This window comes from Lagopus leucura, unplaced genomic scaffold (genome assembly GCF_019238085.1).
Source record: "Lagopus leucura isolate 7727_CA_CO unplaced genomic scaffold, USGS_WTPT01 Super-Scaffold_100157, whole genome shotgun sequence".
NCBI classification, from domain to species: domain Eukaryota; kingdom Metazoa; phylum Chordata; class Aves; order Galliformes; family Phasianidae; genus Lagopus; species Lagopus leucura.
The window spans coordinates 7,064,776-7,136,451 of record NW_024962334.1 but is presented as its reverse complement, the minus strand read 5'-3'; the positions used below and the strand labels follow the sequence as shown (position 1 = coordinate 7,136,451).

At 41.7% G+C, this 71,676-nt stretch overlaps 1 protein-coding gene across 2 annotated transcripts; it reads left to right on the top strand.

The window, feature by feature from the left end:
• The first annotated feature begins 19,259 nt into the window (after positions 1 to 19,259).
• LOC122189516 (programmed cell death 6 interacting protein) lies at positions 19,260 to 52,988 on the top strand. Of its 2 annotated transcripts, none has more exons than XM_042888761.1 (18): positions 19,260 to 19,581; positions 26,243 to 26,297; positions 27,999 to 28,068; positions 32,193 to 32,320; positions 32,852 to 33,005; positions 34,876 to 34,976; positions 37,367 to 37,483; positions 39,971 to 40,193; positions 40,898 to 41,021; positions 41,746 to 41,923; positions 42,362 to 42,473; positions 43,191 to 43,360; positions 44,158 to 44,406; positions 45,747 to 45,881; positions 46,751 to 46,845; positions 48,945 to 49,077; positions 49,371 to 49,591; positions 50,383 to 52,988. In XM_042888761.1, exons 1-18 carry the CDS (start codon positions 19,376 to 19,378, stop codon positions 50,540 to 50,542), a joined length of 2,631 nt encoding a protein of 876 aa, XP_042744695.1. In that variant the 5' UTR covers positions 19,260 to 19,375; the 3' UTR covers positions 50,543 to 52,988. The 2 variants fall into 2 exon arrangements, with proteins under 2 accessions (XP_042744695.1, XP_042744694.1); XM_042888760.1 differs by having other exon boundaries at positions 37,352 to 37,483.
• Positions 52,989 to 71,676: the final 18,688 nt, after the last annotated feature.

Sequence of the window (71,676 nt, the reverse complement as noted above, 5' to 3'; positions counted from 1 at the left end):
AAACGCTTCAGGGACATCGTTTGTTTTTTTTTTCTTCTTTTACGCTGTTAGCCGTCGTGTCATGAAGGCTCCTCTTGGTTCCAGGACGAGGCAGTGCTAGCACTGCGGATGGGTGAGACTGCAGGAGCTCCGGGTGCTCCCTTCATTCGGCTGCGAGACTCAGGCAGGTTTAAACTCTCTGTTACAGGAGCTGCGCCTCCCAGCAGGGAACCACACCTCGCAGCCCTTTAAACCAAGCTAACTTGGTGCTACAGTGATCTCGCTTGCTTCTCACAAATCCTCTTTCCAAGGAGTTCTGTGCAGTCTTTCCCACGCGCTGATGTCTGTGTGACCTTGCACAACAGGCGTGGGGAAGGCATGAGCACAAGCAGCCCTTTGTTGATTTTGGTGTGAGCTGACAAATTTGGGATCCCATCCTTGCTCGTCTGTAGGCATTAAAGTAATAAAGATGATTTAAAAGACTGTAGATACCTTTGAAAAAGAAACGTATGTATTATACTTTGGAGTTCATCGTGATTTTTTTTTTCCCCAAAAGATAATAAGCTTCTCATCTGGTTTTCACAGCTGGATTTCCCTACACATAAATAGGGCATGTGACTTTGGGCAAAGCTAAATACTTGTCCTGTGTGTGCGATGCCATTTACTAAGAAAGACTGTGGGAAAAGACAGTGTGTAATTATGAATTCATCTTACTGTTAACGACTCAAGAAACTGCTGGAAATGGAAATAAAAGCAGCAGAAAAATAACATTCTGTAGTGTCATATACATTTTTTTCTGTACATTAGCATCTGATTCTATGGTAGTGTCAGTTTAAAAACTGAATTTCTTACTGTGAGTTTGAAAAGTAACTGTGGAGCTAATAGGATTGGCTAAAGAGAGAGTAACTGAGTAGGTCACACTGGACTCCTGGAATAACAAGGGCTGTAAACAGTTTCAGTTCAGCAGACAAACTTCCAAAAAAAAAATCCCCTAGGAAATTAAAAATTCACATTTAGTTACAGTCCAAGTTAACCTCAGCCTCTTAAAATGGAAAATCCTAAGTAACTCAATAAATGCGGGGAATCCCTAGCACTAACTTCTCCGAATTTCCCTTGAATCAATGCAAATACACTGATAAGGTAATCTAATGAGCTGCGAATGGCACTGAAACCGAGGGGAAGGGTAAGTACGCACTTGAAATGTTGGAAATATTTTGTCAACTCAAACACAACATCACAAAGCTATGTGAAGTGCAAAAAGCCACACTGGGATATGCAGACATTTCCCCCCCCCACACACACAATTTCTTGTAAGAAGCACTTAAAAAACGTAGGAGGAAATATTTTTTACAGCCTTGCTATAAAATCAGGGGTCTGAACTACTGTATTTCATTCTATCATTGCCTGCCAGCACCACTGCCTTTATAGTGGATGGACATTGCTGATGGCCTTTTTGCTGCTGAAGTGTTGCTGGTGGCATTTGCCTTTGAAGTCCTAGCACTGAACTTTTGGTGGAGATAAAGAAAACCGTGGTCCGGTTTTTCTCTCTGCCAACAAACAGCAATTTCGTTCGGCAAGTAGAGCTTCTGGATACGCTTTCCTCTTTTTTGGGTAAGGCAGGAGCAGCATTCCAGCGTTGCATCCAGAGCAGCCTCCAGATCAGACAAAGGACACGGTTCTGTCGTTAGAAGTTCTCACAGAGCCCTGGTGGACTTTATTCCCAGGGACGTAGGCTTGGCTCCAAGAAGAAGGCGTTTTCATTCAAGCCAAAGATCTCCTAAAGCCTCTTATGCTCGGTTAAGGAGATTGCTTCCTTTGGAATGCAATCTTCTTTATGATAGGCAAGCATGTGAGGGCAAATCCACTCTGGTGTATTGGTAACAATGAATAGTACTTTGCAGAGCAATTTAGCCCATAATTGAATGCAGAACCAAAACTTCCTTCAGTCCTCTGGGTATGGCTGGCCAGCAGTGCGAGCCATTAAGCAGGAGCTGAAGTAAATGACACTAATCCAATGAGGCTCATTTCCAACCTCAACTTCACATCAAACCTGTTTCCACGCCCCCACTCCATACAACAGAGCGGCCCAGTTATTGCATGGAGTGTCCTGTTCTGAAAAGGGCAGGAATCGTGCTGGCAAACAGGCCGCAGAGGGAGAAAGCTGCTCTCTTCGTCCCTTTGGCTGACGAGGAAGTGTTCGGAGCCCTTCTGCCCTTTCCTTTCCCAGCGGTCCCTCCAGCAGGCCGTCCCACAGGGACTGTCAGTCACTGCAGCGGGCAGGCTGCCTTCCCGCACCGACTTCTGACGAATGCTTCCCGCACAGGAGATGTAATCCCGTTGGTGAAGGAACCACAAAAATCCCTTACGAACTCTGTGATTTAAAGGTCTCTTTATTACGGGTCAGAAGCATGGGCCTTAACGATAAAAATAGAGTGAATTTAAACATGAATCGTGCAGAAAGTTCCAGTAAATTACAAATGACGCTGCCTCAGCTTGCACTGGAGAAATCCATGAGAAAGTTGTCCTCCCATTCCTGCCACATTCCTCAGCAGCAGTCACAGTGCTCCTGCACCAGCTGGGCAGCTCCAGGCAGCACTGGGATGGGGCTGTGGATGGTGCCTGTAAGCTGCACAGCAGTGTGTGCTGATACAGCCTGTGTGCTTCACGTGTTCATAGGCTGCAGATCAGAGCACCCAGGGTTTTGTTAATGCTGTCAGGAGGTAAAACAGTGTCATACTGTGCCATCTGAAGAAGAAATGTGTCACTGTTTTCGTTGCTGTCCATGTTGTACAGGTATTTATTGAATATCTTTTCTTACCTTAATTGTAAAAGGTGTAAAAGTGTATCTGGTATTTATCACTGTTGATAACTTCTAAGAGTGGTTTGAATTCCCCCCTCCGAGAAGAATATCAGAATAATGTAATACATATATATATATATATACAGAGTAATACATATATTCTGAATGTAAATGGATGAGGACAGTAAGGGAGATCCTTCTGGTGATGTTGCAATATCTGTAGCAAGTTGGTTAAAATAAAAAAAAAAGTTAAAGTCCATGTTGTCACAAGGCGTTACAGACATAATTGTCTGTAACTGTCTAAACTGTACTCAGTGCCTTCTAACTTTTGCTACATTTGGGCTTCTGCCACAGATGAAGTTGCACATTTACTAGAGGTCATTTTCATATGCCTGTTTATTAGATGGTTAAAAGGTCAAATTATTAATCCTACAGAGTATATAATAATTTTTCTGATATATACTAAATGGATTTGATTGCAGAAATGGGCGAGGGTGTGCAGACTCACGTCTGATTGCTGGATTGCTGCAAGGCTTTCATTCATTTCTTATGGTCAAATATGTACATCTACAAACATGTAGGTGCTTCAATTACATAATTAATCCCGATACATCTTTTATGAATCATTTGCTAATTTTCTTGATGTGTGTGATACGAAGAAAGAAGAATAAATTCAAAGGTGATGAAAAACAGTAATAACATAGATCCAGGATACAGTGTCAGAGTTAACCCCAAAGCAGCCACTTCTCTTTTATCATGTTGGTCTGTGACATCCTCTACAATTTTCCAAAGCGCTGCTGCTTAGCTCTGTCCTGTGTGTCATTTTTGTATATGGCAGAGGTATTTATTTGTCTCTATTGGTAGAGATACCTGTCTGTCATTTGTCAGAGGGTGATTGCCTCTCTTGTGCAGCTGGTTACTTTGCTAGCCCTTGATTGATTTAGCTTTTCCATCTGTAAATCTCTGCGACACGCCTGCATTGTGTGGATACAGTTGTGTAATGTTGCTGCACAGCAACTTTTTGGAAAAATCCATGACACAACAGCTCATCATGAGTCCATCAGCAGAAAAGTTTCTACCTTGTCACATGTAAGAAATTGACCAAAAATTATTGAAAATACTTACAAGAGTGTTTTCAATGTAGATGCAATTCCCTGACTGCTGTTTCTACAGCAGCATGAAGGAACTGGAAAAAGATCCAAACCATTTGACTCATCTGACCTGAAAAGTGAAAACCAGGCAGCACACAGTGTACTGCACAGCAGTATCAAGGGACACGTGTAGCTGGGTATATTTTGGCCTTGGACCGCCAAAATCTCTACTCTTGCAAAACAAGTCATGGCACTTTTATCTGTGTGAAACTTACAAGACAGTAAATGTGCCAAACTGTGTGAGAAAAAGTGCTTTTTGCTCATCCTGGTAATGCCAGCATGCCTGCAGACCGTGCCAGCATCGACACAGAGCAACCACTTCTTGCTGCTTGGAGTTAGGTGAAGGGAAAAGGAAAATGTGTGTTGTCTTTGGTTTGGCTTTTTTTTCCTTCCTGTAGTGCAAGTCCTTGCTATCAGTAGAACCAGATTCAGCCATCAATCATTACTTGAGCAATTCCTGCTTTAACAGGATTGACCAAGAAAGGTTTTCTCACATAAGTAGAATCTGCAGGATTCTTCCTCAATAAGGTAAAGTTTTCCTTGCATCCATACAATTTAATACTCACCTGAAGTTGCATATGTATAGTTTAATCTGTGGTGGTTTGAGTTCTTTTTCTCACAGGTAGTTGTATGCATTTACATTTTGGAACGAGTTTAAGCTGGCTGAAGTTTTTGGCAGTTGCCTAATTTTCATTTCCTCCGGTCGGTGGAAAAAAACCTGTCTGGCTGCTGGAGAGCTCCCTCGTGTGGTGCATTTTTCGGAGCCCTGAGCGAGTATTTCTGGTCAGAGGCACGTAGCTGAAACTTTACCTGCCCTATCTGTTACTGATAATGCTGTGCAGAAAAGGAAAGAAGCCAAGACAGCAGTTGCTAGAAATATTTTCTCCTTGGCTGTCCACCCTTCTCACATAGAAACTTACTAGGTTTGCACGGATGCAAATATAAATTGGTATTTGGCGCTGATACCTATAAATAATAAGAATGAAGTACTCATTTGTGTTCCAGAACAAAAAAAAAATGCCAGCTATGGGTAATTTTTTTCTTTTCTTTTCTTAACCTAAGAAGAGTGACTGACTGTCCTTGCCTATAATTGTTTGGAATCCCTTTGTACTTGGGCTGGTGCTGAATGTGCAGTTTAAAGCAGATGCACTTAGCCCAGCCATCAGCAGCTCCGACCAAACGCACCATTATGGATCCATGCCATAGAAGGATGTGCTCTTACTCAATCACTTTACATTTCAGAACTCAGGAGGAGCACGATTGGCTCGGAAAAAGAACATCAGGACATCCTCCCTTCCCCCACATCCCCACCTCCTGCGCTCACCTGGGAATAGATGCAGATCTGCTGTGCCAGGGACTGAAGCAGCAGCCACAGAGCCTTCAGATTTCATGTGCAATGCAGTGAAGTCACAGAGATTGGATCCTGTGGCTCTTGGGAGAGAGGCTGAGTCATGCTTTGTGCTGCCTCTGCACCCAGGGAGTGCAGAGGATGCTTCTGAGGATGGAGATGATGCGCTGCTTTCTTGTGGCTGGAGTTCAAGGCATGCTGGTGGTTTGTCCAGAGCTAAAGTGAATCATACTATTTTAGAGTGAAATGAGGTAGCCGCTGTAATTGCAGCTATGAAAGCAGCAATGCAATAAATGAGGTAAAATCACTGAAAAAGTAAGGTGGATTACAGGGGGAGATAGTAGGGTTGTTTCTGTTTGTATGTGGGGTCTGAATGGACTATTTAAATTAATTCTAATCAGATCCATGGTGTTTCAATGAGCAACAGAAAGCTTACTTCATCAAGAAAATAAAGCATCTTGTCACATATCAGTATCTAGCCAAGAAACAACACATTTATCACAAAATAAACAAGTCCACGCAAGTCAAATGCAGGCACTTTTTGAAAACTGGGGTTGGATTCAGATCCTATGGACTGGCCTGATAAGGCGTTGGGCTTGGTACTTTTATTTTATTTTTTTAAGTTGCAGGAAGAAGTTGACATGCTTATGTGGTTTTTCAATGAAAGTACATGTAAATACCAGTTAATTTAAATAACAAAAACAAGTAAAAGTAGTTACAGAGTCATAGCATGGTTTAGATGGGAGGGCCCTTTAAGATCACCTAGTTCCAGCCCCTTGCTATCTGCAGGGATGCCTCCCTCTAGACCAGGTTGCTCAAAGCCTCATCCAGCCTGGCCTTGAATGTCAGAATGTAAATGAGAAATTGCCATATGTACACATATATGTGCAAGTTATCTTAAAAACAATCACTTTCAAAGAACTGTTAAAACAGCTTCTAACTGTTACTTGGCATTCATTGAATCCATGCAGATTTTTTGTACCCAAGTACAGTCGCACAGATCCACGATAGCAGAAGTGGACTCTTGAATGTGCTTTAACTGAGTAACCATAGTGTCTGTGTCAATTAAAAATTATACATATATTTTTTAAATAATATTGTATGACTCACAGCAGAAACATTGTTACATTCACTGCCAGTATTTGAACACAATAGCCTCCCTATTTAGAATTAAGCTCTTATTGAAATAAAAATTTCTGCATATGGGCATTTCTGCCTGCAGATGTATCCTGTATGCTCTGGATTTTCCAGAACATGTGCCCACAGCACAAGTATGTGTGCAAGGGCGTATCAGCTGTCGGCATGCCATCAGATAGGCAGCACTGTCTGTATCAGCACACCACACGTCCACCTTTGCAGCGAATGCCTGAACCTCCCAGTCTATTCCTTCTCACTGATGTCACGCCAGGCACTCACAGAGAATCAAAGATGGATATAAATGGCAGTGATTAGCCAGCCACCACTTATGAACAGAACTGAAGTTCGTCTAGCTCAGATACATGCTTCTTTTCAACACATTGGCTGATTATAAACTGGTTTACATACCAGTCTACAACCTAATCCTTTGAGAAGAAAGATTGCAAAGCCTAAGCTAAAATAATGTCAATCGAGTGGCCAACAGCTTGTTTAGTGTGATGAAACTGTTCTCCATTTTTAGGTCTTAGTGCTGTAATATTTACGGCATGGGGCAGCTGGGCAGCACACTGCCACACACAGCCTTGTGCTCTGCAGCACCTCTGAGGTTCCTGCTACTGCACGTAGGAGAACTTCTATCCCACTTCTGTTACAGAGCTACGTGGCCAAGGAGGGGTGGGAGCTGTAGAACCAGTCTATCTGAACTACTGATTTAAATTTGAGATGGACCTGAATGACAACATCTAACATTCCAACGCAGAGTTTGATTTTCCACCCACAGTTCATTTTTGTTCCTTTCTGCGGTTTTGCTGTGGACCAATGTAAAGGTAAGGAGTAGCTTCAAGACTTGAGCTGTAAACTTGGGCTGAGTGTCAGAAATCCAGAAAATCCTGCTGTGATGAGCTTTAGCATCAGTTCTTACCTAAGTACAACTTCCCTTGATTGCAGTGAGTGTTGCTTACGTATGAATTTCAGAAGTATGCCCAAAAATAGGAATGAAGAACATCTTGGCAATAGCTATAATTCCTCTTATTTACTCAAGCAATCCTAGGGCATGATGACATTCTCAGAACTAGCATCCAGTTATATGTATTTTTGGGAAAGAAAAATCAAGACATTCTTCAAACAGAAGATAAGAATTTATTATTCCCCCAGTCTGACTTGTCTCAAGTCAGATGAAAGGAAACAGTTTCCAGATTATCCATTTTATAAAAGCAAACTCTTCAGTAAGTCAGATCTTGCTAATGGAAAAGACTTCTGGGGAAGCTATGACATTCCTGGCATTTTGTAGCACTCCTTTCTTTTCCCTGAGCTCCTGGGAGGTTCACAAGAACTGTGCTCTCTGCGTTTCCCTGGGACAGACGAGAAGGGAAACATTTTCCCTTTTCAATGCAGTGTCATTGATATCTTGATGCTGCTTTGAGAAATGTTAACTTGAGCCCAGAGAATGAAACAGACACTCTGACTATGCCCACACCATGTTTGAGGTTATTCTATCCATGTTCACAATGCAGGGAGCTTCTAGACTATTATAGAGATGTCCATACATAGGGATACGCTAAAGGCATGTCAGAAAAAGAAACCAGAAATGGGGCACTGAAAGCACTTTTGAGTGTGCATTTATTCAACTTTATATGCACTTAAAGATGTGAATGTGCAAACCAAAAGCTATCTCCAAGGCACCATCTCAGGCACTGCAGTGTTTGTATGGTTTTGTGACCATATTCCTGGCCGGATCCCAAAGCCAATATTATTCAAGACAAAACACTTTTGCTGTCCTTACTATCATAAACTGTAGCTGTTGCAGTCAACTCCAGAGAATAATGCTGCCATAATACTGTTTCCTGTTGTTCTTCAGAAGCCACTCAAAACCTAAATTGTGCCTTCCTCTGTATGGTTTTAGAGTATCCTGCAGATTCTTTAAAATGCAACAGCTAATAGGCAACTGTGGGTAAAAGCCAAAGCTAAAGTGTAGGTGTAGATGTGGTTGTGCTTGCCTGCCACCAACATGGCCTTTTACTTGTTACTGTAGGCAGAAGACAGATTCTGGATCCAGTGGGTCATGAAGATCTTGGACCTTCCAGCGCTGGCATGTGGTACTGAGGTGCTCCCTTGTGTCTTGCAGATGGTGCGGTGAGCACAGCCAACAAAGGCTAAACATGCCACCTATGTGGCAGAATTTCTGAAGAAGTACATCACGGATGAAGGCGTGCACAGATGGTGCAGGCTGCAGCACAGTCCTGTTGGCTGTACGTTGTCCTAGCAGCGATGCTCTTGAGAACAGACCAGCCCAGGCCCTCCGACCATGTGTGCTGCTGGGCACTGCCAGGAAGATGCACTGCTGGCTTCATGGGGTTGCTCTCCCAGTGCCTGGGCTATGCAGGAACAGTGGGCAGTGGAGAGTTGGGGCTTTTGGCAGTGCATGATATGACAGTATGCTGCAGCTGTACCACAAAATAGAGTTGCAGAAAGACTCCCTAACTTCCTTGTCAAGACATGCTCAGTGCAGGAAGATCCAAGAATACCATTATCATGAAAAGGTTTTTCTGAGCCATAATTGCTTCTGGTAGCCCACATAAACAAATATTGAATCCAAACTATATTTTTCCATGAAGAAGCACCCCCCACTGACACACAGCACAGACAGCATTGCACAGAACTACATGGTGGTTATGTAATCTTTGCTTGAATCCGGACTGTCTTCATCGACTTCAAAATGTGTCTGCAATCTCTCTTTACCAGCATACGGCTCTCAGCAGGTGTTTTGCCTGAAGAGTTATGCAGCAGTGAGTTGTCTGAGAGTAATCAAGCCAAAGCTCATCATATGGTTTCAACAGAAATCTGTTCCTGATAGTTTAAATATTTTCCAACTTTAATTAATTAAGTTGAACTGCCTTTACTCAATAAATACCCCGTTATAATTTAATTGCAGATTTACTTTCTTTCCATAACCACTAAATAGCAGTTGGTTTTATGAGCCTTGTTTTAATCCCACGCTGATGGAAGTCCATTATACAATAAAATCTGACTTTGCTTCAGACATCTTCTGGTCACTGCATTTTATTTCACATGTCAGTGGTCATAAAGCAGAGAGCTGATCCAGCAACAAGGAGAAAATCCGATACCAAATTAATACACAAGAGCTTAGTACAAGTGTAAGCTGTTGGCTCCGAGAGATGAATTTTGTCAGCCTGGCATTTGCAGTTGGTAGTAGATTTATAACATACACCACCACTCTCAGGAAATAAATCAAAAGCATGGCATGAATAGTATTACTTTTAGCTTTATCTTGTGGCTAGAAGGAATGAGATCCTGTTACTTTTGTCAGTATCCCTATTTAATTAGGCAGTATGGATGGCAAGGGTGGAAATGACATTTACACGCTAATTGTTTTTAAAAGCTTTTCATTCCCTTCTGTAAATGAATTTTTAAGATAGAAGGGGGAAAGTGCATTTTATTCCTGGACAGTAACAACACTGTGGGCTGTATGTTATGGCACTAAAGCTACCTGTGTGCTGTCATCATCCATGCACTGTGCTGAAATGCAGAGTGAGTTGGCTCCAAGCGGTGCTGGTAGAGGTTTCCAGTTTGGGAACTGGGTCTGGTGGGATTACATCAGAATCTGCCTCAGAACTGTGTCTCAGATAAGTAACTTTGGACCTTTCTGCCTGTCTTCATCTGTCTGCCTTCATCATGTACGTTGTTTTAGACAGAATTTTGTTATTTGCATGCACAGCACTTCAAGCAGCAGCATCATGTCCTCTGACCGAGTGTTCTCTGCAGAACAGGAATAGAAACATCGGAAAATCGAGACAATGTCAGCCAGGGGAGATCCTCTCAGGTGTAAGAAACACGTGGCTACCTCCATTTTGAAGTTGCCTGTTTGGTCCCTGGAAATATTCCAGCTACCCTAAGAGTTGCCCTAACTTGTATCATAACTGTTGTTTCCCATAGGGCCTTTCAGCACTAAACGTGAGAGGTACTGAAGAACATCTCAGCCACACCTCAGACTGCTTTCCTGCTGGCTGGCATGCTGAAACATCCTTAGCAAATAACTGAGGCATTGCTTCATTGGCTGGGAAGACCCTGCGTGGTGACTAGAAGTAAAAGGGGAAAGACAGGGATAGCCAAGGGCTAGAATGTGTCAGTGGAATCTACCAAAAGAGAAATCCCTGGTTCTTATCTTGGGCCTGGCATGAGAGTTCCTCCAGCAAATAACTTCTGTCCTGTATTTAAGACAGGTCTGTTCAAACATAATTCCTTCAATTATTGCCTATCTTTATTACAGAAGGGTTCCTAACTCTTTGCATAGACCCTTGCAAATAGCTACAGTACTTTAACAAGTATTACAGCAAATACAACCACACTCCTGGTGTCCTTCATTGTACAAATTGAAAGCTGGAAAAAAAAAAAAAAAGACTAGACTTGGTTGGGACACCCCAAATGTGATGCTTTTTCACAACAAGTATTCTCAGTCATCACTTCAGCTTGCAATAACTGCCCACAGTTCTCCATTCTTACAGCCTTTTCCTAAAACAACAACATTCCTATTTCCTCTTTCTCTGCATGTAATCTGGCTAATGTGCTGTTTTCTGACGTGATTTATTATTCTGTGTGAGTCCATGAGAAAACAGGAGAGAAAACAAGTTGGAGCAAACTTTTTGTTATCCCGTGATGAGGTACAGCGTCAGCATGCTGCTACAAGAGTGCAAATTACTGGGTACATGTGGAGTGTTTTTGAAAATACGTCCTGGCCAGCTAGAAGGTTTCACTTTGGTTTTTATCTTCCTCCTTAACAAATAGTACATCACAAACCCAGCTCTCACCAGGCTGTTTTTTGGGAACGATGTGTATATACTTAGACTTCATGGGAGTTTTATAAGAACAGATATGGTTAGTGCTGAATCACAGCATACCTCTCTGGGCAATAAAGCAGAATGAAAATCATACTGAATCATCTACATAGTAAAGAAAAAACTTCTTTAGCTGCTTCATCCCAGAAAATAGGTTCCTCATTAATTACTGATAAACTACCATGCCAAGCAGGTAATACTGGCAAGGCTGAAATGGAAAAAAAAAATGGTGGTCATGAGATGGAGCAAAACACACCATGGGAGGATGAAATGGCCTGCTCTGATGACTCACATTCAGCTAACCAATCTGAGCATAACACCTTTGAACACTGCAGAAGGCGGAGGAAGTAGATTCTAGAAATAGGCAGAGAAGTAGAGACAGAATACAGAAAACACAAGAGTGAGAGTAGGCAGCAACATGCATGTCCAAAGTTACTGGAGTTACAGAGAGGCAAAGGATTCTGCCAGTAAATAAGCAGTTGGCCTGTACGTTTTACTTTGAGAGATTCATTTGACTACAAGGACAATTTTATGTCAGACATCCCTAGTCACTGTCAAGTTCCTAGCTCCATAGCTCCTAGGTAGTGACGGCTGATAAACCTGTCATGCCTGCGTGAAGGATGGAAACTAATTAAACGTTATTTAAACAAAATATTTGAAGTACAAGTATACTATCCTGTGTTTCCTGAAATACCTTATTTGTGCATGTCAGCATCTCTCTGTCTGGAAGCAGAAGAAACAATGTCAAGTTGTGAGGCTGACCAGTTTGGAAGGAATGCCAGGCTGCAGTTTATTCCAGTCAGTGCAACTAAAAGAAATGTTGCATATGCAAATCAGCTGAATGTCTGATTCCACAGTTACACCATTTTCAGTCTGCCTACATGTCAGTAGGAACTTCCAGGGCCTGCAGAGGGAATGCCAGGCAGACCAACCTTGGAGTTGGAGAGGTAATCACCAGGGGTAATCTCCTGAGCTTCGCAGAGCATGATGTGCATGCTACATTCCTTACAGTGACATTTTAGGAGCTAGCATTAGTCAAGCCACATCCAGATACTTCATGCCAGGATGAATCATATATTCTGAGCAGTGAACTGGAACCTGCCCTAATTTATATAACTTCTGCAAAGGTGTTGTTGCCTGAAGTGCAGTCTCCTAATGCAAGCCAGCTTTCCCAGTGTCTCTCACACAATCCCCTTTAATGTCTGAGTCAGCCTCTGTGATGTCCTATGGCTGTCCTACCGTGATTAAAAAACAACATCAGTCACAATTACCTCCTTTTGTGAGGAAAAAGGACAGAAATAGACACATACTGTAACAATGCCCTTGATCAAACCATCCTCCTTTTCCTCCTGTGCAATTGGAGTGCACTGCTGATGCTGCATCTCATTGCCTGCTTGTACCACAAATGTCCACACACGGCCAGTAGGAGAATGATGAAATAGATGAAACCACATATTTTGCATCTTGCATTTTGAAGTCTGCACAAGTCTCGGTTCGTGCATCATTTCTCCTTTGAAAATTGCAAAGCAAGCATTTTTAGAAGGAATCCTCTGGCAGCACTGTTGGTAAATCCTGTTGCCATTTCTTTAGCTCTGGATTTTTGTGGTCCGACAAAACTTTGCAAAAAAACTGGCTTTTGTAACATTACATAACAGAGAAACTTTGTTTTGATTCATAACATTTGGAATGTGTAAGATAAAAGCCTGACATTACGGGCAAGTTTAGCAGTGAGATATGAGCATCTTTGCTGCTTTCAGAAGTGCATTTCCTGTGTTGTTATTAGTGGTGGCTCCTTGTAATGCTGTCAGTGTGGGTGCTAAGAAGATGTCTTGAACTGGGAAAAGGCACAGCCCCCTTTCTGCATGGACCATGGAACAACCATGCTCTCAGGGGCTTCTGTATTTGATTTGGCCCTTCCAGTTTGCAAGGTCTCAAGCTGTTTTGGAGTTGTTTTCACCAAATAAGGCCTGCAGTTGTTCTTTCCACAGTGCCTTCCTGGGAGCAGTTCCTTCAAACCCCACATTAAAAGGAGAAATCTGGATTTTTACAGCTCTAAAAACAGATTCTTTCACTCCTCCTTGCATCTTTGCCATCCCCTCAGATGTAAAATTAGGCGTCAGTCCCTGCTGGCACATTTGAATACTGCTCCAGCAGCGTGGGCCTGCTCTGTCTGGCCCATCATGGCAGACACTTCCCTCTCTGAGCTTCTCTCTGCTTAACAGACTTCATCCATGCAGTGCCAAGGGCAATGTGCCCTGGTGGGGATCCAGAGGATAGATCCATAAGAGCATGCTCCAGTACGTCTACTTTTGGACATATCATGTAGGCTCATTACACAAGGCTGCTTTGTGCAGTGACAGAGCTGCAGGTATTTGGGCTATGACTTTCTACAGGCTCTTCTCTACTGCTGAAAATATCATACTTTCTCGTCTGTAGAAAGGATTGCACGGCAGTGTGAACCTTCCTGTTGCCATAAAGAACCACAGAGCTGAATTTCAGCAGGGTTTTTGGGTGAACTTGGCCAAGTGAAGGTATTTCTGTTGGGATCTCATTACCATCCTGCTTTTTCCATGTAGCAAGATGTGACCTCTCTATACTAACACACATTATGCTGTCTAATGACCACATCCATTTCAGACCTATTTCAAGCTCTGTGAAATGATTTCTATTTGAATATATCATGTTTCAGGATAACAAATACCCCAAATAGAAAATACTACTAAAATAAATGCTAAGTCAAAGATGACTTGTAAAGAATCTTCCTCAATTAAGGAAATTTAATTTCTTTCATACCTTCACGTCCAGTAAAACTCCCAGTCTTCCAACTACACATGGAGCTTTCTAGTCAAACTTTGCAGTTGTAATAAACAGGAAAAGAACATTTTCTTGCATTAAATATACAGGCAAAAAAAAAATATACAATTTAATTACAGAGCATAAAACACCAACAAAGGAAAATATGAATTTCTACTTCTTTGACGGCCACTCTGTCCTTTGATGCAAACATTTTTTAATGGAATTGATGGCATATTCAGAGCAAGTTCTTTATAAAATGTGAAATTCAGTGCTTTAAATAAAGCAAGCAATATCTTACAGTGAATAAAACAAAGTTGCTGCTTTATGTATACCCTGTATAACAACGATTAAGAGATTCAATGTTACCCAACTATCTTTCTTCTGTTTTGTTATTTCCCATCACTGACATGTTTGCACTCTTTGATGTGAAAACACTTTGTCTTTCAGATTTGAAGGGTCAGCTTAATTAGCCAAGCTTGTGAGAGCAATTTGCAAAATTAGAAACTCTTTCCTGTCATGAATAAAGAAATGCATGCTTAAGTTTTGGTTGTTTCTTACTTTAAATTGCAAACAGTAAAACTACCATATAGTTAGGGGAAGAATATATTAGAAAAACTTATTTTTCAAGGTTATTAATACTTCATTCTTCTAACTTCTAATCTAATTAAAGATGTGATAACATTAGAGTGCTATCCATCTCCTGCTGGGAGATTCTGAAACCCTATGACAGTTCAAGGGAAGGTTCATAGCAAGAATAAGTGCTGTGTAAGATGAAATTTTGTTCAAAAAGCAGATGTTTGATTTTTCATCTACTTTCTGTGCAGTATGACAGGTACTTTGTTTTCCATTCCTAGGGGTAAGAATTATTTTAAAATACATAATTTATGTATGCAAAGCAGAACTAACGATGCATTAAGCAGCAGTTCAACACTGAACAAAGGCAGAACAAGTCTTTTTCTTTCTTTCAACAAACTTTCAGAGAAAAGCTCTGAACATTTTTCAAAACACACATCATACAGTTTGCACCGAAATGTGTTGGCTGCAAAGTTTTCATGCCAAAATCAGAGTAAAATATTCACACGTGGGTTGTTCAGAAGATTATATGTGCAGGATTGGATTCAGTAAAGGGCTGTGTGTGTCTGGGATCAAACAGTGATGATATTCCTCATTATGTTCACCTCTTCTTATGCATAGCTGCCCTGCAAGCAATAGCATTCCATCAGCAAAATTTCCTATAGAAGCACTGCATCATTTTAAGCAGAAAGTACATTTCCAGAGCCAGAATGTGACTGCACCTTAGTATGCAATATAGAAGTCTATGGGAGTCTAAGGAAATTGAAAGCAGTTTTATTCAATACATTGTAAGGAGAATTTTAAATGTTTGTATTGATGCACCTTGCCCTAATCCTGACCTTCAGCTTTTGGAAGAGATGTTTTAATCGCTTCTCAATTATTTATTACTGAGTGTTGCTGCTGTCTTCTACAAGCTGCTCTGCTTTGTAAATCTTCTAAAACCACAGAGATATGAATTGCATGAACATTAAAAACAATGTGTTAAAACTCTTGAAAACACTTTTGCACGGAAGAGAATTTTACCACCTTTTTGGTTGGAGCAGCCAGAGCAGATGTCACTGACCAGCAGTTGCTCTGGTCCTTCACAGAGCCATGGGTGTTGAAACTTGAGTCCAGACACAGATAATTGTATTTAAAGGGGATTACTCCTCACCTGGACCTTGCTTCCCTTTCCTGTGTGGTCCTAAATAGCTCTGTTCTGGCCTCCTTGGTGTCCCTCTGGTCTTCCAGATTGGGAGTGAGGAAGAACCAGTTTCCCAAGCAATATTAACAAAATAAAACAGCAATCTCTTACCAGTACGTCACCATGTCTTGCAAATGTTTCATGACTTTAATATCAGAATAGCTAGGAGAATTTTATATTTTCTTTTAAACAGGTAGTAGGACTAGACATGTTATTTAGTTCAGTCAGAGCTGTTTCTGACTTACAATTTGTTTTTTGCATTCCCCAGTTTTGGAAACTGAGGCCATGACTCCTGAAACTCATGTCAAAAGGTAGTGGAAATAAAAGATTTGGAATTACTTCCTGTCCCCAGAAGTTTGTGTCAGGAGTGCCAAAATGGCATTGAATATGAATGATTAAATGAAGTGTTATGCTGGACGACCATCAGATTTAATGAACTGAACAATGAGGTGCCTTATCACTTCTTTTTGCTGATTTTTCACTTTCATAGAGCACCTTGACTGCCAGTTAGGGCTTTTGCTACAAGGCAACACTTACACTATGGATAAAGGGTCACGATAAAAGTCTATAGAATAAAATCTTGCCTTAGTGAAAGATATGTATACAGATTTTTTTTAACAGAAAGCATAATAACATAACAACATAACATAACATAAATTATGTTATTAAATAACATATGCATAACATAAATTTATAATAGGATATCAGTTTTCAGTGAAAACTTTTACATCCAAAAATACTAGACAAAACATATGAAGCATGCAGAAACACCAATAGCATACTGAAATCAAATCTGCCTTTTAGAAACTCTTTTGCAAAACTGCCATGTTCTATATATACATAATAGTTGTTTAGGAAAGAGAGGAAAACTGGGGACATCTAATCATCTGTCTACACCAAAATTAAATGTATCAGTGACCTTGGTTGTGCTTACATACAGCCAACTTGTTTATGCTGCATTACCTTAAACATTTCAGGGGAAAGCTGTTTTTAAGCAGTTCCTTTAGGTGCTATCATGAATTTGTTGAAGAGGGAAGTATGGTCTGCTGTTTAAAGCACAGGACTCTGAGTCAGAAGATGCAGATTATGCTCCCTGTGCTGCTAACTACTGACTATGAGGCTTCTTCATCTCTAAATTGGGAAATAATACTTAACTGGTCACAAGGTAACAAGGAGACAAGTCAGTACTGCTTATGACAATTGTAATAACCAGAGCAAAGTTATCAGATGAATACTGACTAAAAAATCCACGAGAAAAAAGCAAACCACCTGTATGTTTGAAGTTCCGGCAATTTACTCTGTAACAAAGTGAAATTTCTGAGCTGTGTTGGTGGGCGGTTTAGGAATGCAAAATATCGGTGGTTGCATGTGTAAAGCAACATCATCTAAAGGTCACCGGGGTTCCAAAGTAAAAGCATGATCTCATGGCTGCAGTCTCAGCCCTTCCCTGTTCACACCCTTTCCGTGTTTATGACTGTTGCGCAGGGAGGTATTCATGGCCTCCCCACCCTTATATAGGCAGCCACGCATCATGTATCGCCGTGTGGGCTCACTATACCTTACAAAGTCTTGATGCTGGAAACAAAGGGAGGCAACCCCTGGGCAGGCTCTATCTTGAGACTGATCAGGATCTGAGCTTGTGAGGGTGGAGGTTTTCCCCAGGACTGGAAAATGCCGTCAGTATAAGGCTACCTGGCAGCCTCTGTCCGAGAGACGGCGTGCTCACAAGTGGGCGTGGGCAATAAAATCTGGGGAGAGAAAGCAGTAAGGAAGTCACATACCAAGATAGGAGTAAGGTGGGACAGCTTACTCACTATACTCATTGTATGATAATATTACCTCCATTTTAAATTTAAAATTCTGTCAACTACATTTTGCTATATTTTGCTACAAGAAACTGAAGGAGGAAGAAAGTTAACTGTGTTGCAGCTGAAACCAGGACAGGTATCTGCTGTGTGTGGGCGGCACCAATACACAGACATACATATATATGTATACCACGTACAATATATACAGAGAGGAACTTTTGTGAGCATAAGTTTGCAGTAGAAGAAAGGTGGCAGGGCTGTAAGCAGCCGCCTCACCGCACTGCCCCAGCACACAGCAGCAGCAGAACGTATTGCTCCTCCTTCCCCACTGCCCCATAGCTGCAGGAGGACCGCACAGCAGCTCAAGCCTCACAGGCTGCCTCGCCTGCTTGGCTGAGCCATGCTGTCTGAGTCTGCAGAAAGCAAGCTGCGTGCCTGACATATCTGTGCCCACAGAAACCGTGAAACTGCCTTCTGGTGCCAGCAGAGATTTCACAGAATCACAGCAGATCTGAGGCAGGCAGGGCCTCCGCGTCAATGTGGCACAGCCCCTGCTCCAGCAGGGACACCCAAAGCATGTTGTCCAGGCTTTTGGAGGTCTCCAAAACTGAAAAATGGTTTTAAGTTGAGGGACTGTATGTCAGGGGGAAGTTCTTTACTACGAGAGTGGTGAGGTGCTGGAACAGCTGCCCAGAGAGGTTGTGGATGCCCCATCCCTAGAGGTGTTCAAGGCCAGATTGGATGGGGCACTGGGCAGCCTGGACTAGTGTGAAATGGGGAGGTCAGTGGCCCTGCATGTGGCAGGGGGTTGGAAATTCATGATCCTTGAGGTTCCTTCCAACCCTGGCCATTCCGTGATTCTGTGTGTCTCCAAGGAGACTCTCCAGCCTCTGGGCAGGTTGTGCCAGCGCCCCATCACCCACACAGCACAGAGAGCTACCTGGCACTCAGAGGGAGCTCTGTCCTCTGCCTTGTGCCCACGGCCGCTGGTCCTGGTGCTGGGCAGAGCCTGGCTCCGTCCTCTGCATGGCCTCTCTTCAGTGATCCCTGAGCCTGAGTAACCCGGGCTGAGCAGACACTGTTTTTTAGGCTGCTCCTCACAGGAGAGGTGCTCCAGGCCCTCCACCATCTCCACGGCCGTTCAATCCCAGCGCTTGCCACGAAGAACTAACGTTCCAACTTATTTTTAGGTTGGATACTGGGAAAAATCCCTTCTCCCAGCGGTGACGCAGTGGCACAGCCGCCCGGGCAGGCGGTGCAATCGCCGTCTCTGGAAGCGGCTGAGAACCGCGTTGGCGCGGCGCTGAGGGACGCGCTGTGAGACGGGGGTGCAGAGCCGGCGGTCGGACGAGATGATCCGAGAGCTCTTTTCCTGCCTTCGCGATTCCGTGATCCCACACACCAGTTCTTAGGGTGTTCTCACTACCCTTCGCATCCCCCTGCTCTCCCGAGCTGCTGGGCTCATCCCCAGCCCCCCCCCCCGGCACTCAGCGCCACGCACGTAGCCGCAGCGGCCGCCGAGTGCTGACAGCGATCGGCGCGGGCTGTGCGTGAGGCGGGGAAAGCGGGCGGGGGCGGCGTGCGTGCGTGCGTGCGTGACGTCGCTGCGTCGGGAGCGCGCGACGATCCCGGAAGTGCGCGGCGGTGTAGGAACGGGCCGGCAGGCCGGGTGCGGGGCTCGGCTGAGGCGCGAAGTGAGCGTGAAGCGGTGTGAACTGAGCTGAGCGCCGCCCGCCGTCCCGCGCTGGCCATGACGAACTTCATCTCGGTGCAGCTGAAGAAGGCCTCGGAGGTGGATCTGGCCAAGCCGCTCTGCAAGTTCATTCAGCAGAGCTACCCGAGCGGCGACGCCCAGGCCGAGCACTGCCGCGCCGCCGAGGAGCTCAGCAAGCTGCGCAAGAGCGCCTTGGGCCGCCCGCTCGATAAGCACGAGAGCGCACTCGAGACCCTCCTTAGGTAGGGCCGGGGCGGCCGCACCTCTCCTCCCGTGTCGGGACTCGGGGGCGCGGTGCGGGCGGGGCCGTCGGGAAGCGGCCGGGGCCGTCGGGCCGGTTCTGGAGGCCCGCGGGCTGCGCCTCGGGCGGGCGCCTGGTTGCTCGGGAGCCTGGACTGGGAGTAATGTGCGGGCCTCAGTTCTCCCAGCTTCCCCTTCCGAGTGTGGGTAGTAGGAGCTGAGTGAACGCCGTTGGCTTTACGGGACGTACCTTCCGTTCCAGCGTTGGTACTGGAACAGCTGCCCAGAGAGGTTGTGGATGCCCCGTCCCTGGAGGTGTTCAAGGCCAGATTGGATGGGGCCCTGGGCAGTCTGGTCTAGTATTAAATGTGGAGGTTGGTGGCCCTGCATGTGGCAGGGGGGGTTGGAGATTCATGATCCTTCAGGTCCCTTCCAACCCCGGCCATTCTGTGATTATGTTATATATCGCTGCCTCTGATGGCTTCTCTTCAGCTCCCCTCACACTCCCGACCCTGTTCAGTAGCTGTTCAGCAGCTTCTAAGTGTATTTGCAAAGTCACCGCCTTATTTCTCTGCTTGACGCTTTCAGTTTGCTAAAAGGAGGTTTTGCTAAGAGGAAGCAAAGGGGTGCCTTGTGCTGGAGCTGCTGTAGGTTGGATAAGTTTCAGTCTGAGCATTCTGCCTAGTAAACAGTATAAACGCTGCTTTGGGACCTGCAGCTCTTTCACCTACAAAAATGCTCACCCTTTTACATCTCTGTAGTGCCGACGCATCACAGCATTGCTGTGCTGTGGTAATCCTGCTGCTCTCCTGCGTGGGAAACATTTCAAGCTCAGCTATTTGTAGCTCTAATCGCTGAAGGCACTGTGATTAACTCAGTGATGAACACTAAGCACAGGCTTCAGTCTTCATACTTAGAATTGAAGATTCAATGAGTTTTTATCATTAAGACTTTTAAAGAGAAAATCAAGTAGGGGGATTTCCTAGTGCACAGAGAAATGATAGCCACAAGCTTGATGTGCTTCTGCAGTGTTGTCAAGAGGAAACATATCTTATGTTCCCTGGGTTTTTTTTATAAGCTGTGAAAGGAATGGGAAAGATACATGACACAGAAGATAGTTACTGTTTTTTGTTGTTTAAGAGCTTATCAAGCCCACACTGGGTGTTTAGGCTATAAAAACTAAGTGTTTTATGGTATCTCTGCAGCTTCCTGTTTTATTCTTGATTATTGCTCTGTATGCTTTTGAGGGCATTACTGTGCATGCCTTTTGAAGGTCAGGGAAATAAACAAGCATCTATGAACAGAAAGATTGACTCAGCTAAGTTGAAGGGTGTGACGTCCCCTTCTGTCGAACACTGCAATCGAGCTCCCTTTTCTGATTGTGTCAGTCAGGTTTGTGATTAATTTCTTACCTGAAATCCCTGTTTAGCCCAGATCTGTCACATGACCTCACCTTGTCTAACAACTGCTGAATGGAGAAAGTGCTGCCATATCTCCTCAGTTCTGTTCTTTCTCTTCCTCAGTTCTAGAATATAAAAGGCATATGTGGCTCTTTCTCCGGTTTGAAACTTGAAAATGGGCTCAGCACGAGGTCAGATGAACCTCAGAGCTGGAACAAAAGAAGGTAGGAGGAGTATGGCTGAAAGCCAGGCTGAGGGAAACCTCCCTCTTTCAGAGCCAGGTCATTACGTTAATTGAAGCCGTACTATCCAACTACCTCAGGAATTATGAAGAGAAACTGATCGCAATTGCATAATTAGCCAACTTTCAAGTCAGTTCCATATGCAGAGATCTGTTCTCACTGTCCATCAGCAGGTGACTTTAATTTGCCCGGGTGCTGTTGCAGCAGTCAGAAGTTGAGCATGGTTTCACACTGCTGCATTATGTATAAGTCATGTCCTCTTCTCCAGCATTTCTGTCAAGGCTTCCACCTGCATTCATGATGATGCTGCTTGAGAATGTTCCTTTTATAGTGGGAGTTATGTGAGTTATGATGGTCTGAATTATCTGTACGTTCAGAATCTATGACCAAAATCTCTTCGTATTTACTTCAGTCTTAGTCATGGAAACAGAATAGAACAGGCATAAAATATACCTACATGAGAAATAAAACTGTCAAAATTCGTTACCTGTCTTTAACAATACATTTTTTTATCTATGTCTGACTGTTTATATCCCTTCCAGTTATTGGAAAATAAGTTCTTATTCTGTAAGAATATTCTGCTATATAGACTCAGTTCCGGAAGGTGCCAGCAGCTGCTGACAAGTTGGAACAGAAGCATCCAGCTGAGCTTTGCTGGAAGGAGCCCAAACTTCCGACTGCCATGAGAAAGCTCTCATCCCTTCCCAGCTCCTGCTATCTGGTTCTTACTGTTGGAGCCGTGTGAAGTCTTGTGTTTCAGTTAACAGCTTTAACAAGGTTTAACCTTGTTAAAGCTGGATTTTACACTTGCCGTGTTTAAAATGGGTTTGTTAGTAAAGCAAAGTTGGAAGAGCAACCGCAGTGTGCATTCGCTTCTTTGTGACATTTTAGACCATAGAATCATAGAGTGGTCTGGATTGAAAAGGAGCACAATGCTCATCCAGTTCCAACCCCCTGCTGTGTGCAGGTCGCCAACCAGCAGCCCAGGGTGCCCAGAGCCACATCCAGCCTGGCCTTGAATGCCTCCAGGGATGGGGCATCCACAGCCTCCTTGGGCAACCTGTTCCAGTGCCTCACCACCCTCTGAGTGAAAAACTTCCTCCTAATATCCAACCTAAACCTCCCGTTTCAGTTTAAAACCGTTCTCCCTTGTCATATCACTATCAACTCTGGTAAACAGTAGTTAAATCGTGTTCCTTAGTAGAGCACTGCAGGCTCCTTGGATGTTAAGAAATGAGAGTATAATCTTCTGCTAACAAGTCTAGAGCTGTCCCCTGTTTTTCAGTCTTTCCCCTTGTTTCTCTGCTTAGTTACTGCACATTTTTTCTTTTGGAGAAGAAATACGCTCGCTTGTGGCTCCATTACCTAGATAAACCCTGAACAAAAGCGTTGAAAGCAGGTGGTAGGCTGTGTTTGTGTGGCTGATGAATGCAAGTGCTTCTTGGAGAAGTACTTGAGGCACCCGGTGAGAAGGGGGGAAAATGTAAGTGGGAAGGACTGCTGCCTGCCTCCAGGCTTTGTGTTCTGTGAGAATCGGAGTGCTGGAAGGTGAGGTCGGTGAGCTTTTGGACATGTGTTTCTCCTTAAATCCTGTCGTACCGAATCTGATGTAGTGCTCTTTTCCTTAGCCTAATAATAGCTTCAAGGGGTTCCCCGCTTCCTCTCTTAATTCTAAAGATAACCAGGACTCCATTTTTGTTCTCTGGAGCTTTGGGGCGGTGGTATGAGCTTAATTGGTTTTGTTTTTCTAACAACCCTTGCAGATTTGTGTGTGTGTGCACAGGGCTTCATTTTGAGTGGTCAGATTCTATGGAGGCTGAAGGCTGCAGCTCTGGTTTCCAGCTGTGGGTTCAGAACTCCAGCTCTTATCTGGGAGAGTGGGCAGATCTTGGCCTCTTTTAGCTTCTTTTGAAGGAGATTTTACTTTGTGATTGTCTGAAGGAGAAAGGGGAGTTGAGCTTAATGCATAAATCATATAGTTGCATTTCGATTGAATGGTAATTAGGCCTCGATTTCCAGCTCATTTGGCTGCTGTTACTCATTTCTGTAAGGATTTGGGAGCTTGTAATGCCCGTTTTAGTGCAAGAGCCCTGCACTTCGAGCTAGGTCTGGGTTGCTGACATCTGTTGTACTTTTGTTGCTGTAGCTGGAACTCTGGCACACATTGATAGGTTTGTGTGACTTTCTTTAATCCCTCACCTTAGCACAGCCAAATGTGCAGTGCCCATCTGTGTTGCACAGCAACTTCAGATCTTAGTATCTGGACTAGTTAGAAATTATTGTAACTTTGTTTTAAATGGTTGACACCTTTATGTCAACCCTTAGCCTTTGCTGTGTTACTGACTCAAGTATCAGATGTTGTGTTTCCTTTAATGGCTTCTGTCTTTGTGCTGTACTGCTTGCTTGCTGATTTCTAGTTGGTCTCTTCTTACCCTTATCATTATGTTTAGTCACTGCTAAGCAGAAGTGTTGGGTTTTTATTGTGGGGGAGGAAGGTCTGCAGAGTTTTAAAGAGACCTGAGTCTTGAATAGGATTTCAGGTTCTTTAGTAAGAAGAAATGACAGCACCACACGCTTCAAACAACAAAGTTATTTATTTATTTGTAAAAAAGACAGCCAAACAAAAGCCCTCTGTTGTTGGTATCCACGGATGTTTAGTGGAACAACTGCCTGTTGCGAGGAGCTCACACCTCTTGATTTCTTTGTGGTTGTCCTTTGGCCATACAAATAAGAGTCTTTGCCAGCAACCAATGCTTGCAAGCACCTGACTGCATGCACCTGATGGGCAAGGCCATTTAACGAGCTGTGCATCTTGACTCTGTCCTATTGGTGGCTGAGGAGAAAGGTAATGGGGGACTGTGGGAGGGTAACTGAATTGGGTGATGTGAGGAGAGTAAAAGGGAAGACTCATTTTTGATATAATACAAAATGGAACATGCTGAGACCAGCAGAGGACAACGGAGGAAATATTGGAGTACGTGACTTGAAATTATCTTCAGTGATAGCATTTATTTCACTGATTTCTGAACTGCTTGTGTTAAACCACGTCGGTTAAACCTCCAAAGAAATGGAGGTGGGGGAGAGAGGAGGTGGTGATGGTGTGATGATTCAGACCAAACTTAAACTGATGAGAGCATCGCCATGCAAAACTGAACTTCTTGTAACTATGAGAGGGCTGCTGTTCTGCACGCTTTTATGTGATCAGGCCTTGCATTGTGGTCACTAAAAAGAGATTGTGACTAAGGTGTATTTAACTGCTACTTCATTTCAGGGGCTATGTGCTTTCAAACTATGGTCATCTAATGAAAGATGGAAAACAGAACATTAAAAAAAAAAAACACACAAACATTTACCAAAAATAAGCATTCTTTAAAAACTGCTGCCTTTCATGTGCTGACTGACTTCGTGTTGAAAGAAAGTTATCAGTTACCTTGATATTACAGTCACATAGTTTATCAGCTCTTTGCCACCATTGTAGTTCTTTTGGGAAGGCACCTTGTTCTAGAATATGTCTCTGAGTAGGAGCATATCTCAAATCTGAGTCTGTAACAACAGGTCATCTTATAGCAATCTTACTAGTGAAGCATGATAAGGTAGGATGCTGATCTATGGATTTGTGTGGACAAGAGGAAAATTGTCACAAGCTCTAAAGCTTATATTAAGTGTCTTAAAACCCTTTGGCTTTTATGTACTTGTTGAGTTGTTATAAGTAAGAAATTAGTCTTGAGTGAAGCCCTGTCACACAAACAGCTGCAGAAATCTTCTCTCCTTAGGAGCAATCTCTTTTAACTCAGTGTTATTGGTCAGAGACCTTTTGCAGATCAGCAGATTACTGTAGCTTTTGATATGGTTTAGCATATTGTCTTTTGAATTGCAGTGCCTTGGTTGAAGCCATAACCCATATCATTATGTACATTGGTAGATGTAATTTACTGAAGTCTGTGCTATTCTTATTGTATATTGTATATGTTTCCTGAATTTTTAAACATGTGTTCCTTGCCTGTGGAACATCTGCTTCGTGTCCAGACTGATTAATGTTTGATAACATATTCTAAAGAAACAGGGGTGATGTTAGCTGTCAGTCAGATTGAGAAGCTTGATGTTTTGAATATTGGGAACATAAATTGCTTAAAAGAAATGGACTAATATAATGTTGGGTGTATATGCCCATATGTCAGTTTGTGCAAGGAGAAGCATAGACACAGTGTTCACATGGGATGTGTTTGCAGTTCCGTGGCTGTTCTGCGTGCTGCCTGCCGCTTAATTAGTGGTGCAGGTGTAGTGGTGCAACTTGGGAGAACTTTCAGCTGCTGATTGTTGCTTGGAAAGATTGTGTGGGAAACTGTGCTGTTCCTGCCACCTTTCTGACACTTTCCCAAACATCTTCTGCTGAGTAGACAAAATACTGGCACGGAGACTTGGTTTTAGTTCACAGTGGCTGTGATAATATACTTCAATGACAACAGCTTACAATTGAAGAATTTTATCAAGGATTGGGCTTTTCAGCTGATAAACTGTAAAGCAAATTCTGTTTCCAGGATACTGAATTTGAAACGAGTCAGTTGGAAATGACTGGGGACTGGGTCGTAATGTTCAGAGCAAGAGCCCATTAAGTAACCTGTTTGTATTAAGTTAAATGTCGTACTTTACTTTTGCAGTGTGATTTAATGTCTGAGGTATTCCTATGTTTTTACGTACATGGGGACTCCTGTGTATAACTTTTTTTTAATACATTCTCTTTCAGAATGTGGCATGGACAGCTTAACCTGCACTACTCTTCTGCTTCTAATTAATTCTTTCACTGTCACTGAATAAGCCTTTCTTTGAACATGCTCATCTTCTGAAACCAATTCCTTTAGGCAGAATTTGTCCTGCAGATGTCCTCCATAGCTATGAGTGAGCCCAGTAGTGTATTGGGTGGCGGTGAGGAGCCTATGCTACCCTCTTCTTTACTGCACATTTAACAGCTAAGGCTCTTGGTTTGGTTTCTAATACCTTTTTCTTTTCTTTTTTTTTTGTAGATATTATGATCAGCTGTGTTCAATTGAACCAAAATTTCCATTCTCTGAGAATCAGGTAAGGAGGTATATCAAACCCTTACACAGAAGTAACTAATGGTGGCAACTAGGATGTGACTTCCAAGCCTGTGCATAATCTGCTAAACAGGACTTAGCTTGGACAGGGCATTAAATCTTTGATCCTTATTGTTGTGACCTTTGTTTATTTTCAGCCTGTACTCGTGTAGTCCATACTAAAACTTCATTTCTGATTGTCACGGTTGCCTTTATGTATTAAAGATTTGGGAAAGCTTTAGTGCTGGCTGATGGTTGTGGTTTAAGTTAGAAAGAGTTGTGCTTGGCTGGAAGATTCCTCTTCAACTCTCCTTTTTCCAGGAAATCTGTTTCATGCCATGTTATAAAGGCTATTTAAAAACATGGTTTCTATGGGAAAACCTTAAGTTAGTAACGGATGCAATTTGATCTTTGTTTTTTTTTGGGGCAGGACAGAGGTTTCATTTGTAGCAGCAAAAAGACTAAATCCAATGAAGAGCTTACTGCTTATTCTTTCTCTGCATTTGTAAATAACATAGTTTCTGAAAGGTGTTGTATTTTTTTTTCCCTACCAAATTTATTTAATATTTAATGATTCAGATAACAAATTCAGGTTAGATTCTGCGTGCTGAGTGAGATAAAAGATTTCTTTCCTCAGATGGAGACTGGAATATGTTTATAGACTTATTTTGGGAGAAAAAGACAAAGGTTGTTTTTCTGAGGCATTTACCAAAAGGACTGAATTTCAGACTTAAAGATTACAAGGGAGTGGCTTTGATGGAGTTCAAACTGATCTGAGTTTTCTGTGTAGCTGCTTTCAGTTGTTAGGAAAGCAAAGCCAAACTATACTTGGTTTTAACTTGCAGAATTTTCCTTGTGGTGATTTGCAAACCCTGGGATGCAGTGAACTGGAAAACTTTATGAGCAGGAACTACAGATCTGTAAACTATTCTGTTAATAGAGGCAGTCAGTGGAAGCAGGAATGAGGAGCTGGGAACCAGAACTTCCTGAACTAGTGTTTCTGCTAGAAGAAAATGTTATTGAACAGTATTGTGCTCTGTCTCTCAGGGCATTTGAAAATGAAGTATTTTGCTGTCTTTTCTGGGCTGATACCTGTGGCCAACAACTGGTTCAATTGACTGAATCAAACTGTGGAACTTTATAACAGGTTCTGTGAAGAATTTGCATTGTCTTTGACATATGTGCTGGAAATGTAATATAAGAAAACACTATTTTTACCTGCTTTCTCTTCTGAATGCATTTCCTGACAATTGAATTTACTCCTAATATGCATGTCATAAAAACTGTATTACAAAACAGTTCTAAATATGCTGGTGATTGGGAATAGAGGAAACTGACTGGCTGGGTGGTTTCCTTTAGTGGTGACCATACCTGTCTGTCATGCTGGGTGTGAGAGGAGTAAGCTTGGAAATAAACACGTCTGTCACTCAGAATAGGAGCAGAGCTGAAGGGTAATTTTTGGATTTGTCTTGCTTGCATGAATTAGAAGTACTTCAGAAAAACTACTGAGAAGGAAAAAATATGGAATAAACACTTTCAAGTAATGTTGATTACTTCCTGAAACTTCCAGAATGTGTGTAACATCACAGGTGAAGTAAATGCTTCATGTAGTTAGAATAAAAAGGGATAAGTAGTAAGTTTGGAATATTTTCTGAAGCCTCATTATTTAATTTTAAAAATAAACATCTTTTTTTGTACCTGTCAGGTCTGTGTAACGTTTACATGGAAAGATGCTTTTGATAAAGGATCGCTTTTTGGAGGCTCTGTCAAACTGGGTATGTAGTTGTACTGAAAATGCCTGCATTGAAAATATTATCAAGATTTTATAGAACTATATAACTGAAAGTTTAGTAGTCTTTGTAGTATTTTCAATATAGCTTTCCACGAGTTCACCTGCAGTAATAACAGATTAATCTCTTAACATAACTAATCACTCAGCACCATGCACATGATTTCTATAAAATTGAAGTTGAGATTCAAGATTAGTTTTCCAAAGGCACCAATAGATATTCAGTCTGATAATAGTTATACTAACTTGTACACCCTGAACTGACATTAGTAAAAATTGTTCAACTTAACATTAAAGAGTAGATGATTGGTTAATCTACGGCCAGCCCTTACGCTTTCCATGAATTGGGTCCTCTTGAAATGTGCTTGTGTTGCTGAGTCTTCTCGAGGAGAAGGCTGACTTCAGTGACCTGACTGGGCATCACATTTTGTTCCAGAGAATAAAAGGAAATTCCTTAGAATCATAGAATCATGGAATCACAAGGTTGGAAATGACCTGTAAGATCATCCAGTCCAACCATCTTCTCATTACATTGCTGCCATGAGCACTAAACCGCATCTCGTAGCTCCTCATCCAGACGCCTCTTGAACACTGCCAGGGACGGTGACTCCACCACCTCCCTGGGCAGCCATTCCAGTGCCTGACCACTCTCTGAGAGAAAAAGTTCTTCCTCACGTGCAACCTAAACCTCCTCTGGTACAACTTGAGGCCATTTCCCCGGGTCCTGCTCGTTGCCTGGGAGAAGAGGCCAAACCCCTCCTCATCACAGCCTCCCTTCAGGAGGTTGTAGAGTGCACTGATGTCTCCCCTGAGCCTCCTCTTCTCCAGACTAAACAATCCCAGCTCCCTCAGCTGCTCCTCATAAGACTTGTGCTCCAGATCCCTCACCAGTTTCGTTGCCCTTCTCTGGACACACTCCAGGGCCTCAACATCTTTCCTGGAGTGAGGGGCCCATAACTGAATGCAGTACTTGAGGTGCCGCCTCACCAGTGCTGAGTAGAGGGGGATGATCACCTCCCTGCTCCTGCTGGCCACACTATTTCTAATGCAGGCCAGGATGCCATTGGCCCTCTTGGCCACCTGGGCACACTGTTGGCTCATGTTCAGCAGAGCATCAACCAACACCCCCAGGTCCCTTTCCGCTTCAGACTCATCCAGCCACTCATCCCCAAGCCCATAATGCTGCATGGGGTTGTTGTGCTTAAAGTGCAGGAGCTGACACTTGGCCTTGTTGAACCTCATCCCATTCACCTCAGCCCAATGATCCTGCTTATCTAAATCCCTCTGAAGAGCCTCCCTACCCTCAGGCAGATCGACACAACCTCCCAACTTGGTATCATCTGCAAACTTACTGAGGGTGCACTCAATCCCCTCATCCAGGTCATCAATAAAGATATTAAACAAGATGGGCCCCAGTACCGACCCCTTGGGGACACCACTTGAAACGAGTCGCCAGCTGGATTTCACTCCATTCACCACTACCTGTTGGGCATGGCCCTCTAGCCAGTTTCTTACCCAAAGAAACTTCCCGTGGGTTGAAATAATTATTCTATTACTTCTTTATAAAATGTCTTCATATAGTATTTAGAAGAGAGAGAAATAACGTTGGACTTGAAGGAGTTAGTCTGTTTTGTTTTAGTTGCCTAAGGACAATTCTGCAGTGCAAACTCACAGTCATAAAATGGGTTTGGAATGCTTTCCAATACAGAAACTGAGACTAAATCCTGAATTAAGTGAGAAGCTTTTCAGCTGTGTCATCATTCTCTAGTGTTTCTATTTATACCTCAGTGTTTATCATGACTAGCATTGCAGGATGACCGTTGCAATTTTGAAGCTCTGGGCAAAGCTTGAAAAATGTTAGAATGCCTTTTTTTTTTGTAGTTTTTTTGAAGCTCTCATGTCTTGTTCTGAATACAGCCGCCACAGCTGTGTTTATGTGAACTCTATGTGTAACAGCATACCATGTCCCTGTGTTTAAGCAGATGCTACACATCTTTTCTTGCTCAGTTTTCTGAACTACTCTAGGAAGTTTTTGTGGGTAATGAGAGGCTGTCCTGAAGATGCTGTGTCTTTCTTTACAGTTTGCTCGGCTCTGTTTTCTGGGGAGCTCCTGCTTCGTGATAAATAACTTTTCTTTCATAATGAAGTTCAGAACATGTAATTATTACTTAAAAAGTCTGTCAGTCTTTTATACTGCCAGAGACGTATAAAAGTTAGTCCTGAGGATTTGAATATATGCAGTTTTGTGGCAGAAAGCTTGCTTGTCTGCAGGTTAATTATATACTCGCCTAAATAGTGTGAGGCAGATGGCCAGAGATTTATGCAACGGTCCCTGTGCAATATCCAAGACATTCATGATTGAGTTGTGAGTAATGGTCAGTTAACGAGCAGCGGAATGAAAACTGTTTTGAAGTTTAAAACAGACCTTAGTGGGAAGAAGTTAACAAAAGGAGTTTACTGGTCTGTGGTTTTAGTGCTACATTGCAGACTGTCCAGATGCTGCTCTCCAAGTGCAATACAGCGTATGTGTGAGCCTTTCCGGTGAGAATTAGCAGTGGGCTTTGTCAGTATGAGGCCAAGTTTTCCGTCATTAGGGAGTAAAATGTGCTTACCTCTAAACAGGAGGCAATTCTTTCTCCAGATGAAAAGTCAACACAAAACTCTTTTCACTTCTGTGGAAGTGAGATCCAGGAGTGTGGCTTGAGAGTTTTGGCTTTCACTGTAGTGACTGCTTTCTTCCTGCCCTCCCTTGTATCCCATTCTGTATCACAGGGGTACTAGCAGATACTGGGACTGTTGGAAAAGTGACCCAGTTTGTAGCATGACTTGCAGTCTGAAATATGTTGGCTTAAGTTAGTAGGTAGAGCTATAAACAGATGAGTCTGAGAAAAACTATATTGCTTAACAGCTGTTCTCAGTGTAGTAAATCAGACTTGAGAAACAGGCCAAAGTGTAAAGTAATTCTAGCTACAGAGCACTTCTGCACTTCAGAAACATTAAGACATCTTCTTTACTTCCTTGTGTTTTAATTTTTTGACTTAACCTGTAGCCTGTATAACACGTTATTTAGAAAAATTCTGGAAAGTAAACTTACAGGAGAAATTGTAGATAATAGATATAGATAAATGACTATCACCTAGATGAAATACAGTGGCTACTTGTCTTAAAATTTAGTGCAGGTCAGGGAGTAAAAACTTTGGTGAGAAAGAAATACGTAGCTGAATAAGAGGCTGGATGATAGTGATACAAAATGATGTGCCCCATTAGTATTACTTGCATGTTATAACTCAGCAGCTGGACCTGGGTTTGTGAAATGGGGAATGAGTTCATTCAGTTTTGTCTTCTCCACAGAGCACAGAATATCTGCAGTGTTTGGCTGAATGCCTGTGCTGGAAATTCTAATAACCTTTAGAAGGCAATTAGTAGATTCAAAATAGTTGCTGTTCACGTATTAACTGTTTCTAGATCTGGAGGCTCCATCCTCTGGGGCTTTGAAGTACTGCAGGAATTGAGTCTGAACAGGCCATGCTGCTCTCTAGTGAGCACATGTTTTAAGTAAATCTGTAGCTGTCTCAGTACATCTGTAACCAGAATACATCCATTATATTTGTTAGTATTTTCAGTGTGAAATGATATTTGTGGGGGGAAAAACTCCCTCCCTCCATTTCAGTGTATAATAAGAGAGCATGTGAATCCATTTGCTCTCACTGAAAGAAGGGCGATCTGCATTCAAGATACAGTAAAAATATGTAGTTCTTAGGTTGTTGCTGCAGGGTGACTGATACTTAAAAGGTCACACACGTTACTAAAGGAAAATATAAAATATGTTCTTATACTTTCAGGAGCCAAAAAAAAAACACCCATTGCATTGTAATTGTAATGACTTTCTAGTTATTTCGTGTATTTATGCTATGGTTCTTCCTCACTTCGAAACATTTAGTGGAAGTATTGAATAGGCTCTGTTCAGCCTTTGGGTCAAAGATAATTTTTACTTTAAAAGTTCATTGTGATTGTTTTATTTTAGTTTGAACCTGTCCCTTTGTAGGATGCTCAAGTACTGGAAGTTACTATTTTCTTAAAAGTGTGGATAACAATTTTTCTTGATTGCAGCTCTGGCAAGTTTGGGGTATGAGAAGACCTGTGTTTTGTTCAACTGTGGAGCATTGGCAAGCCAGATCGCAGCAGAACAGAATCTAGATAATGACGAAGGGCTAAAAGCTGCAGCTAAACACTATCAGGTACAGAGGCTCCCTGCTTATGTTTTGGAATTCAGAGTTATTGATTTTAGAACATCAGTTCTGCAGCTGCATGTGTTTTCTTCCTTTAACTACAATGGTGGATTGGCTGATCAGATGGCATTGGCTCGTGCTTACTTGCTAGTTTTGGAAGATTTCATTCCATAACAGCTCGCCTCTGCCCCTTCTGGCGACTGCTGGTAACTAACAGTCTTCAACTGGAGACCTAGTAATTTTAGCTGATATGAAGTTTACTCCTAACAAGTTATACAGCAATACTCGCTTAAATTCTTCTTAAAATGCATTGCATTTTTCCTGTTCTTACGTGGTTAGCTATCACCAGTATACTTTGGCTTTTATATTTGTCCTTGCAAGAACAAGAAGTTGCAAGTTGGAGTTGGTTTTGACAGTTAAACAATAAATGGGAGACTGTACACCAAAGAATTTATAGTACTTTGAAATTACTGCATGAATTATATTAGAGCAAAAGCCTGTTTTGGAATAAGAAAGATGTTAATTTTCTATTTTGTTTAGTTTGCAAGTGGTGCTTTCCAACACATTAAAGACACCGTCCTGTCAGCTCTGAACAGAGAACCTACAGTGGACATCTCTCCAGACACAGTTGGAACCCTCAGTCTCATTATGCTGGCTCAAGCACAAGAAGTGTTTTTTTTGAAAGCAACAAGAGGTATACGTTAACGTTCAGGTTGTGTGTTCATGTGCTTGTTGTAACTTCCAGAAAAACATGAAATCATTTTAAGTTATTAAGAGATGATGGCTGGCCTTTCAGATTTTCAATTTTGCCCTTACTGATTTCCAGCATTCCTCTGTAAGTACAGCTCATCAAACATAAACTACAGATGTCATTTTAGAATTTAAGGTTCATTTTACAGTGCATTTGTTCCACTTGCCTTTCCTTTCTTTTTGTATTCAAAACAATTAGTCTTTCTTTATGAAGGATTTTGCTGGATTACATACTTGTCTGTCTGGGAAACAAAAGATTTAACTGGTATGTTTCTTCAAGGAAAAAATATTGTAGCCTTTTGCCTTTTAGAGAATCTTAACCAGAAGCTGATGTCCTTTTGCTTACTAATAAGCTGTGTTTATGTTTATTGTCATGCTGGTAGCAAAACTTTTTCTTATTCAGAATATGATAAAGCAAGGCTGATTGAAAGTCCACATGCACCTAGTTAACGAGTGAATTTGGCTATTCCTATGACCGCAAGTCCTCCAGTCTTAGAAGCACGGGTTAATAATAATCTGACTTTGGAGGCTGTAGGTTTTTGTCAGATGTAGAGAGATTCTTTTCCCTTCAGGAAAAGAAATGCACTGTGTGAAGTGTTGTAGTTGACAACATGGAAAACCTGTTTTTCAGGCAGAAGTGCTTCACAGCCTGGTCTCAGAACTCAAATTCAGCTTCTTGCTGCTTTGTCTATTTGCATTACTTGCAATTTTTCTGATTCGACTCTCTCATGAGCTGGATTGTTCAGCAGCCTTACTCAAATGATATCTGGTGAAACTGCACTTATTTACCAATTGAAAGGGGAGTTGTTTGACAAAAAAAAAAAGGTCAGCTAAATCGTACTTCAGTGCGGAACTGCAAACTAGTTCTTCAATTTCTGAGCCTTTCTTAATGTTTTAAGTGTCTCTAAGTCTACATATATTTGTTATTCCTTCTCTATGTTTGCATTAGTAGCTGCAGTATTTTTAGGATGTGTTAATGAAAGCTAAAGCTTGTCACAGGGAAATACCTATTCTGAACTATCTGTGCAGACAAATAGTCCCTGACATTTCCATTGTTAATAGAAGTGTGGCTAATGTATCAATGGTTACTTTATGTTAATGCTTAGGCTCTGTGAAGGAAGATTAAATTATAGAACATTCTTGCAGTCCCATCTATTTAGATGTTACTTGTTTCTCTTCAGTTAACTAAATATTTAATAAAAACATGTTAACAAAAATTTGTCAGATCACAAAAGCTCCTTTTCCTTCATTTGCCATCTCTAACCTATTCCACGTTGAAAAACATCTGCCTAGGATATCTTAAATGCACTGAAGTCATAGAGCATAAAGTGTAACATCATAGATCGTATCTGAGTGTTGTAGGTGTGTGTTTTAGAATGAACAGCACATTTTGGATTTGCTTTCAGTGATTTGAGTACTTATGGCTTTCTACTCCCCCTCTCCTGTACTTCCCACTAATGGTTATCAGTCTGGCCATACACAAAAAATCACCTGAATCAGAGAATACTTGTTTGTAAGAGCAGCTGTTTAGATGCTCAATGTTTGCATTGATTCTTACTTCATCTAAGAGGGTTGAATTGCTAGTGCAGGCCAGAGATGATTATAAAAAGAGGTAAGAAGAGATATGTGTTCTTTTTAATGGTTGTGGCTTCAGAAACTGGGCGAGGACACGAGGCAGGGAATGCTGCTGAGCAGAAGTGTCTCTGATGTGAAATGTATTCCCTTAGTGATTACTGCTGTTTGGGGATGAAACAATTAACCTGCTGACTTGTGTACACTGAAGATAATCATAATGTTTTTCTTTGTTCCTTCAGATAAAATGAAAGATGCCATCATAGCTAAACTAGCTAATCAAGCTGCAGATTACTATGGTGATGCTTACAAACAGTGTCAGTACAAAGATACTCTGCCCAAGGTTAGTAACTCTTGGAAATAACGTGGGATCTGTTGCTGTTGTGTGCAGTGTACTTAATCAAATATGCATCATGTGGTATCCTCAAGAAAAGCTGACCATTGTTGTTACATTTATGTTATGTGTGAAGCTGTAATTAGAAAAACTGAAGAATCTAGGAAGAAAAATATATCACTTATTTTAAATAATTATTAAAAAATGTAATTAAAGTGTGTTTACTTGCAGCATACTTCATTTAAAGTGAACTTGGAACATTTGATGCCTTCAAGGATACCTTCTTACTTAATATCTTACTAAATCGGGTTTTCAAACTAACATTTCTAATGGGGTTTAATTGGTTTCTAGTCTCAGTGTTTTTGTGTAAAATTTGCTGTCTTGATAACAGTTTATTATGGTGGCATTTATCACCTAGCTGTTAATGAAAAGCATGGCTGAAAAAGTGTCTCCTCTTCCTGCCTTCTCCTCTTCTACCTCCAAAGCAGTTTTGATATTTATAAATTAGCTCAGTCTAGACTTGACTATTAATTTGAGCGCTCTTAATTTTTGGAAGAAGTGGGAAGATTATTTCTACCACATTCTTTCAATAACAAGTACTTGAAGTTGGGAAGGTTCAAGGTTCTATCAATTATAATTAAATCATAAAACAGTGGGAATTCTTCTGTGCAGTGTGAGAACTTAAATCTTGGATAAGAGGTACTTAATTCTGATATTGTTAGACTCTTAAATTTGCATGTAGTAAAGTTGCAGTTTGTCTTCCGTACTGATTGTGGTGTGAATATCCACAGGAACATCCCAAACTGCTGATTTTCAATTACTTTTCATTCATAGTTTCTAAAACAATGATCCCAGCTTGCAGTGGGTGGTCATCATAAAAGTGAAAAGTCAAATATACCAAATCTACTAAAACCTACCACCACAGATGAAAAAAAAGAGATAATTTACCATTGATAAAATGGTTGGTGCTTGGTCCAATGACTTAATATGCCCTGTAAGCCACATAGGTGTCCTTAATGTCATGGCAGTTATTTCCTCTGGAATAAATCATGTCAGTTTTCTCTGTTTTTTTTCCCTGTTTTTCAAACTTCTCTGCAGAGTGGAATCTTGAATTGTAGGAACCGTGTAAGGGCAACTCTGCTAAAGTAAACCTAGCATGCTTTTTTATTCTTAAGGACTAAATTACACGAATGCCTTTGCTCTAGACAGTGGGTGACTTTTCAATATATGTTTTGGAAAAGAAAGCCTAAGTTCAATTGATGTTTTACATGTCTGCAACTCTGGATTCCTTTGTGTGCACGTATTTCTTGTTACGTGTGCAGTGGTGTTTTACAGATTGGACCGATTTCTTGCCTAGGTGCTGTGGTTGTAATTGAATTCTGAGGTAATGTGATATAACAGAAGGCCTTGCTTTGTCTTTTGTGATTGTGAATCCTTCTAAACTGTACATTTGCTCCCTGTTCCAGTAATCTGTCAACTGGTTATTCGAAATAACGTGGTAAGGTTTTCTGGGTCTGTGAGTTAATGTCAGCTCTGAAAACCATTACATGCTTAGGGGCGTGAAATAAGGTCAACTTGATGTGTCATATTCCAGTTGCAAGGCTTCCTAATCTGCTGATCTTTCAAGTTGGACTTCTCATCTCTGGGGTCCATCAAGGTTGCACAAATGTGAAGAAGCAGGTTTTTGTACGAGTTCTTTAAAACATCACTCTGCTTTTCCAGTGCTCCTTGGTTTAAGAAATAGAACAGCAAGGCCAAATCCTTGATCAAAGACTGTGCCTAATGCTGTTGCCTGCAGTATAATGTTTTCTTTATGTCTTGACTGGTGTTCCTGTGAAGATAAGTGCGCTTATATGAAAGTCTAAAGTGACTTTTTAATGGCTTTACATCTCAATATTTTTGGTTCTTTTTGTTCTTTGTTTTCACGGTGTTGGAGTTATTTTCTTGGTAGATGTTATTTTCTTGCTGCTACATATAAAAAAAACAACTACAACAAAAAAGGTTTTCCCCTCCCACTCTTTCCTCCTCCTTTTAAGAATACTGTCTTGTCTTGGGGGCATTTGGGTGTGTTCTTGCAACTGTCCTTCCTAATATATGCATGCATTCCTAATCTCTGGAGTAAATGTTGCGACTTCATGGTTTGAATTTAAACTGTAGTTCATCTGATATAATAGACAGCAAGAAACTTACAGCAACAGATTGAAAAAGAGGAAAAAATTGATTCAATCCATGCAAAGTCGTGTGATCTCTGACATTTACCTCTAATATTTTAACCTATCTAAACCATTAATTGGGTGATTCTAATTTCCTTTTCTTCTTCCTTTTTCTTCCTGCATCCCATGTTGTCTGTGGTGGTTTATGTGGTTGGACTTTCCCCTGGTCAGTATTTTTATTTCCAGGAGGTGTTTCCTGTTCTGGCTGCAAAGCACTGTATTATGCAGGCCAATGCAGAATATCATCAATCTATCCTGGCAAAACAGCAGAAGAAATTTGGTGAAGAAATTGGGAGGTTGCAGGTAGGTAACTTGAATACTTTTTGTCTTATCTGAAAAATATGGGAAAACTTTTAGTCCTGAAATGTTAGGTGAGTGTCTTAAAACTGAAATAGGCAGGACTGAAACATTCCCTGAGGGAGCTGGGACTGTTCAGTCTGGAGAAGAGGAGGCTCAGGGGAGACTGCATTGCACTCCACAACTTCCTGAAGGGAGATTGTGGTGCAAAAGGGTCTGGCCTCTTCTTCCAGGCAAATAGTAGGACCTGAGGAAATGGCCGGAAGTTATACCAGAGGAGGTTTAGGTTGGATATTAGGAGAAACTTTTGCTCTCAAAGGATGGTCAGGCACTGGAATGGCTGCCCAGGGAGGTGGTGGAGTCGCCGTCCCTGGCAGTGTTCAAGAGGCGCCTGGATGAGGAGCTACGAGAGATGGTTTAGTAGCTTGTGGCACTGATAGGAATGGGAGGGGGGTTGGACTAGATGATCTTGCAGGTCGTTTCCAACCTTGTGATTCTGTGATTCAAAAATTGCAGAGCATATTTATCACATGAATCAAAATTATTAGCAGCTGCATAGGTGAGAAATATATCTGTAGCTTTTATGATGATGCATTTTCATTTTGGGGCACTTTGGTACCATTGATCCTGCTTGACGTGTTAAATCTGTATCTTTACATTTACACGTGCTTCTTTCCTCAGGATAATTAACAGTTTTGTTAATAAAGGTTCCTAAGCAATTTCGTCATAAAAAGAAATTAAATTCAGCTTTGTACTTAACTGTTTTCCTGCAATCCTGATATAAATCTGATTTTTGAAAAACACAAACAGTTGTGTTTTTAGTTTTTTTTTTTTTGTATCTACACCTGATTTACAGAGGGGTTTGTTTATAATATAGTGATGGGTAAGGTCTTCTCACTGTTGCAGTGTAGTATAGAAAAAATACCTTAAATTAACAGTTTTCTTCAAGTCCTCTGGTTCTTGAGAAGGGAAAGTAGGAAGTACCATCTTGTCTGGGGACCCATGTGCTCTATTAATAACAGGAAAGTTACAAGATAGAGTTATTGTGTTGACATTTTAGAAGTTGCTGTTACACATTTTTTGATGATGGATGAAGGTATACCTCTATATCTTTCTCTTGACTTCCAAATCCACCTAGCAGGGCTCTTTTCTCTAAGATTCCACTGCTAGAGAAACTTAGAGGTTTTTTTAAATGTTTGCCACTAACAGATCTGTCTAGATCAGATTTACTATTAATTTGTATCGTTAATAAGCTTCTGCCCTTGATTTCACGTAGTGTTCTGTTACAGAAAGTATCCCTTCATGCTTGATAGTTGAGATGTTTCTGTGAAGTCTGAAGGGAAGTATGCCATTATTACTTAATTCAGTACTGCATTGTGAATGGTGCACAAAGTCCTGTCTTATTCTGTTAAACTAGAGACTTGCTGTCCTTTCTGTTCATGTTTTTTGAAAATTGCAGATGCTATGAAGTGCTACAATTAGGCTGGGGAGAAAAAGGATGTTTGTTATGAACTTTCAAGTTAAAGTATATATGATGCATGCCTGTTTCTTCTGTCATTTCCTGTCTCTGGCACATGCTTGTTAGCCTGTAGTAATAGGGAGGAGGGGGATGCAACAGAACTGCTGGTGGGTGATTTCTTGCAAAAGTCTTAGCAAACTTGTTTTATTTGTAATGCAGCTCTTTATATCCCTCCATTATACAATCCTCCCAAGTTTCAGTTCTTGACTTTCTGTGATTTTATGCAAGCCTTGATTAAAATTGCCTCTTAAACATGTTGGTTTTATGTATTTGTAACACAAATGTGATCAGGATGGAACAAATACCATCTAAGGACAATGTCTTGTCCTGCATTTCTCTTGCAGTAAATTGGGTGTAGGAAGGCCGGAGAGAGCTTTATGTAGCTTTGGCAAACAGAAGTGAAGAGGCAGCAGTATTTGTGTTTTAATTTGCAGTAGGACTCAGCAACAAATCCTACAACAAGTAGGATTCAGCAACTCAGAACTTGAACTTCTGAGCTCAAGGTTAGACAGGTATTAGCAGTAGGTGTGGAGACCAGGACTTTGGCTTTGCTGCTTCTATGCCCCTGAGCAAGATTTGAGAAATTTCGGTGATACCTGTGAAAGCAACCTTTGAATTAAAATTGACATGGAAATGACTTGGTGACTTCTTTTGTAAACAGGTTTTTGAAGTGTCACTGCCTTTAACCTGTGATCTTCCTATAGGATTTGGGGGATTCATAGGCTATTGTGCCTAAAGGCTGTGAGGCTTGCTCACTGATTTATTTATTTTTTTTAAATAAGCAACTTCAATTACTTTTTAATCTCAATTTTGATACCCAGGAAAAAATTATTCCACTTACTAAAGAAAAGAATAAAATCAATCATATGCTTTGGCAATTAAGACACATGATTAACTGGAAAGCTAATCTTTTTTTAAAATAAATATATTAGAACAGCACCTTTTCTCTAACTTTAACTCTTTTAATTTCCTAGCATGCAGCAGACTTGGTGAAAACAGTGGCGTCTCGTTATGATGAATACATCAATGTTAAAGATTTGGTGGACAAAATCAACCGTGCGCTTACAGCTGCCAAAAAAGATAACGACTTCATTTATCATGACCGTGTTCCTGACCTGAAAGATTTGGAGCCCATTGGGAAAGCCAGCCTTGTCAAGTCTACTCCAGTTGTTGTGCCCCTCAGTCAGAAATTCACTGGTAAGCAAAGTTTGCCAAGCACAGGGCAATTGCTACCTTGTAAAATGTGCCTAGCCACTAAAGCCTGTTTGTGCCATGAAAAAGTAGGTGTTTACTCTTGAATTATATGAAGTTCACTCAGTGTCTTTGAAAGTATTACTTTTTCCAATTTGATGTTTTTCATCTTGAGAATAAAATGTGATGGAAGAAAAAAAATCAGAATATAAATCATTATCTGCAATGTAATCTTAAAGATTTTTCACAGCAGCTGTTTTTTTCCCCATATTAAACCAATCTTTATAACTTTGAAAAAGCAATGATACAGGGGAAAATATCAAATTATACAGTCTTTGCTAACCTACTTGCTGGCCTTTCTTAAAGCTGGTAAATACCAGTTTGGCTGAGCAGGGGGTTCTGAAAAATGGTCTTCTCTCTTTCCTTTTGTTCCCTTTAAAAAAAAAAAAAAAAGGCTTAAGGAAGGTATGATTTTTAGTCCTACAATTGTTGTCAATGAAATGCCTTTAGATTATTTTAACTCAGTTTCAGTCTTAGATGGAAATCCAATGCATTTAAATAAAGACCTTTAGCAATTTATTTTAACACACCTTAGGGAGTGGTGGAGAAGAGTATCTTAAAGTACAGCCCATACTAAAGAACTGTGAAGGTGTTTGCGTCCTCTTACCTCCACAGTACAACTTCAGTAATTTATACTGCTTTCATTGTAGACCTGTTTGAGAAGATGGTTCCCTTGCAAGTTCAGCAATCTGTGAGTGTTTATAACCAGAGGAAGGCAGATCTAGTAAACAGGCTAATAGCCCAGATGAGAGAAGCCACAAATTTGGCAAATGGGTAAGTATGGCTGCTTCTTAACTTCATCAAGAGGAATTATGGAACACCTTCTAAATACTAATTGCCTTGGATCCTGTATGTCTCCAGATTACAGTGAAGTCTTTTGTTATTGCTGTATGGTAGGCCAGCAAACTTCCTAGGGGGGTGTTGAGAACTACTTGTCTGCAGGTATGAAGGCTAAAAGTATCAGAAGAATGAATGGCATTTCATTGTTGTTTTTTTTTTTAGTCTTTTCAGTTTTTAAGAGGCTGGCACTTGCTCTGAAAGAAATCCACTATCATTAATCTAGAGGGATTTTCACATTTCAGTGGTCAGCTTAACTGAACCAATGATACGCTGCATCATCTCCCCACCTCCAAAGATTTTTTTAAATAATAATAATAAAAAGCTTACAAAGCTGGAAAATAAAAACGTAACTCAAAGCAGTTGGTTACTTATCTGCCAGGTAGTTGCTACTGAAAATATGTGCCATATTTGTTAGAAGCTGGGAGTCTAGGATTTGTTTAGTTTTTAAGAGCTTTGAGAGCTGTTTTTTTGTGAGGTATACTCCATGAATAAGTTCAAAGTGCTCACTTTGACCTTTTTGTCCAATGGTATGTTGAGTACTGTGTTTCCATTCTTTTATTGACTGTGTGAATGTTTATTTGAATAGCAGTGCTATTTATAGGATAAAATTACCTTAACACTGTAGACAACTATAGAACATGTTGGCTCTGAATTTCAGAGTGTTGGCTTCCCTCAATCTTCCGGCTGCCATAGAAGATGTGTCTGGTGATACTGTTCCTCAGTCCATTTTGAACAAATCTAAGGCTGTGATTGAACAGGGAGGAGTTCAGACTATCGATCAGCTGATCAAAGATCTACCTGAACTGCTACAAAGGAACAAAGAAATCTTAGATGAGGTAAGCTCAGCAACTGCTAACACTAAAACATCCTTGAACACAGCAACCTAATTTGTTTTCTTTAAAGGCCCACGTCAATGTGCACAGTTATCCAAAATGCTTGTAACTTGAATAGCTCCTTAAAACCACAGTGCTTATAGTAGCACTAAAAATTGTGCTCGCGATAGCACTTTAAATGTTTAGCCCACGTATGCCAAAACTGCACTGTCATGTAAGTGAACACACAAGTATTTTGTTTTTATCATCAAGGTGGGGGACGTGGGGAAACATTCTGTAAAAACCTGGATCATTTATGCCATATATATTCTTTTCTATTTGCAAATTATATTTATGAAATATAGGTGTGCATTCTTTTTATTTCTTAAACTAGCTGTGTGCTTTGTAGCTATTTCATGTTTACGAGGCATTATAATGCATATACACTTCTAACCCCTTCAGTCACTACGGTTATTAGACGAGGAAGAAACTACAGACAGTGAACTCCGAACAAAATTCAAAGAACGTTGGCAGCGAACACCATCCAATGATCTCTATAAACCTTTAAGGGCAGGTAAAGTTCATCCAAGTTTGTGACTTGAATCCAAGGGATGTTCTGAAGTGTCTGTTCTCACATAAATTGAAATAGTTTTTTACATACTGTGTTGTACTAATTTTGAAGATAAATCTCAATTTAGGAGAGTGTGTGCTGAAATATCCTTATGGCAATCTGTACTACTATTTGGAGGTGAGAGTTGATGTCATGTCAGAGAGTTTTTGGATGTTTCATCAGCACATAGGTGCTGACGTTCAGAAATAATACGTAGCAAAAAATGGCTGTGCTTCTAAGAACTTGTTTTCAGTTACCACTTAAGTGGGTCTTTTAGTGCTTCTTTGTGTATCAGCTTTCAAAAATTATCTCTTAACTCTTAAGGTGTTTTTTCGTTGATTTGTGTAGTCAGTTTTTAGCAGTTTGTCATAATACTTACAATCATCACCATAGCAGGCTTTCTGTTCTAGATGTGTACTGTTGGGAAGGCAGGAAGGGGCAGCCATCAGTGCCTTAATTAAGCAAAGTTTGACAGGCTTTAAAATGGGAGTGGTTCAAACTGAGTTTATAATGCTTTCATATGCCTTTCTGGATAATTTATATAGCTGCCTTGTTTGTGTACTGTTTCTAAATGAAGCTTAAAACTTTGTCTTAAGTCATAAAAGTGTTGTCTTGTGTTTGTGTGTATAGCCTGGTGCAGGACAAGTTTTGAAATATTACCATTTTTTCTTCCACCACCAGAGGGAGCCAACTTCCGTAATATCTTGAATAAAGCCGTGCAAGCAGATGGACAGGTTAGAGAAGGCTATCAGTCTCACCGGGATACCATTGCACTTCTGTGTAAGCCAGAGGCAGAACTCAATGCAGCCATTCCTTCTGCCAACCCAGCAAAAACATTACAAGGGAGCGAGGTAAAGCATGGAAATAGTCTCTATTTTGTATAGAAGGATTATTCATCTAACCAAATATACTCAAGTGAACTGATGTGTAAGCTGTTCCTTAGCAGCTCTTGTTTAGTTGCAGTTAATACAGGGGACAGCACTTCAAAAATGCTTTGTATACTTTGTTTTGTGTAAAATCTGCTGAAGTATATTTTGTGCTTACTGTAGGCAAGTTGAGTTGTTAAGTAAAGCAGAAGTGGTTGACAAACTTGTAAGAGGAACAGTACTAGACATGTACTTTCTTATAGGGTGCTGTGGGGGGGTACTCAGGTCTTGGAGCAGTTAGAAATACTGTTTTTTTTTGTCTAAGCATTAGGCAGTTATGCTGATCTGCTTTTGAAGGAAGTCGTGGCTCATTAACAATGATATGATATTTCTTTTCTTCTAGAAGTGTTTTGAAATCAGTGTATTTAGCTCGCCATGTTTAGAATATTGTATACTGTATATTCTAATTATATATATTGTAATACTGTACCTGATCTTTAAATAACAGCAACAAAAAAATCATAGTTACTCAGTGTTCTTAGTGGAAGCAAATCTGTAGAAGAGAAGATAGCTTAAGGAATGCTTGAAGTTGCTTGTTTCTTTGTGTTTTGTCCTTAATCATGCATCCTTAAAATGTCGTTTTAAACACATAAATAAAAGCTTGTACATTAAAGTTGCCGGTGCTAACAGTGAAGAATGCAATATAGAAAATAAATAATGCAGTATATACTTCTGTAATAATTCTTCTAAACATATTAATTTCTGACAATTTTATCGCCTAGGTCGTTAATGTATTAAAAACTTTGCTGGCTAGTCTGGATGAAGTCAAAAAGGAGAGAGAACAACTGGAAAATGACCTAAAATCTGTAAATTTTGACATGACGAATAAATTCCTGACTGCACTTGCACAGGATGGTGCTATAAATGAGGAGGCTATCTCTGTGACAGAGTTGGACAGAATTTATGGAAGTTACACACAGAAAGTGCAGGAATCTCTGAAAAAGCAGGAAGAACTTCTCAAAAACATTCAGGTGCGATAGCTTGTCTTCCTTATGTCTTATATCTTCCTTACTCTCAACATAAGCAGTAACAATTGTTCAATATTTCCAGTGCTGTAGAAATCTCACTTTGCTTTCTATTCTGTTTTGCTGTGGACTCTTACTGTAGACCAGCTGATACTCCTTTACTCATCTGATCACTGAGAAACAGCTGGAAAGAAAAACAGATTTCTAGTGAACCGTGCCAGAATTCCAGTGTAAATTCCCTTGGACTGTCTTCAGCCCAGTAATGCAGGCTGTTTTGCCCTAGAAGAAATTTATCTGTGTTTAAGAGGTTTTGGGTTGATTTAACTTTATTTCTCCTCACCCCATCACCCCATCTTGATAGCCATTTGTGAGATAACAGGAGATTGGTCTTTGTTGTCTGCTAAAAGACATTTTTTCTCTCTGAAGCAAATTTTGGTTTATTTAATCTGCTTGACTTCCAGCATCTGTGAAGCTCAATGTAAAAAAACTGAGAATTTCTCAAAGCGTGAATTATAATCTTAACCTTAATTTGTCACTGACATTTGAGATGGATGTGACAGAAGAGGAAGTCCTAGTGCTTAGTCAAGGAAGAGCAGTTGTTTGAGTAATCGTGGAGCCTGTTTGCATGCAAGGGTACTTGCAACTTGTGACTGCAACTGGCACTTGGAAGAAAATAGATAAGAAACTCTTCAAAAAGGAACAAGTTGTTGCTTAATCACCATGTGGCTCTGTTTGACAGACATTTTACATTCATGTATTTCTTAACATAATTACTTCTGAAAATTTTGATGGATATTACTTGGATGCTTGAGTGTCCTGGAATTCAAGTTTGATGGCTGCTTCTGGCAGCTGAAGTTATCTTTTAAGTCTAATTTTTCCCACAGAAATGAGATGGTGATCCTTCAGTCAGTTTTCCACTTCGCTGGCCTTTTAATAGCTTGCCAATGTCAACCAAATTTGAGGTAGAGCTTCTTAAATAGAAAAGCACTCAGTGTGATTTCATGAGTATCAGTAGAGTATAGTGCAGCAGAAAGACCCTAATATCCTCTGGAGGAGTGTCTGCAGTAGGAGCTAAAGAATTATCTGGAGGCCAATGCAAACAAAACAGATAATTAGCTGCTACCTGCTGCCAGTTAGTTAATACATATGTAATTCTGAAATAGCCACTGCACTTGGCAGTCAGTGTGTGTCAGGGAGTGTATTGTGTGGCTGGAAGGTGGTCAAGGTGGGTTTTGGGAAAAGAGGGTGAAAGCACTGGATAAAACTAAAACCAGAAGATACAGAGTCTTACATGGAACCAGGCTGCATTATTTTCCCTGCTCACTTTTTCCCTTTCTCCTTTTAAGAATGCACATCAGGATTTTGCAAAGATGAAACAATCAAACAACGAATCTAATTTGAGAGAAGAAGTTTTGAAGAACTTGGCTGTAGCAAATGACAACTTTGTGGAACTCCTAGCTAATTTAAAAGAAGGCACAAAGGTACAGTAATAATCGAAGAATTGGAAGAATCTTTTCTTTACTCAGTCAGATGTGAATCAAAAGTCTTAAACTGTGTAGTCATGCTAAATGGGAGGTACATTTGGGGGGATTTTACTGCAGAAGTGAGGACAGTGAGTTGCTTGAAAGTTGATTGTTTTTGCAGGTGTTCCTCTCTGAAAAGTGAGCTTTTCTGAGTGTTGGTTTATATTAAAATAGGAAAAGCTATTAATTATAGTGGGCTGCTTCATGCTGAATTACCCACAGAAGCTGTTTTATCTGAGGAATTTATTCTCTGATAATTAATCACCTTATCAAATTTGTGTTTTATATACTGCTAACATATACGTGAGAAAAGGTGGGAGGAGGGTTTTTATTCAGCCCACTCTCTTGATCTAATCTTCCAGACTGCTTCCTGCTGCTTTAATATTAAGTACTTCTGCTAGCTTATTGAATTGATAACCCTCTAGAGGAAAAAAAAAGGCAAATCAGATGCATGGAACTAACTGAAGGTGGTAAAATAATAAGTCAAAAAATAATAATTTAAAAAAGAAACAACAGAAAACCCCACTTAATAAATAATCAACTAACAAGGATCCAAGTTTTGTTCTATTTTAAATAGATTTTGTAATTGTTTTGAATTCTTTATGTGTTTGAATATTGATTATGTGCAATTGGATGGTATTACAGACATGGGCAGCAGCTGACTAGAATGTGCATTTGCAAAAAGTGTAAAATGCAGTTGCAGTTTCTGCTGGAATGGTAGGCTGTGATCAATATAGTAGCATAATGCCTGTAACAGTCTGCGTGTAGAAAAATGCTGCTGTGGAATCTGAAACTCTTGGTTGAGCATGTTTAATTTTTGTTACTAGTTTTACAATGAGCTGACAGAAATCCTTCTGAAGTTCCAAAACAAATGCAGTGACATTGTCTTTGCTCGCAAGACTGAAAGAGATGAACTGCTCAAGTAAGCTTTAAATATTTTACGTGTTGTAGAAATTGTTCAGCATTTATCGGAAAATAATCATTGGGACAAATTTATCATGGTTCTTGATGGCATGAGGTGCTCCACACACATCCCTCCTTTTGCTTTACACGTTAACCCTTTTCTTGAGATTCAGAACTACAAAAGTAATAGAATAAATGAATGGTGAATTCTGCTTTGAATTCTGTTCTCCGGTTCCTTTATACAGTTTAGCATGAATCTTTTTCATCTTAGTATGATTTTACTCTACTTCCTTTTTTTTGCATGTATCTGGTAATCATATTCTTCCTTTTGAGGAAGTTTTGATTTTTGTTCCTTGCCCCTGCTGTGATATTGGTTTGGGAGGTCAGCTAAATGCTTTAGCATCTGATTGTCATTCATGCCCCTCAGTGTAGCGGAGGGAAAGAAATAGGTGTTCCATCTATGATCCAATTTGTTCCTTTGTTATTGTTTAGGTTGTGCATGTTGCTACTTCCTTGCTACTGAAGAAAGACAAGTAGATTTTGTCCTTCATGTGAAGGAAGCAACAGTTTTATGTTGTCAAGGTCCCATGCATGTGACTGGGATGGTACAGTATGCTTGAAATGTAATTTTTAGGCACTTGACTTGAGAGGAAAGGATAATTGAAATTACTTTTTTCAGCTGTCTACAGCAAAGCACGTAGACTATTGTAAAAAAGGCTAATTAGTAAAGTTTCAGTTGGTGAAAATACAGTTTTTTTGTACCATGCAAGTACCATGTCATGAACGAGATGCTCAGCCCTCAAACTGTATCTTTTCTAACCTCATCCCTTTTAAAACTGCTTTTTATCACTTGGATGTTGTGCTTTTAAATAAATTCCTTCCAACTGTATACAAACCCCTTCTGTCTTTTTTCACCTCTGCTTTTTTCCCTCCTTCATACACAAATGAAGTTCAGAAGCTCTAAGCTGTGTATTGGAGGTTTAGTTCTTAGTATTTTTACATCTCCTATATGTTAACAATCACTGTTAAAGCTTTACATTTATTGCCTCACACGTAAGCTGTTCACTGACCAACTCTTGTCACCCAGAGACAATCAGATCTGGGATGCCTGTAGTATATGATCCCAAATGCATTTCTCAGTTTGAGTACTAAACTAGTGTGGTGAGCTGTGTGTCTCTCCTGTTCCTCCAATAAAATCAAGTACTGGTTGTGGGCTATGCCTTCACTTACTGAAAATTAATCTGTTGATCTGGTGTCTCACAGAGGTGGTGGTTTAAGCTTTACAGTAGATGTTTGGTCACTGGGTGATCACACTTGACTCTGAAGCTTGCCACTTTTCTGTAAGCCAGCAATTTCTGCTGTGTAATTTTAAGAAGAAAATTGTGAATTCCTTCCCTGAGTTGCATCTTTTTCTAAGATGTTAAGATTAGTTTTGATACTTTCAGCATAATGATGTTGAAAAGTTATTCCACTGTCTGCTACAAATAGTTTGCCATATACATATGAGTCATTGCTTTTTTCCCCTACAAGTTGAGTTTCCAGTTCTGTTCTGCTCTGAAGCTCACCTTTGCATGCTGTGGTTCAGAATGCCAGGTGTGATGTGCTTGCTGCTGCATACTGTTATGTATCTCATCTGTCACTTCTTTCTGCAAAATTTTTTCCAACTTTAAATGCATCCTAATGTGTTTTGGAGAATCTGCCAAATTTCAAGTGCTGTATTTTTTTGCACTGAGACATATACTACATTCATCTGAATATGTAGCTTTGATCTATTGCCTCAGAATTTTCATGATGAACTGACTGTAAAATTTCACTATTTAGTGGAAGCTAACATGATGCCAGTGCTTCCTTTTATCTTATCAAAGTAGTGTCCAGGAGTCATGATCTATACCAAATATTGACTTGGAACATAAAGATATTATTAAAAATAAATATAACACTTAATCAAAGGTTTTGCTGGAAGATTTTCTTTTATTAAAATGATATAGACTCCAAATTGTTGGAGCCAGCTCACTGATTAAGCTCTAAATACTAGGTTTTGTTTGTCTTTTTTTTAAGTAGTTGTTATATACTTTTTTAAAAATAAAGCTTATATGTATGCTTGTCTGTTTTTAATAGAGATTTGCAACAAAGCATTGCTAGGGAGCCCAGTGCACCCTCCATTCCTCTGCCTACTTATCAGACCACGCCAGCTGGAGGAAGTAAGCCTGCTGCTCCATCAGCTCCCACTCCAGCACCCAGAACCATGGTGGTAAATATGTTACAGAATTAGTGGGTTGAAAGTAGGTCTGATCTTTGAGCTCTATGCTGATCTGTAACCTTACATATATTGTTCCTTAATGTACTGGAGGAACATGTATTATATCCTGCTGGTGTTAATGATTTATATGTCTGAAACTGAATGTTCATTGCTTTGCGTTATCTATGTGAAGTAAATATAGAATATTTGTTTAAAAGTAAGAAATAAGCCAACCACATAACCGTAGGTTTTGATACTGTGGCTTCCTGAAAGAAGCTCCAATTTGATTAATCTTCTTTTGTTAGGGTACTAAACCACAGCCACCAGCACGGCCACCACCACCAGTGATTTCTGCAGCAAGCAGTTCCCCATCTGCATCAGCACCCTCTGGAACAGCTGCAGCACCTCCTTCTGCTCCTGCTCCTGCTCCTGCTGCTCCTACTCCAGCTCCAGGAGTCAGTGCATCAAGCACTGTGCCTTCACAGGCACAGGGACCTCCTTACCCCACTTATCCAGGTTACCCAGGGTATGTCATGGGAGTACTTCTGTTGTGGAATGTTAACGCAGTCTAAAAGCACTTGTTTGTGACTTGTGACATATTTAAATCTGTTATCAATGAAGTTAACAGATTTTACAGCAATGTTTCGTGTTCTTGAGGCATGATGGTTTTTTTTCAGTTTCAATCATGTAATTCTTGCTAGAATTATTGGGATATAGCATTTGTGGAGGGCTCTCTTTGCTTGAGGGGATTTTTACTTCAGCATTTTCCTGTTTAAAGGGGAAAGGGAGATAGGACTGCAATTCCTTGACTGTGGTTTGTGGACCATTGCAAGTTCTCCCGTAATTAGTCGGTGTTAATCTCCTAAGTGTTGGCATATCATTTTTCAATCCCAGTGTCTTACAGAAGATGACAATATACAGAATAAATTCTATTTGAGTAGTGTGCTATCTTCTGATGATTTTTTCATCTTTCTGGAGCTGTCACAAGGATTTTGAGGCTGCTGCTGTCTCTTTTAGAAGCAGACTCTTAAAATGTTAAAATATATATAATGATATTAAACACAAAAAATCAATTTGGATAAGTTCAAGTTACATTCCTCTACCTTCTGTCTGTATTTCAGTTCCATGCGTTAAACCTCTTTTTGTTTTGTCCTTAAAAGTTGCCACGCTTCCTGCTGCACATAAAGAAGCATGAAAAGAAAGCATTTGCAGTGATTGCGTGTCTTTTTGTCTATTAATGAGCTATATGATGTTATTTGCAAATTGACGTAAGCAGGGTGTAGCAACTAAGTATGTTTTTTCTTTTTCTTCACGCAGGTATTGCCAAATGCCAATGCCAATAGGCTATAATCCATACATGTATGGCCAGTATGGGCCGTATACCCCATCACCTGTATTTCAAAACCCTGGACAACCACCATATCCTCAGCAACCTGGATACCCTTTTCCTCAACAGCCTTATTTCCCACAGCAATAATATATCCGCGACAAAACTCTGCTTGTTAAAAATCATGGAGAAATTTGCAATAAGCATACTAAAACTTTAGCTTCCGTTAACGTACCATACTGAACTGTATGCAGTCTATAACTCTTGTTTGTTGTTAACTGCTCAAAAATGTCTAGATGGGTTTATGATTACACTAAACACTGAGATCAGGTATAGGCTGTAGAGCAATGCCAGAATTAGAACCTAGTTCAGTGGTCTGAAAACTCTACACTACATGTTGACTAGCCCAAAATATTTCTCTGCAAAAATCCTTCCAATAACAAGTGGGATCAGATGAGAAAAATGAAGCAGGGTGTACACTGGGTGTGATATATTCTATGAAGCTATATAGCCTTTCCTTCTATACTCTATTGGTTTGTATTTTTTTTTTGAGTTTAGTTAAAATATGCTATTTTGTCTAATAATCAAGACCTTGTAAATCATTGGTTAAAAATAAATTACATAAGGATGGTTTAAATATTTACCATTTTCATTACCAGAAAAATGTATTGTGATGTACTGTCTCTTAGATTCTTCCATTTATCCCTTGACTTACACTTGACCATAACACAAAACCAACTTTGAGTGCTTAGCCTTACAATTGAATTTCAACCTCTTCTTGAGCTTTTTTGTTGTTGTTGTTGACAGCCTGAAACTAACCATTTAGATACACAGCAGGTAAAGTCGTGCGGGTAGAATCCTGTACCTATGAAGTACATTTGATTAAAAAGTGCTGATTACCACTTTAAAATAATGGTTGCTCTCATCTCAAGAACCCTTTTTAAAAGAAGGGAGTTGAATCAAGGTCCTTGTTAGAGGAGCAGTGGTTGGTTGCTGTAGAACCCATGTTTTTCTGAGAAAAGTTGATCAGAAATGTGTAATGACTTAACATAGGGCAGCTACTGATTGTTGGAATTTTCCAGATTGTTTTTATGTGATTTTTCCTTCGATCCCCTCAAAGTGTAATGCGTTCCCTCGTGGAGTTCATAACGAGTGGAGAAACTGGTTTGTTTTTTTTTGTTTTTTTTTGGTGGATAAAAGAATCATCTGGCAAATGACAGCACGTATAATATTTACTTTTGGATCCATCTTCTCAAGGGACTAACAACCTTACGTTGCATTTTACATTACATAATGAAGAATCTAAGGTTGTGGTTAATGGCTTCTACCAAATACTTGCTAAGCATTTTTCAATCTCTTTTAGACTTGTTTGTGTAGTACGGGACTCTCTTCCTTTTAGCCCTTCACATGTGTTACTTGGTTCTGTGGGGCATTTGGTTTCTTGAGTGCTTCATTCAAGATGTTCTGGCCGTACAGAATAGCTATCACAAAACTATGTTAAGTGTTTCTACTTTTATTTTTCTATTTAAGTGCCTGATTAAAATAGCAAGGTATATTTTAATGTAGAGGTTTAAGGGTGCCAGTTTTTGTAGCATCTGGGTGGAAACCTCACTAGATCCTGAATCCTCTTCCTCTTAAAAGAGAGCAGCATGCAGATCCATATGAGCTCCTTTCTTTGTCTCGAGTTCTTGCTATGAGATCGCTCCAATTGCTTTGTGAAGACTAATCGTCAGCTCTAATCGTCTTTTAAGCTCCCTGTCCCCTACAGAAAATGCCAATCAAAAGGTGTAAAGTACTCCTCTTTCAGAACTTGAGTATCTAATTAAAAATAAATTTATTAGTCCTGTAGAAGCTCTGTGACTTGGGGGAAAATGGTGGATTAGGGGAATACAGCACCGTGGATACAACAGTGCATGAAAATGAGTGCTTTGCATTTCCCTTTATAAGAGGCTGCATGGGGTGGCATGGGAACTTCTCAAACTACTTCTTTTGTCATAACGCAGAGGCGGCAAGCAAGGATAATGAGCAAAAGCTAGGAAGGGGACTGATTTGAACCAACTATCAGAACCTGATTTTACTCAACTGGAAAAAGAAAACCAACACAGTAGTTTTCCACTGATTTCACTGTGTTGATGTGAGCAAGCGCAAGCCTAATGCCGCCATTTGAGTTCTGTATTTCTAGTACACAGTCACCTGTAGATTATTCCATTTGTACATCGGATGCTTTTGAGTAACTGTGATAAGTTTGTTTCTAGTGCCTCAATTTACAGAATTTTGATGCTGTATAAAATGTAACCTGTGCAGCAGAAGGATTCCTAACGCTGAAATTTACGTTTAAATTTCGTAGATCTGAAATCACTGTTAAAACATTTTTCCAGCTGTGTTAGTTTACTTTAGTCTGCTGTCAGTTGAATGTGTATAGAAACCTGTGCATTACTTTCAGCTTTCACATGACTGTTTCCTTTTCTTTCAAGAGAACAGAAAAACCCAGAGACATGTCTGTATCTGCTTTCTGAGCATGCAGCTATCATGACTTCAGTTGAAATGTTACCTTGTTCTTCTATAGTTTATTAAAAAAAACAATTAGAAAACCTGATTTCATGGCTTCTCTCTTGAGTACAGTGGTTTCAGACAAGTTGTTTCCTGGGAAAGGATGGGAATTAGTTACGAGCCTCAAGTGAGTGTATGCTGTGGTGAATATGCCTCGCGTGTCAGCGGCTGTGTGACACGGTACTTGTCCATGCAGGTGCTTCACAGTGTCACAGCAGTTCTTAACAACGGCCTTAAATCTTGCCGGTTGTACTGATTTCCAAGGCTGATGGAGAGTATTTCCCTTTAATTGTATGAGGAAGAAATGGTGAGGCCTCCTCAGCCTTTCAGAAGCTCGGACTCAGTGTCAGTTTCCATGAACTTGTTACTCTGGTTTGCATATTGCTCACAGCAGTGTGCTTTTGCTGGGCAAGCCTTATAGATCATAGCTTGCCCCTGCAGAGCAATGCCCTCCACAAATACTCCAACAACTGTTGTTTTTGTTTTTTAAATGAACTTGTAACACTACGGTTTTTTGCAGTTGCTATACACACACAAAAGTTTACAGTCGTGTTCTTTCAGAGGTTGTGAAGTCGAGCATTTAGTTTTGTTTTGTCTTCTGTAAAAGTTTTCTTAGCAACTGAAAAGCAAGTCTTAGGAAGTTCTAACAAAAAAAAAAATAAGTGGAATACCAAACAATTGCAGGGGTACCTTCCTGGAAAAAAAAAAAATAAATGGTTTTAAGTCACATGAAAATTAAGTCATGAAAAATATCTTTCTTGACCACAAGCTTCTGCATTACCAGCTAATACTTGTTCTTTTGCTGTAATCCTGAATGAGATCAGGAGCTGTAGGAACTGTTCAGAGTGCTTTAGGAGTGATCTGCGGGATTTAGTCTGAATTATGCTGAAAGTTGTCCATTACTATTGCAAAGAACCCTGAGGCAGTATTTGGGCCTGGACATTCAGAAATGACATTATCAATTGCTAGGTGGCTGGAAATTGCAAGAAAACTCTTCTTTCTCTTGCAAGAAAGCACTTCTTTATTAGCTGATTGGTGCACTTATTTGTCATTAAAGCATGTGGTTCTGAAGTGGCTTGCCAGTGTGTTCTCTGGCATTTATCAAGAGGTAACGCTGGAAAAGACACAACAACGTGAATTTTGATTCCTTCACTATTGAATGAAGTTGATTGACTTTTCAGGAGTTTGTTCTCATAAGTTTAAAAAATGTTTGGAAAGTTCCAGCTCCTGAAAAATGAATTCCCAGAACTGCTGATTTGTGCATTTTTAGGAAGAAACATGGGAGGATTTCAGGGTACTTTGTGGTGTAACTTTTGGCTACTGTTAGGAACCTGGTAGCTTTAGATTTCTTAAACAGCTATTTGAAGTTGCATTTAAAATGGTTATTGTTTAATATTTTTAAAATGTTGGCATCGTGTTTGTCATTACAGTTCAGTACTGATAGACCCCATAATTCATGGAGTTTATTGGAATTGTTTTCATCAAACTACTTTGCTGTATGCTTTTTATGCTCTGGCAACTCAAAATAGTATATATTCAGTTAAATTTTTTGTTCTGCACTGAAGTTTGAAGCTACACTATCCTTCAGTGTTGAGCATTTGATTGCTGTAAATTGTACTGATGGCTTCGGCCTTGCATCTAATTTCCCTGTATTGGGTGTCATAATCAATGGTAGTAGAATTCCATTTCAGCTTTAACTTTTCAAAATGAAGTGGGACGATGCTTCTAAATCTTGGTGGAGTAGCAGGCCACTGGTTCTATTAACTATGTGGTAAGGAAAAATATTCTACTGTCAAGCATGAAAGAGACAACTTCATCGTGAAATCAGTGCCAAGTCATAACAAATTACCACAAACCAATCACTGCCAGTTCTTCCCGCTCAGTTCAGCTGTCCCATATGGCTGTACTGAGTGCATGCATGCTTTACTCCAGGTGTTCTGGAATGCTGGAGCACAGCCCTTCCTGTAGCAAGCTGCTGGTGCTTGCTGTAGGGCCTGGCTGCGTGGCAGCTGCAGGGCTGGGCAGGCCTGCTGGGACCTCTGGAGATCAAAGAGCCCAGCGCCCTTCCTGCTACAGCAGGTTCCATGCAGTAGGTCGCATAGAAAGGCCTCCACAGGAAATCTCCAGAGGAGACTCCTCAACCTCTCTGTTACTCTTGACGATAAAAAAAAGTCTTTCTTTTGTTTCTATGGAATTTCCTGTGTTGCGGTTTCTGCTCCTTGCCCCTTGTTCTATTGCTAAAACAGCAGTGGGATTCTCTCTCAGCCTTCTCTAGGCTGAAGAGCCTCAGCTCTCTCAGCCCTTCTTCATGAAGGAGATGCTCTGGGACCCTCACCATCTTCATAGCCCTCCTCTGGATTCTCTCCAGAAGTTTCCTGGCTTTATTGAACTGAGGAGCCCAGACGTGGACGTGGTGCTCCAGATGAGGCCTCAGGGGGGCAGAGTAGAGGAGGATGGTCACCTTCCTTGACTTCATGTTCTTTTTAACACACCTCATGATCTCATTGTCTTTCTTGGCCACAAGTTACCACTCTAGCACTTAATTTAAATTCTAAAAGTAAAATTAGGCTGATTTGAAACTCATCAGTTGGATTTGTATGCATTTGGATGAGGTGGAGGAAGAAGAGAGCAGGCTAGGTTCTTGAATGATGGAAGAAGTTGAGAGCGGCCTCTAGCTGAATGCTTTTGGCCTTCAAATTCAATTGCCTTTGTTAACCCATAATAATACAGGGAAAGATACCATTTTCTTCTAAGTTTTCTTCAAGTAACCATGTTTGTGCTGGGAGGCAGAGCTTCTAACTGAGACTGCCACTGAAACTGTCCCATATTTTGGCCAGTGCAGTATGTGTGGTTTTTGAGCTCGGTTGTTATCCATTGGCCTGCTTTGCAGTACATGATGATGCTTAGAGAAAACTGCTGTGCCAAAGTCAGATCCTCGGTCAACTGATAACGTTAGCTTCATCTGTGCAGTGTCTGCAGAACGTCCAAAGCATTCTGTGATTCGTGCTTAGGATTTCTGAGTCCCCTCAGTGCCGCACCTTGCTGAGCCTCCTATTCTGTGTCTGCTTGATCCTGAGGCACACACCCGCATAGGAGACCCTCAGCCCCTGCTCAGACAGCAGAGCGCGTCGGGAAGCAGCAGAGGGCGGTGTGCCACCACTCATGGCAGCAGTTCCCGCCGCTCACTCGGCGTGCCTGTGTGCAGTAGGAGATCCCGGACTCACCTTGCTGGAAGGACAGGTGAGTGGCTTTTAATTAAGCGCTGCCGATTTTAAGTGAATGTAGATATCCCGGCATCTCCGTGATGGATGACCTGCGGCCCGAACTGCAGAGCCTGCAAGGCACGTGGGAAACTACATCTATTGTAACAGACCAAGCGCAAAAGACATCGTGCATTCCTTAGCTCAAGCAGTGCAGAGTTGTTTGATCGTGGCCAAACTGATGCTGCAAGGAAGCAGCGTTGGAGCAGAATGGATGTAGACCCAGTGGAGAGGTGGAGCAGAACAAAGCAGCATGTTACCGGCAGGAGGAAGGTGTGTCAGTGGCAGCAGCTGCAATGTCGCTGTGGGGCAGCTCCAACAGGAGCAGCAGATGAGAGAGAAAGACACTGATGGAGGAAAGATGTCAGTGTGATCAGGCAAGAACCAGGAGCAGGTGGGATGGAAGCTGAGGGGCAGCTGGAGGCTGAGAAACAAGCGTGCTCATCAACCAAGGTGAGAAAGAGGAGGCAGAATGGAAGAATTGAGATGTTGATTGAAAGAAGTGATAAACCTTACCCTTTTGGGTGGTATAAGGAAAACAGAATTGAGATGGAAAGGGCTCCAGAATTAATGGAAACAGAAGAAGATACAGAACAGTTTTAGTAAAAGGAAGGAAAAAAGAGATGGAGATTTAACTATGGTAGAGGGGGAGAAGTTCCAGAAAAGGTTTTAATGGAGAAGGAAGCTTTTTTTTCCTTGTCTGTGGGCAGTGGGAGAAGTGATAGCAAGGAAGGGAGCTCATTTGGAGGGTGATTTCCAGTGGGACAGAAGATACAACTGGAGGGCTGAGTGAGAGCAAAGGGCTGATGATGGGCAGAGAGGGTCTTAGGAAGGGAAAAAGAAAGATGCAACAGATCAGGTAGATATGACAGTGTTGGCACAGGCTGGCTATAGGCTACAGTCAGGTTTTAGAAATGGGTAGGATCACCCCTGGAGTGACTGACCTGGGCAGAGGAATCGCGATTGGTGTTGATGTGCCCATAGGAAAGGAGACACAGCAGGATGAAACACGAGCACAAGAACTGCTGGTAAGATAGGAGTGACCTTTTATAATTTAAATTAATGCAATCATTAAGGTTGGGAAAGACCACTAAGGTCAACTAGTCCGACTGTCGACCCGATGCCAGCATGCCCAATAAGCCATGCCCTGTTTCATACTCAAAGCTGCGTCTCTTCTCCATTCAGCCTCTTGCTGTCACTAGTTACACTTTATTAGTGATGGAGCATTCCACATGCTGGAATTTTCATTACTCTGTATTTTCCTGCAATTTTTAACTTCCATAAGCAGAAAAGGAGTATGAGATCTAGCATGGAAACGGATGTTAATCCAGCAAATACACTGTGTGATGTTCTGATGTTTTCTGACGTTATCGTAGGGCTGTGCTGAATTCTATTTTTTCTTGTCGCATTAAACAAAACTTTGCAGCACACTTCCAGTCCAAACAGCTAAGGAAGGAAGAGTGGCTGGCAGTTTGCTACCGCTGGGTGGCATTGTATAGAAAGACAAGGCGTTATCCCCACGTACTGCACTGCTGTTAAGTCCTTGCGTCTCAATGGCATCATCAGTTTTGCGTGGAAAATTTTGAACAGCGTTGTTAAGGGTCGAGATGAAATGATACAGACGATGGAAGGAAAGTTTTGCTATGCTATAAAAAGATTGTTGTGAAGAGACCAGAGAAAGCTAAACATCACCTGCAAATCTCCAGAAGAGGTTATTTTGGATTTAAAGGGTTTTTTTTTCTCCCCTCTATTTGGCTATATGAGGTATTTCACCTGAGGTGGTCAGTGGGGAAAATGAAGACATCTCTACCCTCTGTTTTTCCACACAGGGACACCTTCTGCCCATTATTTTTAATTAAGGGGCAGTAGGTTGCTTGACGTACTGATAGCAATAACATTTCTACATAGGATGACATAAATTTTTTATCCCAGTCTCTAAAGGGGATTTAACAACAGGTGTGTGCCCCTTCCCTGCAGAGAGGGGCCACTGCTCAGATAACCACTCATGATGGTGGGCATCTAAGCAATGTGTCCTGCAGGTGGTCACACAGCGGGACGTGCACTCATTTCTGCAGGGCTGGAGGGGCCCAAAATGCTGCACAGCCTGTAGCAGACTGCTGTTATGGTGGAGGAAGCTCAAGGGACAAAGGGGCATTAGGGCTCTCCGGGGCCCTAACTGCTCACTTCATGGTGCCTGCACTCTGTGTGGTCTGAGCGCCACGGGAGGAGCAGGAGGAGAGGAGCTGGATGCTCAGGGTAACAGAAGTAGAAACTTCTTGTGCTTTTGCATGCTATTCCCTGGAGTTGTACTTGTTGTATTTTGGGATCATAGGAGGGGAGTATTCGTATCACACCACACAGCAGTGTGCAAAAGTGGGCTGGCAGTAGACATTATGTTGCTGAATGTTACTTAAGGACCGGCTGTAAAAGCTAACTGTGTGCAGCAGAAGGCACAAAGACCCCACTGCAAAGAGAGAATCCTGAAATACTGCTAAACAGCCATACAGATCACTTTGAAAACGGCCATGGGTGCAAATAAAGCTGCTTTCCACTTGTAGCACATTAATTACAGTTACAGTGGCTTTCTACAGCTGACCTTAGGCGCGGATGAATTTTTTAAAGCCTATTTGAGGTAAGGCTGATGGGGCTTTGTGACAAAGATCTTACGTGATAAACAGCTCTCTGCAGCTTTCAAATAAATGCTAATGCTTCACTGAGCAGGTGTCTCACTCCACCAGCTTCCTCTGCTCCATATGTGCTCCTAGCAGTACCTGCTATAGGAGCACTGCTTTGCACACTGTGCCTCAACACCACATGTGTGAAGGCCAAGCACAAACAGAAATTTTCTGTTGGGGTGACCTTCAACGAGGACTGACAACTGAGGAGTAAGAGCGAGAGCAAACCCAGGCTCTGTGGGAAAGCATCTGGCGTGTTTCTCTGCTGCCAGCCTGCACTGCAGCGAGCACAGCCGTGGCTGCCAGCTCTCGCAGAGGGTGGATTAGGGATTAGAAAGCACAGGGAAAGAAGACAAAGGCAGGGCTGTGTGCTTGCAAGCCCTTGCTGCCTGCTAGGGTGCAGCCTTGTGTAATTTAAGTCTTGTGATTGGATTAACACCTGCGACAGAGGGGTGTAAAATCTAGGGATAGGAAGGTGTGCTAAAGGATTTAGTAACTTTCTAGAATGAGAAATATGAGGGCAGACAATCAGCATTTCTCTCTAATTTAGACTGATGATCCGACCTGTCCTTTATCTTGCATATAAGGCCATGAGAGGTGGCACAATAGATTTTGCTGAAGAAATGGGCCAAATTTGGTCGGCTGCTCCACCTTTTCCCCCTCAGTTGCACATGAAGCAAGGCAAGAGACTCCAAAAGATGGACAAAGAAGGAAGATAGACATCAGTTATTCTGTTGGTGTGCCAAGCCTTCACATAGGATTCTTGCACTTTTCCAGCATCTGAAGGGGAGCCTTGATTCCCAAACGTGGGAACAGATTTCCCATGGCCATGTGGCTCATGGCTGGCAGTGTGTCTCAGGGGGGCTGGTGTCCATACGAGGAGGGGCTTTGCTGCAGAGGCTCCTGGAGATGCAGCAGTGGCCCACCTCTTGTTCCCCTCCTGGCAGGTTCTCTGTCCTCTGATGAGATTTCTTTGGCTGGGGAACTGCAGAATCACTGCTGCCTTACCTAGATGCTCTCTCAAAACTTGTTGCATCTGGCTATCTGTGGATCTTCCAACTTTGCTGGCAAATTCATTCGAAGCTTCAGGAGCTAAGAGGGAATGCACGTATGAACATACACATATGTACATCCGCTCGCTGCCTTGCAGGACAGTACCATCACAAGTGCTGTTTCTATGGAAACGAGACTAAAAATACAGACTAACAGAAATTAAAGACTCATCTAACAAGTATTTTCTATCCTGGACAAGGTTATTCTCATTTATATACTGTGTCTGCACATGTTTGCATGGAGACGAGGTTTCATTTTGTTTTATTGGTACTCTCATCTGCTCTTACATGCAGAGCCTCTCAGCACTAGTCCTGCTGCTATTTCTTCCAAAGAAAAATGCTGCATTGCATCACTGTGTGCTGCTGAAGCACCTCGATGAGATCAAGAATTGACATTAAGGATTCTTTCCCATCTCAGCTGCTCTGCAGCTGTGTCTCCAGGGCACTATAGCAGGTGCCCACAGCAGGTGGCTCTTGCCCTTTGGCTCTGGGCAGCCACCTGCTTTGCTCCAGTGCTGGTGGTGTCAGAAGGGCACTGCAGGCACTGATCTGCCCTCACCTCACAGATCTCCCCAACAGGCCTTTGGGACAACAGAGCTCTGAAGCACCAGCAGTAGGCTGTGTGAACCTCCTGCCCTTCCCCATGTGAGCTGCCCAGGCCCAGTAAAGGCTTTAAAAGCCCATGAAAGTGCTCTTGCAATTTGCATATAAGCAAGACTGCACTTCAGAAAATCTTACATTTTACTTTATAAACATAGGCATCTGCTGCTAATTAAAGTAGCAGCATATAATTATACCCTTTCTTATTAGTAGATATAGAGTCTGACAGTTGCTTAGATACAAAATAAGCAACTACGGATTGTCTTCTGCACTTTAACAAGCAGAGAGAGCAGGAACAATAGAAATGTAAACTTATTCTATATTGTCTCCAGTAAATGTGCCTGGGAAAAATGTTTAATCTCATTGGTAGCTTGTAATTTTAGCTGTAAGGTTCTTCAGCAGCCCCTCTGCTTTCCTCAATAAAACACTGACCAGCTAGTTCCTCTGGAGAGAGCAGTGAAGCTCCTTGGGGAAGGCGTCGGGCAGGAGGAGCAGTAATGGAGCCAGCAGCCACCATTTTGCAGAGACCCCATTTTCTGGCTTTTTATTTCTGGGGAAGTAATGTTTTCTTACTGACTAAATAACATAAAAGTAATCCAGGAGCCAGTGCAGTTGTCACCATAGACAGTGGCAGATAAACAGGAGCACAACAAAGTGTGCGCAGAGCATAGATAAGGTTTTTAAAAGGCGGACGTTGCCAAATGCGGTTGCCTCATTTTCTAACGGGTTAAGTTTGCAGCCAAAGCAGCCTGGATGTGACAAGATGTATCTTCAAAGTCCCTATTGCTTCTCGTCAGAATGCTCATGGTGCCGTATTGAGAAATCACTTCCCTGCCCCACCGAATGTCAGCTGCATCCTGAGAGGCACATTTCAGTGCGTGACCTTTTCTTTCCTCTCGTTCTGCTAATAACCCCCAACTTTCTTTGCTCGCAAATCTAAAACTCTGTTGATACACCTACAGTCTAAGTGCTCTTGTTATTAAACTGTAGGGAAGGTAATCAGAGCAGCTAATGCCACGATAATCCCCCTGATCCATACTGTTATCTTTGGAGATATCAGAAATGATGCTGCCCGTAAAAGCAATGATGTATGTTCTGGTTAATTCTGCACTGGGAAACATTTGCAGCTAACCTTCAGAGTGCTACATACTGGAGACTGCAATGGGATTTCAATTGCCATTCTTATCGACTAACAAAAAGTGCAATATTTCTCAGCGGAAACGACTGGCTTATTCCTAAAAAGTAAAAAGTAGCAATGCTGAGAAAGTTCATTTTGGGAAAGATCCTTCTTCCCTCTGCAACACTGTGGCACGTTGGCAAAGGGCCAAGGCTCATGGGGATGGCCAGCAGCCTCCCTCCTTTCTCCCTGTGCGGGGCATTAGGGGTTGAGGAAAGACATGAAGCTTCCCCTTCTCTTTGCAATGTCAGCTGGAGCAGATTTTCAGGTATGGCTTCCCGTGCTCTGAAGACAGACTCTGCAGAAGGAACAACAGCCATAGCTCACCCCTTGCAGAGCAGTTTTGGAGATGCTGAGGTGCAGCTGGCTCACCAGCACAACCCTTGCTTGCACCAGGTGAGGGGAGAGAGTGATTTTCCAGTTGCCTGTGTGATTTCTAAGGTCTCTGACTGAGGCTGTCAGCCACTCTGAATCAGAGGTGAAACAGCTTTCCGGTAGAGGGACCTTAACTTCTAGCTTTCCTCATCCTTCCCAAGTACATGATGACCGGTTTTTTAAATGTTCAGCCGGCAAGGTGTCAGATAGGAGCTTGGATTCAAGAGAGAGGTTGTTTTGTGGTTTGGTGGTTGAGGCTCACAAGCAACAGATCTTGTTGGTAACTGAAGTCAGGCTGTGCTGATTGCTTACTTTCGTATGTTTGTTAGCATCCCAGATTAAAAAAAGAAAAAGAAAAAGAAAAAAGAGTTTTCTGAGCCTGGTGAAGTCACTGGGTGTAAACACAGTGTAAGTCCCCTGTGATAGCTGAGTGTTGGTGGGTTTGGAGCACTGTCACCAGATGGCCTTTTAGTGTCAGTGGGTTGTTGCTGTTCTCTCTCTTCAGAAGCATCACCAGTTTTAGGTTCTGTGTTTCTGTTTTGGCAATTATGTCTGCCAGGAGCTGGCACAAATACCTTGTCAGCCTGCTTGGTGCTTTCCAAGTTGGCCAGATCGACAGCATGGCCATTGCTGGCATACTTTCAGGTTCAAAGTTTTTCTGCTATGACAGCACTGGGACGCCAGTAGAGAAAGGCCAAGGCAACTCTTTCTCTTGCTGTGCCAGTCCCTGGAGACCACCTTCCATCTCCTCCCAGCATGCACTCAAGCCAATTGATTTGCTCCACTTTGAGCCTCCTGGCAGCCCACTGTGAGCTGTCACAAGGCAGGACACACAGATCAAAAGAAACCAGCACACAGACAAGGGGAAAGCATTACAGGAAAGAAAAGTGCTGCAGTGAAGTACTCTTAACATCTTTTTCCATCTCTGTTTTTGTTGCTGGGCTATTTCCTTTTTGTTCCCAGTGTGATATAAATTTTACCATCTCAGTAACATTAATTGCTAGATCCGCCCCTCTCTGAAAGGGGACATGAGGACTCCATGGCAAGCTCCTGAGCTCTCTGCCTCACCATTGAGTTTCTCAAATATTTTAATGTTGTCTCAGAAGTGCCTTTCTTCTGCTGTTTTTGTTTCTCAGCATGAACTTTATGGTCCCCAGAGGTAGATTCAGAGTTTAAAGGTAAGCAAAATGCAGTGTCACTGGGTTTGCTTCAGGCTCTTCCACATGAAAAGCAGAAACAACAATCTGTTCACCTCCTTCCAAGCATAACTAAAGCCCTATTTTCAGTAGGACAAACTCATCCAAAAATTCCATGAAGTTCCTAGTAGAGCCAGCTGAGTTTGCTGCTCACCCTTTTGATCCGCGGGCATTTGACAGTTGTGAGATGATGTTATTACAGAGAATATCTGACACAGTGTCTTTTGCCCCCTCCAGAGCACCATGCATATTTTTCAGGAAACCAAATTTCAAAGTAAAGCAATCCTAGAGGTTGCCTACTGCAACCACGCATGACATTTTGGCTGCAGGCAAGACATGTGAGTGCCTTGGAGTGCTGTGCCAAAAAGGTATTTCTCCTCCTTCTTGGTGTGAAGTCTTGTCTAACTCAAGCACAGGTGATGAGATCACCCAGTGTTAACAACAGTGGGCTTGCTCTGTGCCTGCTGGCAGGAATAGCTTCTGCTGACAAACCATGAGAGGCTCACTTGTGGTAAGAAAAGCAACCTCCAAAGAGCTTGTGTTCCATACTATCCCATTTTTTCATAGACTTCTCATTACAGCTCCTTTCTTTTGTAATTCTCTGATCCCTCATCCTTTCCAGGATTTTTTAAATAGCTTTTAAAAATACAGCTTTCTTGTAAGATAGGCTCCTCAGGCAGCATGCATCCCTCGAGACAACAAAGCAGGCATCTTGCACAGAGCTCTGAGAGGCTGTGGATGTCCTGCCTGTCAGTTCACTGTCTACTTTCCCATTGCCCCGCTGGTGGTTTTGCTACTTCAGTGATGCTACAGCAGCAAATAGACTTGGTCTGCCTTAGGGCTTCACAAAGCAAAGGGTGACACCTCCCAGCTGTCTGCACAGCACTGCAGGAGAAGGCTCTCCATACCAGCAAGTGCTCAAAGGTCAGCTGGTACAGAAACATTGCTTCCACAGGTCCATGAGCTCTCTGTGCTGGCCAGTGACTGTGTAGACTGAGGAAATGAGTCCAGGTGAGGGAGGCTGTAAGGTGGTCCAGTAGCAGAATAGGATGGGAAGTCAGGGAGCATCATTTTGGCTGCACCTGGAAGGCTCCGTGTGGGCTGGCATAGGGCTGATACCAATTCACTGCATGGAGGGGCTAGGCTGAGAGCCCCCACAGCAGGTGTCTCTCATTACATGCACATTACAAGTTGCTGTAGATCCAGGAATGAGTTCCTAATGCAATGTGTACGATCTGGAAAGTAAGGTATCTGAGAGGTGGCAATGTAATCCTCCAGCAAGTGTGGAGGTAAAACACCAGCGTGCCAGTGGGGCTTTGTACATCCCCACATGGGCTGAAGCAATATTTAATTTGCGCTCTCACAAATGCACAGAGCTCATCAAAGCTGTAAATGCAATCAGCTTCTGTAAACTGACTCGCAAGAAAGGAGGAAAACTGGGGACCTGGGAACTGCTCTGGAGACTTGGCGTATCATCTCGATAAACTGCCACTACCATCAGTGCAGTGGAAAGCCTAGAGCAGGGGCCCGTTGGCAATGCTTCTCTATTGGCTATGGGATGTCTAAGAGGTATAGCTAACTGGGATACCTTGCTCAGAGTACCTCAATGTATCCAGCATCTCCAGCATTAGCAGTATGTCTGCTAAAAGGCATCTTGGAACAATTATTTGGCAGAAAATTAAATTTCAAATACATCATTGTTTACCTTTACTCACTTCATGCTTTTCTTTTGTGACTTTATTACCAAGATGTCACTTAGAAACCTTTCCCACTGGTTTCCCAGAATACTTTCTGTTTTTTTTGTTTTTTTTTTTTCTCTGAAACTTGTTGGCCATTCAGCATGAACTTCAGGGAATCTGACAAGTCTGGGATGCTTCTGCTTCAGTGGATTAAAACATACCCAAATAAGTGCTGTTGTACAGAAAGCTGTTTTTGTGTCTGCAGTCCAGGCAAAATGGGTAAACATCTATATTGTCACAATGGGGTCACGTTGTTCCCTCTATAAAAAATAGGGTTTTCCAAGTATAAGTTACTAAAATTTGCTAGCCACAGCATGTTTGAAAAAGAACCTCCAATTTCCTTGTCAGCTAGTGCTCTTTCTCTGCTGTAAACAGTAATGCTCGATCAAACACCTTGATGCTGTTATAATGAGCTGTACCTAATACCTTAACGAAAACATCTGCGTAGGCTAAAGGGGAAGACAGACTTTCTGGCTGTCAGCAGATTCAAAGCTCTGTATCTTGTGCAATCCAGCTGGATATTTTCTGTTCATATCTTTCCCTGTTGGCTTTCTTCTTTTCCTGCATCTGCTTAGGAAGCACTGGGTGTCCACATCCAGTCACAAGTCACCGACCTACGCAGAGGTTCTGCTTAGGGCTGTGCTGCCTGTGGAAAGGAAATCCAGCAGTGATGGGAGTTAATGGTTTCTTTGCAAGCTCACCCCATGTGCCATGTTGTCCTGTTTTTGGATCCCCTTGAGTTTCTCTGATTCTTTGATGTCTCTGTTGTGCAGGAGCTTTCAATTTTCTGTTTCTCCAACCTTTCTCTTGCATTGTACCCTCATGCATGAAGGCATCATTCAGCATGTAGTACGTCATTCATAAAATTTCCCAGGCACACTTCTAGACCCAGCTAGCAAGGGCATTTGTTAACTGAGACAGGATTTCAACCTGCGTGATGCAGTATCTGTGGAGTTGACAGAGCCTGCAGAAAGCTGACAAGAGATGATTTCATTCAACTGTGAAGCCTTGAACCATGAAGATAGCAGCACTGCTCATCCTTTCAGAGCACTGTCATAATTTGATAGATTAATCAGGGTTACTTAGCAGGGATGCTTACCTGGCAAGGCAGTTCCTTAGCTTTGTGCCCCTTGAGTACAAAACTCAAGGCCAATGAGCAGCTGCACCTGGCTCCAACAGCACTACAAAACTTCAATACCAATGGGGTACTGATGGGTATGTGGGCTCTATGTCTTACAATGGAATTTTTTCTCCCTTGAAGATACCTCTGTATTTTGTCTTTGCTGAGGTGAAGATTTCACTGTAACCCACTTCGTTGTATCTGATAAAATTTATAGAGCCTTCTGTCCTAGCAGCCTTGAAGAAATTTCTATCTCTGATTCATATTTGCTGTGAGCAGATGAGTGCATGTTACCATTGTTGTTTAAAGAATATTTGTACTTCAAGTCCTTCCATGTAGCATCTGTTGCCAGCTTTGGAATCAGACTTTCTGCTCCTTCCCTGTAGGTCTTCAGGCTTCCTAAAGCCTGCCTGTGGGCACAAGATGAAGCACACATATACGAATGTCCTGAGGCTCAAATGCTTTTTGTCCTCGGGAAAGATCCTGAAAAGCCTTTTCCTACTGAAGCTCTGGCCCTCGTTTGGGTTGGCTGTGAGCTGGTAGAGACAAGATCCTTACTGCTACCTGCATGCATGCTTAGGTTAGATTTTATGGCTTGTGTGCCTTCCTGCAGCCCTCTGTGTGGCAGCCTGACTTTTTGGCTTCTTTCTTCTTCCATCTTAAAGAGGGGTCTAAAGCAAGTTAGCTTTCTGCCTTCTTTCCTATCTGATCTGGTCTTTGTACCATGATCTGAGCTTTTGTCACCTGTGCGGACAGCTTATATTAACACTCTGATTTTAGTTTCCAGCCTTTGATCTGCTCTCTTCTAGCTATTAATCGTCTTAACTCATTCATCAGTAAGACTGCTTTTCCCCTGAGGGGAGATGCATTCTTCCTCTGCCCTGTTTTCCTTCATATTACTTCTACAGCGTGTTTGCAGTGCCTGAACTTGGCTCTGCAATGTATTTTCTCTAACTTCTTGCTTACAGATGCAGATTACCAAATGACATACCACCTGCAAATGGACTCTCTTTTAAATTAAGTTTCATAGTATCTGAATATCACCACGCTGCAATCACATCAAGATTGAAGGGAGAAACATGTTTTGCAGAGTGGCAGTGTTGTATTTCAGATTGGAATCAGCCTCTTGTGAAAGCAGACGACACTTTTGCTCCAACTAGAGCCTGCTGATGCCTCTCTTCTGTGACTCACTTGAGGCTGCAAATCTAGCTCAGTAACATCTTATTCTTAGTAACAGTGGTCTTTAGAATCCCTCCAGTTTTGGAATGCTTGTATGACATTTTTTCCCCAAGGGAGCTGCAGTGGATCAGGACTGAGCCACATAGGTTGGCTGTGGCTTCTAAACAGCAGACCTCGTGTATGTTCTTATAAACCTAAAGGAAAGAACTAATCTCTATCCTAGACAACTTAGTACAAGTTGTGCTACGTTACCTGAAAGCCTTTTCCAACTAACATCTGTGTACAATTCTTGAATGGCCACTAATTTGTGTTTGCTCTATTTTAGTGTAGCACTGTTGAAAATATCAGTTTATTTATTGAATTACTTTAGCTACAGCAGTGTTGAAAGTACTTGACCTCCCAAATACACTTTTTTTCACTATCCAGGTAGCTTGTCAATGTGCACATTGTTAATGCTTTTGTTTTTGTTTCTTTTCTTTTCTTTCCTTTTTTTTTTTTTCTGCTGCAGTGAGTCCTAGAAATATCTTGACCATCAATTTCTTCTCTGTGCTAATTCTTTAAATGCCAGAAAGTTTTTCTGCTTCCATAGGGAGGCTTTTAGACTTTTTCTTATGCAGAAAACAAACATTTTCTGACTGCTGCAGAAGAATTCAGTCTCCTCTGGCATTTCAATACAGACACCACTTGCTAGATAACCACTTAAGGATGAGAGGCAGTTTTAAAAGCACAATTTTATTGAGTATTTCCTTCCTTTCTCATAGCAAAATACAAAGCCTTTGGTCTCCAAATACATGTGGCTCGTACCTGCCTCACTGCTGCTGAGTTTTAGTGCAATGCAGCCTTGTTTTCCTGAGTTACAGAAGGTCTTCTCCACTGCACAGAGGGTTTCCAGGACAGCTTTGAGGCTGACACTTGCAGTTCCTCTGCAGCTCCTTTGCTTTACTTATAGGTCCAGCTTTTATTGGGACTGTGCTTATTGTTTACCTCCAGAGGTGATTTGTTGATGTAAGCAAAGTGCCTTTTACTGAAAAAAGACCCTTGCAGATAGTCACTGCAGATACAGCCCAGCCTTCCTGTGCTGGTTGGTCAGGTCCCTTGGATAGGGCGAGCAATCAGATATGAAGGAAAGGGGACAACTCACCAGCCCATCATGCTGCCAGATTTCTGCCTGTTCCCACTCCATTCCTGACTATGATGTGTGGTGCTGCATGTGGGAAGCCCCAGCTTACAGCTGAACTTGCTGCAGAGCTGGGGCCAGCTTTTGAACTGGTAGAGGTGAGCATCAATACCACACGCTTGTGTTGATTCACCCAGGGCTCATACCACTGTGCTGATGTGACCCTTCAGCCTTTGAACCAGCACCTCCCGACAGTGCTGTGCACTGGAAGTGAGGGCTCATTTGGAGCAAGGACAGGTGACCTCTGGGTGTTCACAATGCAATGAAAATACAGTAACCCCCAAAACAGAGCTTGCTGTACCTCACACATTTCCTTTGCAGATCCCTTTGTTCAGTCTCCTGAACAATCTTCCAGAGCGATATGCTTTATTCTGCATAAAGATGGGTCACGCTGCTCCTGGGAGCACAGGCTGTACAACTTTCTACTCTTCCGACAGCATCATGCCTGACAAGTCTCTCTTCCATCTTGCTAGACCCTTAGTAGCTTCCAGATATTCAGACAAGAATAGATGCCAGGATGTTCTTTCATTCCTCATTGTCAAAAAGGATTGCAAGACCATTTTTTTCTACAGACGGATGTGAACTCGCGCTATCTATCCAAGATAGATCCAAGCCTTTTCCATCTTCATATTAAATTACTTCTGCATATTTCTGCACTGGGCTATGATGAGCACAGCATCTGGGAAAGTTAATAATGAAAAAGCAAAGAAGTTAGAAGTAAATCTGGAGTTTTAAATTCATTCATGCTAAAAAGCGAAGTGCTACTTTAAATTTATTTCCTACATTTTCGCAGCATTATTTCAAAAATATCTCCATTAAGAAAGCTAAAAATCAAATTTCAGTCACAAGAATCTGGTTAAACAAACTTATCTTCCAGGTATATGGCAAGAGATGCTAGCACCTGCATGTAAATCTTGTTTGCTGGACAGAACAAATAGTGGTAGACTTTACAGGATACAAAGATAGTTCTAGTTGGGTGAAACAACAAACTCTGAACCAAGATTGCAAAGTATGTATAACCAAAGGAAAAGGAGGGGGGTACCTACTGAGCTTCTGCATTTCTTTCTGCCTTTCTCTTGCCTGTGACACAGTGGTACCACTGCTGCACACGGAGAGGCTGCTGTGCTGAAGAGCACACTGCCAGCTGCAAAAACTGTGAGATTTAAAGAAGAAAAGCAAATTAGTTCTCCTCACCCTCTCTTGAAATTTTGAGGTGCATGTGAGAATATTTTCTAAGGTCTGGAGGTTTGTGTGCTGCTCTCTCCTTTTATTTTTTTAAAAGGTAGCTAAATTTCCTGTGGAATTGCATGGCTTAAAAAGCTTCAAGAGTGGGAAGTCTGAATCTGTGGGAGCAGTCAATGCCCTGCACAATGCAGGATGTGCAGACAGGCGAATAGGAAGGCTGTTGGTGTACAAAGATTTGTCTTTCGTACTACAGGGACCATTCAAAAGCTGTTCCTTATTTAATGGCACTTAACATATTCGTGGATCCTTCGGTTTAGGGCAATTGCAGAGATTATCATTGATGTGGAGTGATTTAGCAGTTCCTAGGTGCCGTACATTCACTGGGCTGGCAATGCCGGCTCTCCAACAGCCTCCCCAAGGGCAGGCCTGCAGCTGGCAAGGACACACCATGAGGCGGCACATTTTCCAATGACTAACTTTAGAAAGCGGTGAACTCCTCCTTGGTATGAAGTCCTGCTGTTTGGAGATCACATCCAGCAAAGGAGGCACATCAGAGAGCGAGGGGGGCTGCAAGATTCCTCCCAGTGCCACTCTGGCCCCTCTGCCCCAACGGCTGCGTGAGGCCTCACCTGGGGCTTTTACCCACCCCTGCCCAGGCCTTGTTTCAGCCCTTTGGAGGTCTGCTCCGAAGGATAGCTGCTGCAGGCCGTGCAAGTAGGTGTACATATGCTGTTTTGGTGGGTACCCAGCTCTGTTTAACCCCAGTCTGGCTGGCAAAAGCTGTCTGGGTGCCTCCTCTCTCCCTCTCCACCATGCAAGACTTGTGCCAGGGATTGCACTATGCAGGCCACGTGGCTGGAGCCGGCCTGCTTGATTTGCTAAAGCTAGCTAAGTCTGTTGTGTCAGCTTTGCAAGTCAAGGAGAGCTCCACCTGAGGCTTTCATTTCTTCTCTCTGGGCCAAGATAACAGCCCTGGAGTGCCAGCTGGGGTGTGGGTGGTTGCAGCTGTGCAGAACTTTACCAGAGCTTGCTGATTGCTTTTTCTGATGTTAGCAGGTGAGCTGAAGAGTTTGAAAAGAGGATAAATTCCTCGGTTGGAAACTAGGGGTGTTGGTAACTCTGGGAGTCCTTTGTAGCCCCTGTATTTCCCATCCCCTTCCCCTATGGGAAACCTAAGGAGCAAAAGTAATCTACTTCCCACTGCTTAGCTGTATTTATTTTCCACTGCCTGCCTCTCTGCCTGCAGCACCATTAATGTTCCCAAAGCACCTGAAGTCATTTATTTTCTACTTCTGCCTATGGCAGTGGTATTGCACCCTAGAAGGTTTTGCTTGAAGCCTTTTGGGCTTTGTTGGGTGTGCTCTAGGCATATGAGAAAATAAACGGGCACAGAAGCAGTACGTGTTAAATCCACAGCGGGTGTCTAGACTGCCAAGGCTTGTGTATGTTTTCACTTTTAATAAGTGTACCTAGATATATTACTAAGTATCTAGTAGACAAACATACTCTAGATGCTGGAAACTTGCTGCTCCTATGGTCCTCTCAGGAGCAGTTTGAACAGCATCATCTTCCCTTTATAAACACTGTAACATTTCTCTAAGAACTTAGATTACTTTTCATGGTCTCCATTTAATTAGGAAAATCTCTGCTTGTTTTATGAGCTTTTCTGGGTCATCCAAAGCCCTGTGTGAGTTAAGATGCTTGAATGTTGCTGGGGCTGTGCAGGTCTCACTGCTCTGAACTGAGCTACGCATGCATAGACCAAGGTTCAGCTTTTTGGGAAAGAGGAAAGGAGCCAGTCAGCTGCTTTTTAAAAGAATGATGAGGTTTGGAGTGATTAAATGGTTACAGGCTTCAAAGGTAACAAGACTTCAATTCTTCTGTGATTATAAATGGTTGAGAGTCAAAATGGGACTATTTATTTCCATGACTGACTGCTTAGGAAGTGCCTGGTTCATGCTGTGAATAACTTGTGTTTTTCCCCTTCTTCATCCCTCAG

What these genes read in the sequence shown, in the direction of transcription:
- LOC122189516 (XM_042888760.1), top strand. Translation starts at nt 19,376, where the DNA reads ATGACGAACTTCATCTCGGTGCAGCTGAAGAAGGCCTCGGAGGTGGAT. An exon ending in CTGCAGCTAAACACTATCAG is followed by an intron (nt 32,321 to 32,851) that starts GTACAGAGGCTC and finishes TATTTTGTTTAG; the next exon opens with TTTGCAAGTGGTGCTTTCCA. An exon ending in GAAAGAGATGAACTGCTCAA is followed by an intron (nt 46,846 to 48,944) that starts GTAAGCTTTAAA and finishes TGTTTTTAATAG; the next exon opens with AGATTTGCAACAAAGCATTG.